Genomic DNA, 72,089 nt, shown 5'->3' with positions numbered 1-72,089 from the left:
CGTGTGTGTAGTATGCATGTTCTCCCTGTGTCATTACGGGATTTTCTCCAGGTACTCTGGTTTCCCCCCCCACAGACCAAAAAACATGCTGAGGCTAATTGGAGTTGCTGAATTGTGCATGTGTGAGTGTGCCCTGTGATGAGTTGGTACCCCTCCCTAGGTTGTTGCCTACCTTGTGCCCATAGACTCTGGGCCAGCTGTGACTCCTGAAAAGGACAAGTGATTTCAGAAAATGGATGGATTTTAACCAGTCAGTTTAAGGTATTCAATCACAAGGCCAGCATTCTTTCTGAAGCCACTATCATCCTGATTGCCTTCAAAGCTGAAGGCAAATGTGTTATTAATATTTCCCATTAACAGGTACAGATATTAACAGGTACTTGGATTAACTGAATTTTTTTATTATAAGTAATTATAGTTGTAATTTAGAGACAAAATACCTGCAGGAGACTTTCTGAATATCAAATTATTGAACATTATACATAGTATACAATATTCACTAGCAGCACCCAGGCATTTGAATTTATACTGAATGAGCAAGCTGAAGGAAATGCTTGGATTGACTTAAATATTGGCCCGAAGTTAGCATAACGTTGGCTTCTGTTGACTGCAAGTGTTCCTGACTGCTAATGTTCTTCCTGACCTGTACAGTCTCCAGAGAATGAGCCACACATATTTTCAATATCATTAATTCCACACCAGGACTGGTTGTAGTCCCATCATGCAGTTATGCTACAGTGAACCGGTAATTGAGTTTTCATTGAATTTTTAATTAGCGTAAAATTCAGACTTGATTATACTCTAATTATGCAATTAAATGCAAGATCTAAAGTAGATACAATTTTATTTACGGATAAGCATTTTGCACAAAATAATATAACTAGGGCAAAAAAAAAATTCTCGACACACTCTTGAGGTAAAACCAGCATCAATGAAGCCCTGAAATCTAACAATGCCTGCTGAAGTCCTGGGGTGAATTTCCTGAAGCTTTCTTAATGCTATGTCATTCGTAGGTTCTTTTAACATAGAACTTACGAACGACGTAGCTTTAAGAAGACTTCGGGAAACTCACCCCAGGTTAACACTTGCTTCACTAAAAAGGGAAAAGACAACGAACAAATGTAGAACAGCGCAGGTCTGAGTGTCGAGGCAATGGACGAGTTTATATCTTTGCCAGCTCGCAAGCCCAGCCCTATTCAACAAGTCTCTTGATTAATAACGCACAGCTGACTCTCATCAAGGAAAAGGCCTTGGAAGCACAAAAGCATTCCAGCTGCTCTCCTGGGTACAGAGGGCTGATGAAAACTGAGTGAAAGAAGCTTTCCTAAGGTGCTTTTTGTGTTGTTGTTGTCGAGTTTGCAAGTTTAATTTTGTAGTTCTCTCAATTTCTTGCTGCGGTTTTGTTTCGTCATCCTCTTAGGTACACTATGTGTCTTTGGTCAAATAAATGTTTGTTGGAATTCATTGTTTCTGCGCTGTTGCCTTTCCACCCACTCGCATTGTCAAACTGTTTTAGAAATAGCCAAAGAAAGAATGGAAAACAAATTCAAAATCACCACACTGAAGCAGGAATGTGGAGTCATTGTGGGTAACTGTACGAACGCAAAGGTCTCAAAGGTCCAAGATTGAAATTATTAGTTTCAAGTACATGTGTGTTTTGTTTCTAGAACAGGGAAGCACAAGTACAGTATACATTGGTTACCATGGGAAAAGCTGTACTGTATATGTAATGAAGTCCACATACATGTAAACTTTTCTTCAAAAACCTCTGGATGCATAAACATTTTGACTGTGGGTTACTCTGGTTGAATGGTAAATGATACACAATTGAATTTTTCAATAAGTGTCTATTTTATATTGATTCCACCTGGATCCCAGGAAGCACAGTATGAATCATTCTCACTTGCTGAGTAATTTTCAATTGTCTTGTTATTTGCATTAAATGAATGCAGAGATTTTAAAAATAAACTACAGACACCTCATGAGCCTGGGAAAGATCTGGTATAGCATTGAAAAAGGAAGGATTCTTATACGTTCTGGCTTTAACAATGAAAATGGCTTTTGTAACTTTTCCACTGTACAATGGTCCAACTTTCTGTTTCTCATCCTGTATTGAATGATATTGATACTGACGTTAGTATCTGAGAAATAGGACATTCCGGCATTGCCAATGCCAGGGCAGTCACAGTTACTGTAGGAACATGATGGCTTGTCAAAGCATCAGTGGTTATTATGCATGACCAAGAAGTCTAATGATGAAATGTGTTAAGCACTCCTGACCAGAAGACGGTTCGAGGTTTTGGTCATTTGCTCTTGCCTATGGGATGACACAGGAACTACTGAGGTCCTGCAAGTCATTATTCTGTGTTGTTTAACAGCATATATTTACATTTAATTAACAGTGTGGATTGCTGAAAAACACAAGTGTATTTGACAGTCATTTGATAATGACTTCAACATATTGGCTTTAGCACAATATGGAACAAAATATACCACTCAATTGTATGCAGGGGTTAGAGTTGGAGATTGAGCTTTTTGCAATGCTTGGATCGTCTTAAATGAATTAGAAATAGTCTAGTAGTCAGGTAGGTTACAGAAAGATCACTACTGTGGAAGATAGTAGATTTTTTCCCTGAATAGAGGTTTATATTTAGAAAAGTCTCTGTCAATTTATGTGTGGTACTGACAAGTACTTTTTCTTGTCAAGCTAAAGGATTTTTTTCCATTGTCTTCTCAGTATATATCTGTGGTGTGCCTTATAATGTCTACAATGATACCTTAGATATATTTTTAGTAGTTCAAAACTCTGGAACATGATATTTTGATGCGCATTTGTTCTTCAAGCAAATAAAGTATGTTACATTTTCCTTAAATGATATTGAAAATATCAATCACTTCCCCCAGAACTACAACGTGCTACAGTGACATACTCTGGGAAGTATTTTAATGTTACTTTGTGTGTGTTAGTGTGTGTGTGTGTGTGTGTGTGTGTGAGAGAGAGAGAGAGAGAGAGAGAGAGAGAGAGAGAGAAGGGGTTGGGATTGGGGTTGTGGTGTAACATACAGGAAATAAACAAACAAAGAAACAAACAGAATAATTATGTTACATTATGTTTATGTTCTTTTATTTTTCCATGCTTCTGGTGAAGAGATTCAGAGGCAAAATACCCATTTTCAAAACAAAGAGATAAATCCAGGAAAAGTTATTAGTGGCAACATGAGCTATATAGACGTGAAGAACAAAAAAACTGGTAAGCTTGTCTCTGAACCTGCCACTAAACGGATTAAGAGAAGGGCCCCAAAATCTTGTTTACTGCATTTACAGCATTTTCATTCCACCCTAGAGAGGACAAAACCCTTTCTGGTTCAATAAGAGGAAGGTTTGTGAGGGCAGGCTGTGAGATATTTCCTATCTGCTGAAATAGAAATAAAAAAAGTAACAAAACAACTTTGAATTTTAAAATTCAGGAGAGTTCCAAACAAATTATTTTACTAAATAAAAAGGGTATTTTAAAGACATTCAGGTACAATTCCAAAGCACCACAGTCACACTAATTATATTCCATAATGAGCAGTTCGTGGTTAGGCAGAGTGTCTCTGTGGGTAGCAGTGTTATCTCACACCTCCAGAACAATCATCTGACCAAATGACTCCCATAAGATGGTCGCCCATCCACAACAGACAATGTGGATATTAGGGATCCTTTGGCTTTCCCCAAATGTACCCCCGCCAGGATGTAGAAAAGTGGGTGAAAGATGACTCTTAGGACAATATTGTTTTTTTTTTTTACATTGTTGCATTGGCTTTGGATTCAAGGGTACAATGATTCCAAAAGGCAATGCTGCCTTAAGCTCACAACATAACATTTTGGTTGAGACTGGGTCACACGGGTGTTGATTCAGTTCTTTGGTAACTTTTCACAACATACTTTTATGGTATTTATCATCTTTCTGTTGTGTCCATCTATTTCCATTGGTGGTCTTTGACTTGCGACCATTATTCATCTTTGCTGGTGCACTTTTCCTGTTTTAGCATATTTGCATATCAAAGAACCATCAACAAAGGAAGGTTTCCAACTAATGATCCTGGTGGTATATCGAACCCCCAACCAGCAGTTCTTCTTTTATGTTATATGCTTGGCTTTGTTTAGAAACCATATTCCATTGTCGTTATAGGGCAAAGCAGCCATAAGCAAAACCTGAAAAGAAATGTGTGCCACAAACTGGTTGTATATATGGGCAAATGGCATCCTGACCTGGAGCAATAATCATTACTGTGGAATATATACTATTTTGAAAGTTGAAAGTCATCTAGACAAAGCAGCAGAAGAATGACACTAGAGCAGGGGTGGGCAATCTTATCTACAAAGGGCCCGCGTGTATACAGGTTTTTGGGATAACCATTAGGTCAGCTGTTCAAAGCCAGGTATGAGGACTCTTCAACCAATCAGCCTTCTAGTAATCGAATTAGGGAGTTGCATCGAAAGCCTGCATAAACACCAGCCCTTTGCGGATAAGATTGCCCACCCCTGCACTACAGAGAGGGGGAAATACAATAGTATGTGTATTATTTAATTCCATCCATCCATCCATCCATCCACTGCACCACCATGCCACTGTTATTAGTTAATTCTTTATATATAATTCTTATTGTTGTGAAAAAATGATGAAATGCACTTCATGGGTGTAAAAAGCGAAAAGTACACTAAATTTTGGCTGGTTGGGCTTTGAAAGCTTATCTTATAACTTTGATTAAAATGCGCTAGTTGAGATGCCAAGAACACAGCTGTTCACTGTGTGACAGGTTTCATTACTGGGCATATTGATTGATATCAAATGAGGAATTGATTGGCCCTTCTAAGAAACAAGCCAGCGGCATTATGCTGTATAAAGCCTACAGCCATTTAATTTATTCAATGAGGAGAAAATCACTTTCCATGATACATTAGCTTGAATGACTTTAGTACCTTATTATGTAATGGTCACCGCAGACAGCTAAATGGAAAGCAAGCTAAGAAAGACATTATTATCGACCTGACGAGCATTTTATTTGGTTGAGATAAATTCAATGTACTCCTCACCTGTCAATCAGTAAGTTTTGTGAAATCAGTTCAGCCTGTAAAGCATCTCTAATCCTTTGAGGATGTTTGGCTTCAAAGGCTTCTGTGTTGCTCTTGTATAATTTTACACTGAAACCAGAAGAATGAGAGGTTACACTCTACTCAGGGTCCAAACTTTTTCTCCTCCAGGAATAAAGAATAAAACAGCCCACAAATAAAAGTATTAATATATCCCAAATACACATACTACCCAAAGACATCTGGCCAGAATCAGAAGTACGTGAATATTTCTGTGAATATAGATTTCATTATACAATATATAGGCAATTTGGAGTGGCTGAACCAAAGCTACTTTCTTACTTTATTAATGTGAATTTTCACTTGGAGTTACCCTTGAATGTAATGCTGGTGAGGTGGGGTACACCGGATGTTAAATCTGATGGAACTGGGAATATACTGCGTGTGTGTGTGTATATGTGTGTATATATATATATATATATATACACACACAAACACACACACACACACACACATACATACAGCTCTAAAAAAAATTGAGAGGCCACTCCATATTTTTGAAGAATCTGCATTGTTAAATCCTGGTATAATCGTGGTTCTGCTGGCAGAAGGCTGAACTGTGAAGTAGGCTGCTTCCACGCTCAAAATTTTAAGTCAGCAATACACAAGAACAAGGTGAAGCAGGAGACAATAGCCAGGTAAAGGGCAGAAAGGGCAGAAGCAACTTTCTGATGCCAGAGATGGCCATTAACTTATCTGACAGTTTCTTGTGAATTGTAGGATGATCTCAAGTGATCTTCAAAAGGAATGGGAAACATTAAGTGTAGGTGTGAAGTGCACTGCTGGCACAGTTCACAAGAGGCTCCCAGAAGCAGGATACATACCCATAAACTGAGAAGTGGGTGAAACTAAAATGTTGCTATGGACTCTTATTTTTTTCCAGAGCACCCTCTCTCTCTCTCTCTCTCTCTCTCTCTCTCTGTGCATGTTTGTGTGTATATATATATATATATATATACATAGCTAGCCAACCAACGGATGCCTTCAATCCACAATGTCTTCACTGTCTTTTGGTATGTGCAGCCATCTTATAGTGGCTATTATGTCAGCTGATTGCTCTCCATGGTTTTATAAAGAAATATTAAGTCATTTTACTTACAGGACCAAACGTAATACCTTCATGTGCACCGTTACACTAATTTAAGAGTGGATTCTGGAACATGAGTTAAATCATCCCACTATCTCTACAATCACCGGATCTAAACATCACTGAGCCTTTATGAAACCTTTGTAGGGGTGTGGTCCTGGTCAAGACAATCTCCTGAACTCCAAACTGAATGTCAGAATGGGAAAGAAAGGTGATTTAAGCAATTTTGAGCGTGGCATGATTGATGGTGCCAGATGGGCCGGTCTGAGTATTTCACAATCTGCTCAGTTACTGGGATTTTCACGCACAACCATTTCTAGGGTTTACAAAGAATGGTGTGCAAAGAGAAAAACATCCAGTACTGTATGTGGCAGTCCTGTGGGCGAAAATGCCTTGTTGATGCTAGAGGTCAGAGGAGAATGGGCCGACTGATTCAAGCTGATAGAAGAGCAACTTTGACTGAAATAACCACTCGTTACAACCGAGGTATGCAGCAAAGCATTTGTGAAGCCACAACACGCACAACCTTGAGGCGGATGGGCTACAACAGCAGAAGACCCCACCGGGTACCACTCATCTCCACTACAAATAGGAAAAAGAGGCTACAATTTGCACAAGCTCACCAAAATTGGACAGTTGAAGACTGGAAAAATGTTGCCTGGTCTGATGAGTCTCGATTTCTGTTGAGACATTCAAATGGTAGAGTCAGAATTTGGCGTAAACAGAATGAGAACATGGATCCATCATGCCTTGTTACCACTGTGCAGGCTGGTGGTGGTGGTGTAATGGTGTGGGGGATGTTTTCTTGGCACACTTTAGGCCCCTTAGTCCCAATTGGGCATCGTTTAAATGCCACGGCCTACCTGAGCATTGTTTCTGACCATGTCCATCCCTTTATGACCACCATGTACCCATCCTCTGATGGCTACTTCCAGCAGGATAATGCACCATGTCACAAAACTGGAATCATTTCAAATTGGTTTCTTGAACATGACAATGAGTTCACTGTACTAAAATGGCCCCCACAGTCACCAGATCTCAACCCAATAGAGCATCTTTGGGATGTGGTGGAACGGGAGCTTCGTGCCCTGGATGTGCATCCCACAAATCTCCATCAACTGCAAGATGCTATCCTATCAATATGGGCCAACATTTCTAAAGAATGCTTTCAGCACCTTGTTGAATCAATGCCACGTAGAATTAAGGCAGTTCTGAAGGCGAAAGGGGGTCAAACACCGTATTAGTATGGTGTTCCTAATAATCCTTTAGGTGAGTGTATGTCAACCATAACTGTCCTTGTCTGTGGACTATCAAAGATGAAGGGGCATGTAAATGACACAATGGGCTTAACTCCCCTGCCTGATGACTTTTGAGTGACAGAGCAATCTAAGAGGAGAAGGATATGTGGATCATTAGAATGAAATATTTCTTCAGGTCAGCCAAGATATCATATTCACTGTGGGGAACAGAACTTGAAGCTAGATGACATGAACATGTTGGGCTTTCCTCATTTGTTCAGAAAACAAAATGTGCTTGGAGATTTAGAAAAGCACGACTTGCAAAAGTTTGTGTAGATTCAGAACAGACAAGCACCAGGTAACATATAAACTTACCGCTAAATTACACAGCCAAACAGATGTTCTGCAGCATCGGCCATTTGATACCAATAACTAACAAAGAAAGGAAACGGCACCATGTAAAACAGATATTTAAGATACAAATGGTTATCTGGAAGGCATGTGCTGACTTTCATGCATTGTCAGCCAGTTATAATGTTATAAATCTTGGTCTGCCCTCTTGTCACTTGAATAAAATTAGCCCTTTGCTTATTTTAATGTGCACCATTAAAACTGGGCCATGTGTCGTTCAGTAATTTGATTCCTAATGAAAATTATTCAGCCTTATAATTTACTGGCATAGGTGCCGTGATCAGTTTAAGTACAAGGTCACTGATGAGTGCAATACGGTCATTAAATTACAATGTACCCCCATTGTGTTTGAATGTTTAGGGTGATTTTGAGAAGTGAGTGTTCATTTGTGGAAGAAGTTTCTGGCATGTTTGTATTGAGGATTTGCAAGGCATTTATCAGTGAGAACCTGTCATTAAGGCTCCAGAAATGGCAGCATTTGAAGGTGATGAACAGAACCTGTAGTAGTTCTGCCTGCTCAGTACCATAAGCTCACTTATGTGTCTCTGCATGACAATAATAGGCACTTAAGCTTTGATAAGACATACTTTGTTGTGAGGGATTATTTCTTTTGCAGAAGTGTCAGTGTGTTCCTTACTGCATGTGTACAATTGCACTAAGAAGGAGGCCACTAGTTATTCACCATGCATACTCATGTTTGAGATGGAGGCCAGGCTACCCCTTGATCTTGATCTTCTGGAGTGTCATTGGATGGGAGCATCCAATCATCATACAAAAATACTGTATGTATTGAAAGGATGGGAAAAAAAATCTAAAAATTAGCCATTAGCTTGCCCAGGAGCTGCTGATTAATGTCGACAATAAGGTCTGCCATAATGAGAAGATGAGGTCCTTGATATTGAAATTGGAGACCAGGTGTTGCTAAGGAACAGAGGGATCTCACAAAAGCACAAACTCACTGACTGATGGCCTTGCTGCCTGTATATTGTATGGATGCCATTCCAGAATTTGCCGGTATTCACTTTAAGACCTACAGATGAAAGAGGCCTTTTGAGGGCTCCATCATAACCACTTTCTGCCCATTGGACAGCTTGTGAAATTAAGTAGCAGTGTGTAAGAGGGCGACAATGTTGCGCCCCCGAGTTTGAAATCCAAAAGTGGAAGAACTGAAACTCCCCAAAATGTAATGGAAGGAAGTGACTAGTATGCAGAAAAGATTGCTAAAAGTCCTGCTGCATGCTGCCCAACGGCGGTAAGCAACTTTCATACCATCGGAAGAAGATTTTTGTTTTATTTTTTCCGCTGTCTCTGCAATTTTTTTCCGGGTCGCTCCTGCAACGTTTCAAGCTGCCAATGTGGATCTTCCTGGAGGAAGAACAATGAGAGGTACCTTGGGGAACAGGAAACAATCCAAAAAGTGTGTTTAATTTGTGTGAACTGAATAGGATAGTATTATATATGTGGGGGTTATTTACTGTTTAAGGGGAATCACACTTAAGAATGTATGGGACTCTTGGTTCATTTCTGTGGACTTTGTTGCATTTTCCTGATGTTGCATTTCGGTTTATTTATGTTTATGTTGGACTATATATTTTGTTTTGTCTGTTTAGGATCCAAATAAAATCAAGTTTTTTATGTTTCATTTCTACCTTTTGTGAGTTGTATGGGGTGGTGAAATGAGACATTGCTGCTAGATATCACTAGAAGAGCCTCCCCCCCAGGATCAGATAGCTGATCCTAGGTGGAGGCACCACCCAAGCAGAGTTTAGTTACCATTAAAACAGTTACATCTTAAAAGACATAACCCGGGTAAACCATACAACATGCTACATCCATAGCCCATACTCATACTGTTACACAATACATACATAAAAAGTTGCAGGTGAGAAGGTTATCTTGGGCTTACAACCACAACAACAACAGGAATAACAACAGCAACAACAACAACAGCAATAATAATAATAATAATAATAAAAAAATAATAATAATAAATAACAAAAAACAGCATTCCCTACACGATACATACAGAATACATACATAAAAAGTTGCAAATGAGAGGGTTAGCTTACAACAACAACAGCAACAACAACAATTATAATAATAATAATAATAAAAATAATAATAAAGCGAAACAGCATTCCCTACACAATGAACTGGAAAATCCTGGAGGTGAATCACAGTTTAGAGCCGTCATTGCAAACTCATCTGGTAAAGGCTGCAAATGTATGCGCAGTAAGGGACAACGCCAGCAAAGTCGTACTTGTACACAGGCACTGGAGGACAGAATGTTACATTGGACTGGATAGAGGTTCTTCTGTCTGGCCTAATGCATCCTTCCACAGGAGATGAGGCAGCCTGCTCTGGTGGGAAGAAGCTAGCAGGCAAGGGGAGAAAACCGGAACCTTTCAATTAGCTAACAAGATTAAGTCTTAAAAAAACACCAATTTTAGTTATTTTTAAGCTTGTCTAATGTTGAACTCAGTTCAATTTTATGCAGTGTTAGTTATGTTTATTTGGTTTCCGGCAAGAGAACAGTGGCAGCAAAAGCTAGCTGGCCGCCGTGATCAGCACCATGGACAGCAACATGCATTGTTCATGATCTGAAAACAGGCTAATTATATGCATTAAGCACAGGGCAATATAGGGGCATGGGAAGGTACAGCTAAATCAGTGTTACTGGTCACCTAATGAGGTCTTGCGAATGAGAAAGCATTACATGACTCCCTCCATTCAGCCTCCCAAATGTATATCCCAACCTCCTAACCATAAGATGGATCCTCTAACCCCCCCCCTCCCCCCCCCCCCGCACACATGCACACAAATATTAAAGGGATAGACGGCAAAAATTATGCGAAGTTTGAATAAAACATTTTGATTGATTTCACTGAATCTTCGTAGTCATTTCCTGAATATATCTTGGTGTTCCAAGAAATTCAGTTAAGAAACTCATATCGCATCATGTCCCAAGGCAAAGAGCACGACAGTGCATATGTTGCTGTTCCAGTTGTGCAGGGGGCAGCAGCAGCATCTGATTGCTATGCATCCAGGTTCTTGTCATCTCATGTCCGGACCACTGCAGCTTGCTGTCAGCTCGCTGATTCCCAGCAGAAATTGTTTCTCTTCGAACATGGTGGGCTCTTGATGCAGCCAGCACTAGTCAATCTGGAGCCAAAAAACCCATTAGAAAACAGGAAGGGCTAGCTCAGTGCCAAAAAACTTGTCACAACACACATGCCAAGCACAGGGTGTCGTCATAGCACAAACTGGAGATCCCACATGGAATTACATTTGGTTAGCTGTGAAAGAGTGAGTAGGTTTTAATGAGCGGTTCTAGATTCAAGGCTTTACTGAGCACAGTTTGGATACATATGAAACACATTGTCATGTATTGTATTGTTATATACTTTATACAAATATACATTTATAGACATAAAGATACACATTCGGTTCAATTTCTCTGTATATAACACTTTTCACAACAGGGTTGTCCCCAGGCACTTTACATGGGTGTGTTGTAATATATTACTACATAATTTATACAGATTGCAAGCAACAGTAACATAACAGCAAGCTGTAAACTGTGTTCATGATGGAAGGCAACGTCCATCAATGAGTCGGGTTTCCATGCCAGCTTGGGTAAGGCTGAAGGCAACGCCCATGTTTTCACAAGTTGCATCCGCCGTGTCACACTTTCATGGGACTGAACCAGGACTCCAGCTGAGATGCATGGTGCTCAGCCCGGGCACCATCCAGACATGTGGGAAGGGAAGTGGAGAACATACATGGTCAGAACAAGCATTGAGACACTGATGAATAAACACAGCAGACCAAAGGGCATGTACAGCAGCAACAGCAGCCATAGTTAGAGTGTGATATATGTTAAGGTGCATGTAAGCTAGACTGAAGAAAAGGGTCTTAAGATGAGCTTTAAAGACTGAGACTGATTCGGTATCCCAAGCATGAGCTGGCAGGCTTTGCCAGTATAAAGGGACCCTATAACTGAAGGGTTTTACTGCAGGGGTGGCCAATCTTTCAGTTCAATTAAATTTTATTTGTATAGCGCATTTTCACAACATTACATTGTCTCAAAGCGCTTTACAGCATCCCCACCCAAAGCCCCCAGTGAGCAAGCCAGAGGCAACAGTAGCAAGGAAAAACTCCCTAGAAGGAAGAAACCTTAGGAGGAACCAGACTCGAAAGGGGGAGCCCAACCTCCACCAGCAACACAAGTAAAAGAGGGAAGGGTAGAATCTTATCAACAAAGATCCAGTGTGTATGCAGGTTATTAGGATAACCTTTAGGTCAGCTGTTCAAAGCCGGGTCTGAGGACTCTTCAGTCAGTCAGCCCTCTAATTAGTAATCTAATTAGGGAGTTGCAGCGAAAGCCCACATACACAACGGCTCTTTCTGCATAAGATTGCCCCCCCCCCCCCCCCCCTGCTTTATTGCAAACTGCTACGTTATTTAAATACATGGGATGACATTGCCAATTGTTATGTAATTTTTAAATTCGATATACCAGTTGCTTATATGTAAACATTTTGGATAAAACCCTCATTTTTTTAATGTAAACACTGAGTTTGTCACAAACTGCTAATACGTTAAAGTCAAAGGTTCTCTCTTTTCTAGTCTTGTACATTACAAGTACAAGTAAAGTTGACGAGTATTGCAGAGATAAGTGTGATTAAAGTCAGCTGACATTGCTATGATAGCATTGGGGTGTTGTGTTTCAAAATGAATGGCAGACAAGTGTATGTCCTTGCATGTGGCTAAATTAGCAAATAATAATTACGACTACATGGAAGAACTTGTGCTGCAAGTAGCCTGAAGTCACACTTGGATCCAGCCATCATTCAAGCTTTTGCAGATTTCACTTTTTTTTAATCCCGCCAGAGTGCACAGGCTGGGAGTTCTCTGCTGTGATGGTGGAGTCTGGTTTGTCCTTTTTCCATCACAACTCTGTGAAGCACATTAAGCTGCAGCCCCGGTAGAGTCCCTTTGGCACCTCACCAAGGCAGAGAGCTTGTCCATCTTCTTCAGAAGAAATCTCATGCTCCCCAGAAGCACTATAGGCAGGTAGGGTTTGCAGTTGGCAGTTTTTCCTCTCCTACTCCTTAACTCCTCCCCCACTGAACTAGAAAAAGAAAACTACAGAAAAAAGGAAAATAGTGAAAGAAGCCAGAAATAGAGGAGCGATACCAGTCCTGTCAGACAAGACACCAGAGAGCACCATCTTGAAATATTTTTGTTGTTTCTTCAAATGACAAATCTGGTTTGTTCATTCAAGTATCAGATAATACACAAACCAGGGGTAAGGCATGAATTTCTTAGTCGGGTATCCATTTATTTATCTATTGGATTCATTGACTGGCACTTGTTTACCCCTGTCTAGTGCGCTATGCTGCCTAGATACAATCTGAGTGAAAGTTCTGTTTTTTTGCAATCCTTGTGTATGACTAACTTACCTATGATTTTGGGTTTCACTTTACTGCACTGTACATGCCTGACTGACTACCAGCTTTGTGTGTTTGATTAGATTTTGCACATGCAACAAACAATGTGCCTGGATCCTTTCATTTGGGATCCTTCCATTGCTACAAAAGAATTTACCAGACATCCAATGGAGTTCACTGCCCTTCAAGCCTCCACGAAACTTCTAAGTCTGTTATTAGGACAGCATGAAGCACAACTATGAATCATCTCCCAGTTCCTAGATGAAGTCTTGCAAATGTTTATGCTAGTCTTTCAGCTTGTGAATCCTGATATATAAGAAGGGTCAATGGATAACTGAGAAGGCTTTCTATTACAAGGCACCTTGTAATTCATAAGGGTTGGAGAAACTGATTCACAGGGAAGTCTGTTCTGATAATCTCCTTTATGCCTGGAGAGTCCCTACTGCACAAACAAATATCATGACCTAAATGACATAATGGTTAAGTGTGTTATCCGCTTCTTGTGACTCTCAAACTTTGAAAGGCAAGTTATGGAACTAAGTTAAACGCACATGTGCACACATCCACACCAGATCTGAATTCATGAAATGGATGAGCATTTTTTATTAATATAAGTATAGCAGCCACTATGAATATTTTCGTGCATTTTTGGTCTTACAGGCTCATACTCATACTGTTCAATGAGGTCCTGCTTGGTGGTCTAGGGAAGTTTGTCATTGTCTATACTCATATTTTGGTATATTCACCAGACTTACAAAATCATGTCTCAATGTTAATCTTGTCCTGCAAAATCTCCTACCTTTCAATATTTTTGTTAAATTTGAAGTGTTCCAAGTATTCCAGTTTCTTTCTAAACCAGACTTAGCAATGTCCCAAATGTTCAAGGAGTACAAATAGATCAGAGTATTGAGGAAGATGTAAAGATTTGGGGTAATATTTGTATTAACAGATATAAAGAATTGGGTTATTTTTTTTATAGATCCGTACATAAATTCGGATCTTCAGGATCGTGATTTGTCAGGCTAGCTTTACTGTCTGAAGAAGGAGCTCATTCAAGTCTGAAGTACATCAGAACTAACAAAATCCTCATCAGACACAATGGTCAATATTGTTTAGCTGGTTCCAGATCAAAGAATGCTAAGATTGATATCTTGACCTCCTATGACCATAAGAAGATCCTAAGATCATCTTACATCCCATAAGCATTATCGCCCCTCCCCACCCCAAGGGATATTATGAAACTAATTCAACAGGCTCTCCACTCTGATGCACCTCTTGCTTTATATCCTTCACACTGTATATATGTTCCAGACACAGTATAACTCTCCTTTTTACAAGATTCAAAATTCAAGAACTTTATTGTCACTGTGCAAGCATAAAGAAACTGCAAAGTTGGATTCACAATGGATTCACTCTAAACTTAGTTCTGGTCACCCTGGTATCAGCACGTACTTGCATCTACTGATGAAGTACAAGCCAGAAGACAGATGACAGTGGTAGACTGGACTCCACTACATATAATAAACATCATTATACGGTATATAATGCCATTAATGGCCATGATCTTATAATCACTGAATTTCACTGAATCTTGTGGTTCGTACATGTTAAAGATGAACTTCCAGAAACCCACACGTATTTGATATAAAAACCTTTCAGCACAGGGTTAAACTTGACTTCACATTAAGAACTAACAATTCGGATTAAAATTGCTGTGGTCTTTACGCTGATGTTTTATTCATACAGTCTCTTCCATTTCCATACCTTTTCTTACACTGCAGTCTACCTACCCATTTCAAAATAGACTCATGTCTGGTTTTTCCCATTGTAATATTCATGCCACAGTTCATCTAGATCATCTTGCGCATTGCCTTTCTGTCCTTACCAAGGGTTATAAAAAATTTAGGATTTTCAGCAAACTATAACATCACCAACCAACCAGTACTGGAAAAGCTTGATAAAAAGCTGTGTACCTATGGGGATTATACAAAACACAAATAAATGTTGCATTTTTGTTGTTTGTGAAGGCTGGGCAAAACTGCCCAATGTAAAAAGTTTGCAAGCTCCTCATACATTCATAGCTAATGGCAAACGTGCTCAATGGACCACCTCTTGGTTATAAAGACGTCACCTTAAGGTATGATGCATCAGCTTATGACCTGCGCTAGTACTGAATATTTTGAGAACAACACAAAATGTTAATAATTTTTTTTCCACCTTTTAACTGATTTACACATCTACACTCTTGCACTCAAACATGAATTCTTGCATCATGGAATGAAGAATAGTGAAGCAAATATAATACACTGATGATACACTCTCTTTGCCATTTATTCCTTCCTGTCATTGACTCAACTGCACATTAGAATCCACTGTCGGACCTCATTATTCAACCTTGTGTCTGGCATTGGAAGAAATAAAAGTCTTTGAGAAATAATTCCAGTTGGTAAATGCATTTTTTTTTAATTGTAAAACAGGTGATGTTATGGCAAAGTACTGTGCAAAAGTCTTAGGCAGTCAAAAAAATGTTTAAAGCTATTTATCTTTGTATTAAGTGTGTATTTGCTCAGAAAAAAATAGCATTTGAACAAAGGCAAATTTAGATTAACACAAAAATACCAACAATAATTTCTTCTCCAAAAAGTTACCAAAAGTATTGACAAAAGTATTGGCCATTACACCTACAGGAACTTTTATGGCATCCCATTCTAAAGCCATAGGCATTGATAAGCAGTTGGTCCCCTCTTTGCAGCTATAACAGCTGCCACTCTTCTTGGGAAGGCTTTCCACAAGATTTTGGAGTGTCTGTGGGAATTGTTGCCCATTCATCCAGAAGAGCATTTGTGAGGTCAGGCACTGATGTTGGATGTGAAGGCTTGGCACCCATCAGACTGCCAGACAAAGAAGCGTGATTCATCACTCCATAGAACATTTCCACCGCTCCAGAGTCCAACAGCGGCATGCTTTTCGCCACTCCATCCAACACTTGGCCTTACACTTGGTGATGTGAGGTTTGCATGCATTTGCCACCATTCCAGCCCATTCCATGAAGCTCCTGGCTCACAGTTTTTGTGCTGGGGTTGATGCCAGAGGAAGTTTGGAACTCTGCAGTTATTAAGTCAACAGTACATTGGCGACTTTTATGCACTATGCCCTGCTCTGTTACTTTAAGTGGTCTGCCACTTCTTGACTGACATTCTTTTGTTCCTAAACACTTCCACATGCAAAAATACCAATTTCCGTTGACTATAGAATATCTAGCAAGGAAGAAACTTCACAAAATGACATTGCAAAGGTGGCAACGACAGTACCACGCATGAATTCACTGAGCTCTTCAGAATGACCCATTCTGTCACAAATGTTTGTAAACCTGACTGCATGGTTAGGTACTTGATTTTATACACCTGTGGCAATGGGTCTGAATGAAACACCTGAATTCAATGATTTAAGTAGTGTGTCCCAATACTTCTGTCCATATAGTGTATATTGTAGGATGGATAGAAGAACACTGCTTCAGTTCCCAAGTCTCTTCTCAGGGGCACCCCAGCCATTCCAAGTATTTATTAAATTTCACCATCAGCTCATTTAATTAACTACTTAGTTGAATGACTCATTTGGGTACTGTTTAGCCAAAGCAGGTGTGCTTGCGAACAAGGCAAAAATTACATTGCTGTATTTGCTGGACACTGCAAATACTGATGTGACTTTAGGAGAGCTTTTCAAATGGCTAATCTGACACACTTTGGCAGATATAATATCATAGTCTTACACCACCATGATCATTTAAACATCATTTTCTTTGACTGTCTACGACTTTTGCACAGTATTGTATGTACCTAGTATTGGCAGTTCGTTCCTCATTCATAGTGATAAAAAACAAATATGACGCAGAGGATATGTTGTAAATTTTCCAAAGAGGACATGAAACAGTAGATGTAGTTAGCATAATTGACAAGATGGCTCCCCAGCTCCAAAAATATAATATATAATATATAATATAATAATGTTTGAAACGTCAGTGTTATGGTCGGTGCCCGTCCTTCCCTGCCCTTTGTGTCTCTTCCCCATTTAGCCAACAGGTGTCACAGGTCATCCTGCTTTTCCCCTCTTTGCCTCATAGTCCTTCAGCCCTACTGTGTTTTCACTGTTCCCTGGACTGCTGCACAGCAGTATGAAGCTTAAGCCCTCTGGCTGGTTTGAACCTGGCCAGAGACCAGCCTCACCTGCTTTGTTTGTTTGTTGGTTTTCTGTTTTTCCGGATGTTTGTTATTTCAGACGCTCCTCAACTTACGAACTTTCAGACATACGAACGAAGAGGACTGTAAGTCCAAATTGTTTTTGTTGGGCTCCCGTTTCCTGTCTGTAGCATCCATTTCTTTTTCTGCACGCCAATTCCGCCTAGTACAGCTTCTGGCCGCTAATCCCGCCGTGCTGCAGTGTAGCTCTCAGCATCCTAGTTTTTTGTACTTGCATATACCCTTAAAATGATGTTGAATAACGGCTTACGAACATTTGAAGTTTCGAACAGCCATTCGGAATGTAACTCGTTCGTAAGTAGAGTACCGTCTGTAGTTATTTTTGCTTCCCTGTTTTGGTTTGCCCTGCCTGTGTCCTGTTTGATTTTGGATTGGCTGTTCTTATTCTTTCCTAGTGTAGTTAATAGGATTGCCACCCATCCCTTATACTATGAGATCATCTTGTATTAGAAAAACTGCAATATCCCATATTATATGGGACTATCCTATATAACATACAGTATAAGGGACAAGTGGCAAGTAGTCAGCCCTCTTTGTTATGTTCCCTAGTTTCTAGTGCTGTGTGGTTAATGGTTCCTAGTTTCATTGTTTAAGGATCCCTAGTTCTGTTTATTGTAAGTTACTCCACCTGTGGCTAATTGCCCAGTGCCTCTGTTTGGTTGTTTTAGTCATGTTCCACACCAGCCACATTGTTAGCCCAGTTTTCTGTGTGTATTTAAGTGTCTGTCCCGCTTTGTTCTTTACTCTGTTATAGTCAATGCTACTGTGTGTTTGTAGCGCTGCATATTACCTAGTCCTGTTCCTTGTGGTTTCTTACTTTCCTAGTTATGATATATTTCATGGTCCTTAATTTATTACTTATTATTTCCTGTTTAATTTTGACCCCTTGCGGTCTCTTTGTTTTGGGGCTTTTCCCCCAGTATATTCTGTTGCTTAATGAACCCCTTTGCCTTGGAGCTACTCTGTGGATCGTCACCTTCTTTCCACCTGTGCCATGGCCTGCCGTGACATGTTGTTATGAATGGAAGAGTCTGCTTTCACAAAGCCACTAATTTAGGTTGATGTTAATATCTGCAGTTGCCTTTTGGCTGATAAAAACAGTTCGATCAGTTAGGAAGCTATCGGGCCTACTAGTTAGCAGTTTGGAAGCTAGTAGGCCTGCTAACCATTTAGCAATCACCAGTTTTCTAGATGGTGGGGTCATGTACCAGGGCTAATAAAACAATATAATGTTAGTAAAACTTATAGTTTGAACCACACATCTTTAATGCTATATTACTTCATGAGAGACTGGAAAGCTTTATTTTAAGGTATAATAATATTACAGGCAGGGGTGTCGTTTGTCATTTTATTTATTTTTTAGCCCACCCAAGTAAATGTATATTTATTGGCTTAAGTCATGAATAGCTTTTTATATCATATATAATATCGTTCACAGTGCAGACTGTAATCAATCCAAATGTAACATTACTTCTCCAAAGTCACATTTCTGGCTATATTCAGGACCTGGGGAAAGGGGTTGTACTAAACCAGTGTTTCAATTGCTTACTAAAAAGTGTAGGGCTTTAGTATTCAGGACAGGTTGCAGTGGGACTTCTGAAGAGAACAGTGATTTACATATCTGACTTTAACCTCCTGCATCTATGGCTGTTGTAAGTGGATGGATCGGTAGATTTTATATCGGTGTTATAGTCCTGTTGGTGATCATGGTAACTGGTGACATACTTATTCAAAGGACAATGGTTTACCTGTTTTTGCAAGAGGACGCAAGAAAGAAGCAGATTTTTAAAATTATTATTCTGATTGTTCTTCGTTGTATAATTCTGTACGGTGTCCTTGTGTGCTCTGAAAGGCGCCTTTAAAATAAAATGTATTATTATTATTATTATTATTATTTGTGAGTTTCGGAGGGCCAAAAATGAAATTATTTTTATACATATGTATGTTTGTAGAAAATGGCATGTAAATGTGATGAACCTATGAATCAATTACTTAATGAAGAAAATGCTTTGTTTAAATATTTTTAGTATCCTGTACCATTACGAGAAAATAATTCTGCACTTCAGAATTATTTTTTGTGTATTGCAGCACAATATATTGAAAGTTCAGAACATCACATATGTTAAATGTAATATCTGTGTATTATGTTGTCATATCCAATGTACAGTAAACGCAATGCTTACATATGGCAAGATTACTTTAAACACACATCCGCTGTGCTAAAAAGTCATGAACAGACATTTATGAGCTATTTACAAACATTTTCCCGGGGGAAGTTTGCCATCGTCCCCCCCCGTCAGTGAAGACTCAGCCCCCCTATCCATTCATATTTCACTATGCACCTGTTTATGGGCTTTGTTTCCCAAACGTGACATAATGTACGAATTCCAAGCCAACCAACCCCATCGTCACATCCTATGCTAGGACAAGATGGTGCTACACCTGCCTGAAAAAAAGTAACTCAAGTTACATTTTTTTAATCCAGTTTCACCGAACGGTGTTAAACTGATAAGGATTTCAAGAGTGGGGATCCATCTTGTAAATGATGAAAACAACATCCAGTGGTTCATGTTCCCTTTAATGCCCTTTATAATAAGGCATTACATGGTGATGTACCTGCTATGAGGTATGAAATGGAACTGAAAACCAAACTGCAACAGTAGTACCACAACTAGAATGTGATAAAATACAATAGTCTCTCTTATACATTCATGATCCTATGAGATTATTGTATAAGGATAATGGTATAAGACAAGATTTTATGGGACACAGACAGACTAATGACTGATTAGTAATGAGTATGTGAAAATGGTTTTCCTTGTGGTTTGGTTGAATATGGAGTTGAGGAATACAAGTGTAATCTAGCTCGCGGCAGCCAATCAACCGAGAAGATGGGAATGACATATTTATCCAGCCTGCATTTGCAGTATACTTTACCTATGTGAGTATAGCACAACAAAACTTTGCATGTGCTGGATTTGTCATAGTAAGAAGAGGGGCCATGAATTATAAACATGGTGGCAATGTGCTTATTCATTTATATATTATGGAAACTTTGGATTACCAATTAAGAAGTGAGGCAGAGACTTCTCACATCAGTCATGTCCAGTGATTCTTCAGTACCCGCAGTGGGAAACTCCTTTGATCCACATTATGCCCACGGCAGCATGATTCATTAAATATGGCAAATAAATTTAAGAAAATCACAAGAATCCACATATCAAGAAAAAAATACACAAACATGGTTCATGCTTGCTCATCGATGGGAAAAACAGGCTGTTACTAAACTGCCTGTTTCCTGTGCTCTGTCATCTATAGAGTGGGTAGAAGTTATCTTTAATGATTTAGTTCCTATTGCTAAACATTTCATGTTTATATAAATTAGTCACTGTTGCTTAGTCTGTACCCGTGACCCTGCTCATTCGCCTAAAACATTTATGACTTATTTGTATTTCAGACCCAAGCATATTTTAACAAGTAATGTAAACTACCATCTACATTGTCTAAAAAATAAATTGCTAGATTTTTCTAGCCTTGGATGTAACACAAGGTTGAAAATTCAATCTTCCCCTCAATAAAGCAATTCAGTCAACCTTTCAATATCTGTAGCTGTAAGTGTGGTGCTCTGAATAAATGTTTTAATTATCTTTTTAATTAAGTTTTTAATTTTGCTGATTTTTTTGTTTTTCTCATATTGATAAGAAAAAATGTTCACATAAGGAAATTTAGAACAAAAGAAATACTACTTAAAAATCATTGTCCAATTATTACTATTAATCAGCATTTCATTAATATTCCAAACCCATAGCTATTTGACATTTTATGTAATATGTAAATAATATGCTACGAATGCCGATATGATTTCAATATGCCACTGGATATGTGGGCATCTCCATTATTGTACAAATATCTCAAGATATCTTTCCACTTTGAGTCAAAATGAGAAGCTGCCCCATGAGAACACAAAAAATCTAATGTGTTCTGAAAATGCTAAAGAAAAAACTGCAGGTGGAAGGTGGAAATACTGTTGATAGACAGTAATAAGTGTACATGAACAAAACATCATACTTAATGGGTAATTTAGAGATAGCAATATTTCTAACTGAATGTCTTCCAATGGGGGGGGCGACATGGTGGTGCACTGTTGCCTCACACCTCTGGGACCTGGGTTCAAGTCTCCGCCTGGGTTACATGTGTGTGGAGTTTGCATGTTCTTCCCGTGTCGTCGTGGGGTTTCCTCCAGGTACTCCGGTTTCCCCCCACAGTCCCAAAACATGCTGAGGGTTACTAAATTGCCCATACTAAATTGGGGTTACTAAATTGCCCATAGGTGTGCATGTGTGAGTGAATGGTGTGTGAGTGTGCCCGGTGATCGGTTGGCCCCCTGTCCAGGGTTGTTTCCTGCCTCGTGCCCATTGCTTCCAGGATAGGCTCTGGACCCCCCATGACCCAGTAGGATAAGCGGGTTGGATGATGGATGGATGGATGTCTTCCAATGGTGTAGTGTTTGTAAGATAGATAGATAGATAGATAGATAGATAGATAGATAGATAATAGATAGATAGATAGATAGATAGATGATAGATAGATATGGACAACATTAGTCATGATGATTGCTACCTTTGCTATCATCATCTGCTTCCAGGGTATCCAGGTACCTGGTAACAGAGTCAGCACTCTTGACCTTTCAGGACTGATCCTCATACCACAGAATCTGATCTCAGCATACCACAGAAAATGATACTGGCTTCTGTTGACTGCCAAAGCATTCTGGACACATTGAGAGAATAGCTTGTTCTAGGCTTTCTTATAGAGATCATCCATATTGTCTGCCTAGCCTACTGTATTCTTTAAGTAGACTCTCAAGTACTTATGAGACTACATCATGTCCACTTCCTATTCTTGCATGGTATCTGATGTCACAGGTTCCTTGGCACAATGGAAATCCATCATCTGTTCCTTCATCTAAATGATGTTAAGTTGCAGGTCACTTTGCTGCATTGTAGTATACTGTATACTACAGTATTCCCTTTCATCTTCATTGTCAATGATGAGTGTCTTTGCCCATAACCATGTATCAGCCCTACAATGCAGGAGCCGTTTGAGAATTTTCGTAGATTGCACACCATGCTGTTGAAGTCTTTTGGATAGAGAGTAAACTGAAAGGGAGAAAAGTGTGAAGAAAGGGTGAAGTAGCAGCAGTGATTGAGGCTGAAGCCCATCCATCGAGCATCCTGTGGCTGGCTATGCTAATCGACAGCCAGACCAGTGTATAGGTGTCAGAACAGGCAAATAACATATACTGTACAGACACTTGTCCCTTATTGACCGACCTGTTTCACGACCGCGCAGACTTACGACCAGCTCTCTAACCAGTCGGCATTGTACGCTGTACGAGAACTTTGCTTGTGGAAACAGTAGCGTGACGTCTTAGCGTCATGCATCTCATCTCGCGTCAGCTTTTCCACTCTCAGTCTCGTTAACACAGTCAGTCAGTATTCACTACACTAGCATTTGCAATCTCCAAGGCTACTTATCTCATCTATAAATTTGTACTTTATTGTGCATCCCATAGTACAAGATGTCGGTGAAAATAAATCAAAAGGATTACCCTCCTGAAACCCAAGGAAAAAAGTGTCCTTCAATTTTAGGTTATTTGTCTTTGGAGGAAATAAGAAAATTTTTTTCAAATGTATTTTTATTTTTAATTTCACAGCATGTCCTCTTTAGTGTACAACAGGAATAAATATGTTTCCTTACATCAGTGAAAAGATAGATGCAAAAACAAAATGTCCACTACAATGGACATAAATGAATGGGTGGGGTCTCTGGAGGTTACTTGCTACCTCTAAACCTTTGTAAATATACCAGAAATATTATAAATGATGCAAAGGTGACATTAATATCTAAAGATGGATGACACAAACCCGCTACCAGTACAGTATGCTCCTCACTTATCGACCAATTCACTTAACGACCTAGTCTTAGGAACAGAACTTGGTCGCTAAGTGAGGAATGTCTGTATAAATCATTGGTGTTGTCGAAGTTTCCCTCCCTTCCCTGTAGCCAGTAATTTTCTTCATTCTGTTGAAGCTTGTGTCCCATCTTGTTTATTTGCCAGTTTCTGTAGCTGCATTGTAGCTGCATTGTAGGTGACTCAAAAAACAATGACAAATGTACAGTATATGGGGACCTGTCAGTATGGTCGTAGATTAAGTTATAAGGCAAATTAGTTAGAGGCTGTGGCACCTGGTCATTATACAACCCATCTCCTGAGGAAATACATTCATATACATTAATTCAAATATTACGAATCTGTGTATTCAATAACAAGCAGCTTCAAGCTGGTGAACAAGCCCTTTCATATGCATTTCAAATGTTCCACAAGGAAAGTTTTGATAATCACATGGAAAAAAATAAGAATCCAACAGAAAATGTTACACCATACATGCATAACTTTCCTTGCATGGGTCTGTACATTTCAGATAATAAAGATTAGTGGCCGGGCTAGTCAAATAAACACAAGGTGGTCTGAACAAAAACAGGGAAATTATTGGTATTTTTGTTTTTCTATTTTTATCTACATGAAATCTTTAAGAACATAACATAAATTGCACCAGACTTTAGATATTTCTTTCTTCCTTAAAAATCTCGCAGTCTCACCTTAAAAATGAACAACCCTTAATTGTTGTTAACCTCCATGCTAAATCTGTAAACGCTGCATCCAAACAGAAATTGGCTATATTAGGCAAATAGCTTAGCTGCCAAAGATTTCCTCAGCTGTTGCATGCCACACAGAATCCTTGCATCATGCTTTCCCCTCCTTAAAAAAAATGAGACACTTCTTCATTGTCATTGATGCTATATTGCGTTGAATTCTGTCATCACATTGATTTATGAGGCTTATTCTTCACATGACGTGGCTCTTTTTTGTTGACGTCAAGCCCCATACAGTATGCCAAACACAGTGAATAGCAGCCCAAGAAATTAATTTGTTATAATGAGGACTGTAAAAAAAAATTCTATTATAACTCATATGACACATTCAGAATATAAATGTTTCATAAGAAGTATTCTCCATAGAATATTGCAAATGAAATTATTTAAAAAAAAATTCAACATGATTCATCTATAAGGATTTATCAAACATAGTGTCATTGTATGTCTGAAGATTTATTTAGGAAGCTAGTCTGTGAACAAAAAGTACATTTAGGGAAGGCTTTTCACCTAAACAGCATTTCTGTTGACAAGAGGAGGACACCCATTTGAACACTGAGAGAACATGCAAACCCCACACAGAGAGCTGAGGGGGGACTGAATCTCACAACCTTCAGGTGTGAAGTCACAGCACTACCCATTACATAAACTGAGGAGATTTATTTTATACGTTAGGAGCATATAAAGAAAATAATGCGAAGAACAGGCAAAGCATGGTTGCTTGAGCTTAGGAAATGTACTGTACAGTACCTACTGTACAGTTTCCCGGCATAAAAATGATCAACGGGCTTCTTGTAACCCTGTCAAACCTCTGACTAAGCAACTTTCGACAGAGGAGCAAGAAGACAAATAAAGCATAGTTTCTGTAGGTTACACATCCTACAACACAAAATTAGCTGTACTAATATTCTTGCTAAGCTCATGTATATATGTTATCATATATATCATCTTCATGTATGTGTCTTTCTATCTAAATATATGGTATTCATTGCATATATATCAAAGATGGTTAAATTATTTCTTGTTTGGCATGCCATTTTATATATATATATATATATATATATATATATAATTTTAAAATTTCAACAAGATTTATATATAAGCATTTTGTGTCTGTGTGTATTATATAATATCATTATTATCGTTATTCAGATGAATATAACAACAGAAATGTTTTGTGTTTTAGGTTACTGCAAATGTGTTACTATTTAAAAAGCACCCAATGAGACTGATAGTCAATGAACTTTTAAACTCAGAACAGCTCTTTTAGAACTACCATTTGGGTTTCATTTTTTACTTCTTAAAATGAATGTTTTACTGTAAACTACTGGTTGTTTCTAATGTGATATATTTTTTGTAAACAAATGAAAAGTAACAGTTTTTGTTCTAAAACCAATAAATTTGCAATATTTTTACTGAATTCTGCAAGCATCCCAAGAATGTCTGTGAGCATCGGCTGAGTATGTGTGTATATATTGTGTAATTATGATTACCACCATGTCATCAAAGTGTTGCAGTTACGTTCTCTTGCTAATTGTGTTTCTTTGGCATTTCGTTGTGTAGTGATGTGAAAGAATGTGCCGTGAACCAGATCAAAGGGCCGACCCTTGGGGAGCAAGTGTGCCGAATAATGTGTTCCGATAGGCAGGAAGCGTTCCGAAATGACCGTGATTAAAAACGGCACGGAAGCGTGACAGTCATCAGATGTAGAACGGCTCCGCCAGCCAGCGAGCCTTCGGAGGCAGAGCTTTCGGGTTTATCGCTCCTGCTTAATCGGAAGACACCATCATGGCAGCTGCTCCCCATCAGGAAATGGGGGGTGGCTGTGATGTATCTGCGGTGACATTATTCCCAAAGATGAAATGAATACACGCTCAGCACTGCACCCCCCTCTTGGTGGGGTCAGCACAGCCAGGTCAGCATCATTATCACTGGTGCCTTCTATCTTTGGACTAGGAAGTCCCACTTCCCCAATTTATGCACTCGGGGCAGTTAGACAAATTCTCCCCCAGCACTTCAAACCATTCTTCAACTGCCAGTGTGAGAAAAAACAAACAACTCTGCTCAGCTTGCTGTGTAGAGCCTGCTTATATATATATACACTCACCTAAAGGATTATTAGGAACACCATACTAATACGGTGTTTGACCCCCTTTCGCCTTCAGAACTGCCTTAATTCTACGTGGTATTGATTCAACAAGGTGCTAAAAGCATTCTTTAGAAATGTTGGCCCATATTGATAGGATAGCATCTTGCAGTTGATGGAGATTTGTGGGATGCACATCCAGGGCATGAAGCTCCCATTCCACCACATCCCAAAGATGCTCTATTGAGTTGAGATCTGGTGACTGTGGGGGCCATTTTAGTACAGTGAACTCATTGTCATGTTCAAGAAACCAATTTGAAATGATTCGAGCTTTGTGACATGGTGCATTATCCTGCTGGAAGTAGCCATCAGAGGATGGGTACATGGTGGTCATAAAGGGATGGACATGGTCAGAAACAATGCTCAGGTAGGTCGTGGCATTTAAACGATGCCCAATTGGCACTAAGGGGCCTAAAGTGTGCCAAGAAAACATCCCCCAAACCCATTACACCACCACCACCAGCCTGCACAGTGGTAACAAGGCATGATGGATCCATGTTCTCATTCTGTTTACGCCAAATTCTGACTCTACCATTTGAATGTCTCAACAGAAATCGAGACTCATCAGACCAGGCAACATTTTTCCAGTCTTCAACTGTCCAATTTTGGTGAGCTCGTGCAAATTGTAGCCTCTTTTTCCTATTTGTAGTGGAGATGAGTGGTACCCGGTTGGGTCTTCTGCTGTTGTAGCCCATCCGCCTCAAGGTTGTGCGTGTTGTGGCTTCACAAATGCTTTGCTGCATACCTCGGTTGTAACGAGTGGTTATTTCAGTCAAAGTTGCTCTTCTATCAGCTTGAATCAGTCGGCCCATTCTCCTCTGACCTCTAGCATCAACAAGGCATTGTTGCCCACAGGACTGCCACATACTGCATATTTTTCCCTTTGCACACCATTCTTTGTAAACCCTAGAAATGGTTGTGCGTGAAAATCCCAGTAACTGAGCAGATTGTGAAATACTCAGACCGGCTCGTCTGGCACCAACAACCATGCCACGCTCAAAATTGCTTAAATCACCTTTCTTTCCCATTCTGACATTCAGTTTGGAGTTCAGGAGATTGTCTTGACCAGGACCACACCCCTAAATGCATTGAAGCAATTGATTGGTTGATTAGATAATTGCATTAATGAGTAATTGAACAGGTGTTCCTAATAATCCTTTAGGTGAGTGTATATGTTATGCCTAAAGACCTTGAATCACTCATTCAGCCACTTTTATCTATCTTTATTCTAGAACTTGCTTGGAGCAAGTCTCAAAAAACAAGGCGGGGTGGGGTTGGGGGGTTGGGGGTGTGTAGGCCACAAGGCTGGGATACTTCCTGGAAGGGATGCCTTTCCATCACATAGCACTAATGCAAACGTACTCTATGAGTAATTCATAACTGCCAACCAGCTTAACTTCAAGTTTTTAAACTGGGAGGGTACCTGCACAAAGCAGGAAAGAGGCACTGGATTCAAACTCACAACCACAGACATGCGAGGCAACATTGAGCCTCCCCGCTGCCTGGTGAAATACACAATTTATTTCACTTATGGTACTATGCAAATAACTATTGGTGAATACGTGCTTAACAACAAATGGGTTTAATTTTGTCAGTGCAAAACAACCAGTTTGGTAAAATGTTACTGCTCTAATGTTTATCTGACTTTGAATGTTTATTAAAGTTATTTAATTAGTCAACAATAGGACCTGTGACTTCAAATAAGCTAAGAAGATTGAGTTCTTATTGATATATAAGCTACAGTAACTGTTCATTTACTTTGTTGAAATGAAATATCTGTTTGAGGAGTTGAGTGTATATGGGCTTGTGCAAATTCCATTCCAGCAATCATTTAAAGAGTTGGTGAGATAATTGTTGATTTATGAGTTGGTGTGGAGCATAAATATTGAGTTTGCACATATAAGAGTTGTGTGGGGAGGAAAATAAAAACAGTAGTAGGTCTCATGTTACAGAGACCTCTCATGGATAGATCAGACAAAGCTAAATTGAAAAGCTGAAGGAAGGGCGCCATTTCCATAATTCTTTATTTCTGTCTGCCTGTCATCACCTGTCTACTGCTATCAATTGTAATGCTTTGATAAGTATTTAAATTGAAATAATTTCACCCTTCATTTAGTGAAATGGCGCAGTCATGTCAATCATTTCCAAAGCACAACTTTCTTTTCAGTGCACTTGATCAAATATAAGAAAAAGGGGTCAGAGTGCTGACAGACCTGAATCATATAATATGAAAATAAAATGTCCAGGAGCTCTTTTACATACATCCATGGGTAGTGCTTTGCTACTTGCATAAACCTGAACTATGGCTAAAGCTCCATAATCACACACAGCGCCTCTGATTATAAGCATCGATTTTGTACTCCTGCTCGTGTCTCTGATCTCTGTGCTTGCTTTGGAGTCTCTTAGACAGCATGTGCCCTTTTATGCTTCTGTAGCCAGAGTAAAAATGGTGGCTCGCAGAACTTTTATTGAAAAAGTGTATTAATAAAGATGCTAAAGTTAGTGTGGTTAAAGAGAAGGGCAGGTGTGTAAACGTGAGGAAAGTAACCAAGATCCGGACACGTTTTAACAAGCTCATTTTGCAGACAGTTTTTGTGTGATTACATGGTTATATATTTTAAAAGACATACAATTGCTTTGCTATTGATAAAAATTAACTTTCTTTTGGTACCTCAACTGTGTTCTCACTTTTAGCTAAATAGCTTTAGATTCACTGTAAACAACTTCAAATGCTTATCAAAAGTTCAGATTTACTGCTTTATATATTTAATGGAACTGGTCTAAATATCTACCATGTTATTTTATGCATTGTAAATATTATGCATAAAAGATGATAAATTACTCAAGAAAAAACTTCTCATGTAAGATATTAATGTAAAATGTCTAAGATCTAGTGCTCAAATTAATAAGCACTTGAAAAACTGAAGTCTTTTGAATTTTTATGAAGTTTATTTATAAAAGCTTAAATATATGAACTATTTATTTTGAAAAATTTTGAATAGTTTACTAATTACTTTATTAAAATTCTTGAATCCTTCAAATGTGGTCTCTGTTCCTTTTTCTTAATTTGAGAACCAAAACATAAATACATAGATACAGCTTAAATTATTTAAAGGAGTTGATGTAAGCTTTTAATATTAAACAGAAATGTGCCGTGGGATTCCTCAGTTCATATTCTTGAAGGAAGATGTGCTTTGACAATGTAGTACTACAAAAATTTGGATAGACAGACATGAATAATTCCAATTTTTTTTTTTTTTTACAATTCTCTGAAGTAAAAGCCCATTATAGTGGACTAGCTTATGACGGAATATAGTCTATAACGGACAAGGTCCGCTGGTCCTGGCTGTGCGCCTTTAAGAACAGACAGGAAAAGCATCGGATATAGCGGACTCGCACATAACGGAATTTCTCTTATAACGGACAAACAATTTGGTCCCCAGGGCTGCTTTTAGTTGTAGTTTGTACAGCAACTCTGGATTTAACGGACTTTGGATATAATGGACTTTTTTTTTTTTTTTTTACCAGGTCCCTTGAAGTCCGTTATAACGGGATTTTTGTAATTTCTGTAATATTTAATATGTAACAATGTATTATAACAAGAAGCAACTACTACCACTATTTAGAATGATAGATCATATATACTATTTATTAAATTCAATAAAATCAATGCATCCCTCGAATAATAGACCTCAGTGTCCCAATAATTTAGTATAACAAAATGACTACCCAATCAATATAAATACATGATTCCATTCAGCCACTGCAGTATCCTAAAACCCAGAATATTTTTAAATATATGCCTTTTAATCTCTTGTATGCAGAAGGAAGACTCACCGATAGCACAAAATTGGGAACTTGTGGGAGTCCAGTGTGTGTCCACATGGCCATGCACCAGCAGGGGTGATAAGTACATGGGCCTACGTCAACCATGATTTCTTCACGGTTCACCACAAATAAGGGTCAACAAGAAACGACTGGCAGCCATTAATTGCCCCAACCAGGGGGCAGAACTGTCTTCTCCGGTATAGCTTAAAGCAGGGGTCACCAACCGTTTTGAAACTGAGGGCTACTTCACGTGTACTGAGCCATACGAAGGGCTACCAGTTTGATACACTCTTCTTAAATAACAAATCTGCTCAGTTTACCTTTAGTTATATATTATTATTAATGATTAATGAAGATCACGTTTATGATTTTATCAACAATGACTGTTTTAGTCGCTGCTCACTGGTGAGTTGTGCTATTTTTAGAACAGGTCCGTAGGTGACTCATGTGGTCCTTGGGGGCGTCCTGGTGCCCGCGGGCACCCTGTTGGTGACCCCTGACTTAAAGCCTCCATAGGGGAGGTCGAGAGGGAAAGAAAGGGCAAACGAGTGGGGCCTGGTTGTTCCCTGCTCATGTGACTACAACTGCCCTGAAGGGGGCGCCGCCTTCCGACTGACCCTTTTGTATATTTTTGCCCCCTTTTCCCTAACTAAACCTGGCCTCTTGCGGAATATTTGCCTGCACCCCTGTCTCCCAAGCCTCCTGCCCACCATAGAATCGTCTTATCAGTAACCTAGAGCCCTGGCATATGCTACTGAGAATTTTTTTTTGCCATTATGCTCTGTTTACACAAAGGGGGAAGTAGGAAGGTTATGGGAGTTAACTACCTACCTACTGTAATATCCAGAGTGATATACTAACAAACATCATGCAGAAGGGAAATAGACAGTGAATGAAAGCAAACATAAGAGTTAACATCGTAAGGAAGAAGGGGGGGGGGGGGGGGGGTTATCATCCACTCATGCTTCTCCATGTTGTTTTCTGGGTTCTAATAGGAGGTTTTCCAGTGCTCAAGTGTGGCACACTGGGAGTTTTAGATTTGCCAGCTGTCATTGGAACACACCGATAATGGCAACTGCCAGCCCAAACAAAACCTGTTTCCCTTTAAATAAACGATGCAAGAAGAACTGACATTTTGTCTCAGACCGTATGTTGTCAGCACTGACTAGATCCGCTGTCTCTCCCAGAATGCTGCAAGGAAGCCTTTGCTTTGTATATTTAGCAGTGCCTCAGTTGACAGTCACCAATCAGGCAACATGGCGACACAATCTCAGTCCCATGTGTGCAGATGTTGGCCAGGTGTGGTGAGGACTGCACAGCAGACAGAAGCAACTAGGTGTGGTACAGGCAGCGTAGGAACAGCGACAGGTCAACAGATCGGATGTATCAGAGCAGGAGTGAGAAACTGTGCAGTGAGGTTTAGATGTGGGCATGGAGATCTCTGCATGGCCTTCATGATGCAAGTTGTGCAATCTAATCTGAAACTTGTGGTTTCGTTTCATTTGAGTGCATGGTAAACGTTTCCAGCCAGTTGACATGCCTCTCCTTACTCTCCTTGTGCACCCATTGTCAACCATGGTTGTCCGCGGTTAGTCTTGCCCGTCATGATCAATAACAAACAAATCCAACACAAAGTTGTACAAAAGGAAGCAAACTAAACTTCCACAATATCATTCTTAAAAATCTGACTAAATGATAATTCTGCTGCATATTTTTATGACTTCTGTATCCTCTGTGTTTTCCTGCTCTGGTCAGGATGTCACCTCCAGTATCTCCAGTTGCTTCCCTCCCTGTGGTTTATGGTTTATTGTCACCAAAGTACCCAGACTTAATTACAAGTTAGAGGGTAACCAATGTCAGAGTGGAGAATTCCCAGTGGGCCACCCTGGTCGAGGACTAGAGACCCCCGCCCGTACTCCGCAATCTTTATCATCAGGGACACCCCCCAAAAAATGTACACCCCCAGGGACAGTCCGGAGTGTGATATTCCCAGCCTATTCTCAGTCCCGTTCCGACCTTGGACTGTGCATAATAAAAAGGTATAATTATGCACTTTCACACAATATGGTTTGGTAAATTGCTGTGGCATTTTGTTTAACTTTCCTTGCTGATGAAGTCATAAGATCAGTCATGGTGAAAACAATGGGCAGATCTAATAATGTGCTGCATTCACCATCTGTGAAATCCCCTCAAAAATTTTTGTCTTACCCAATTGCTATGGCATCCTTTTTCCAGCAGACATTTCCCATACTTTTGTATTGTTGTTCTTCAGCACTTAAGTGTTGTCTAAATATGAAAATCAATGAAGACCTGATCTCAAAAGCCCCAGATGAAATGGCATCCCATGTCTCTTCTGCTATAGTTAGCTGGTAGCGCTTTTTACATTCAAGCCATGTTGTTTTGCTAAAGGCAGTGTTTTGAAACATCAGGATAAAGGCTTCGACATAAACAACATTAATCGGGTCACTTTTTTCGCTGGCCTTGGGGTCCCACCAGTCCTGGAAGGTATCTGTTGTTCAGTAGCCTCTGTGTGGCACTGTGCCCCCATCATCAGACACAGGAATAGATGGCTTACAGCTCTCTGCTAAACATTAGCACAGGGGACACGGAGAAGCCACCGGGGTTTAGCGTAATACTTAGCCACCCAGAGGGGATGTGCACTAACTATACTGTATATAATTGGAGTGCAAGCAGGGAGCAGGAATGCTGCTTAGCTGCTATCGACATGCTCCACCGCCGGCTATTATCATGCATAATTTCAATCAACCTTGCTGTTTTTTTCAATTAGAATGGCCCAGACAATGATCCATGGTGTCCACAACAGCAGGCATCGGAACAAACAAGACGAGCACATTTTGAAGGAACATGCTTGGTGCCTAAACTTGGGAAAGAGAAATTGGGGATGCCCTAGTCTTCACCAGGATTACCTTTGTGGTTTAATTACTCATATTGCTTAGATTCTCCAATGTAAGCAACCCCCCTGCCAACAGAAATTTGCTTTCCTTCATAGGCAGATGAGCAATTAAGGCAACTGATAGTCATATTATGTTGAACCACATGGGGGAAGATAAATTCACCTTTTTCTTTTATTTTGTAAAGGTAGATTTTCGCCTTCCTCTTGTGAATGATATCAGTCCTTAAAAATCAATACATGAAAACCAGGAACAGAAAAGCCATGGGCTGAAAAAGAGGATGAAGTACAAGGGGCCTTAGACATGGTGCTTTAAATCACTAATAATTTCCGTAAATTTGGTATGTCACTCCCAGAAATGAGGGGAAAATCATGTCTTACAAATATGGGTTTTCCTGGTCCTGTCCAATTGCTATTAATAAATAATTGCTTGACGTTTTGGTATTGGGCAGATTTATTTAGACCCCTATATTTAATGTCCTGAAAATGGCATTGTTAAATAATGGTGATGACAAATCTGTCAGACGAATTACTGCTTTGTTGCCTTGTGTTCTAATACAACATGATGAGAAGAGATAGAAATACTCTGGCTTCAAGAGCAGAAGGGGTCAAAACAGCAATCTTGTAGATGAGAATCTCAGCTGAGATTCATTGTCTAAATAAATGGGTTTTGTTATTTCATTTAGGTTTCCTTTTCTTTCAGTAGCAAGGGCTTCAATCAAAATTATGGGCACAGAATATTGCCTTTGACAATAGAACCAGGAGAATCAATGTCTTTGGTCATAATAGCCTGAAATGTGCTTAACAGTGTAATGGGCTGATGTGATGCAGCCATTATGAAGTAGAGCTGACTGCATTACACACAAGCAGAAAAGCAAAGAGAAATTTCTTTAAAGAGGAAAATTAGATCTACATTCATGAGAATGTTAGAGATGCAAGGAATAGAAAGGAGATCTGAGCAATGGGAAGGACGTGGACGTGAGAATGTTAGAGATGCAAGGAATAGAAAGGAGATCTGAGCAGTGGGAAGGAGGTGGAAGAAGAAAAATAAGGAGACAATCAGCTGTCCTTCTCTGAATTCATCTCTAGGGGAACACTGGAGGGCAGGAGATGGAGAAAATGCAACAGACTCACAATATTTTTCTGAGCACATACACAGGTTTTGAATAATAAAAGAAAAACACTTCTCAAACATATTTAGTGCAAGAGCAGAGATTCTGTGAACATCTATACAATGAAAAGTCATACAGATTATTAAACTAATTAATTACTGTGTTTAACAGCAACTATGAAAAATGTGTTATTTTGTTTAATCATTGTTCATTTTCTTATGCATCTTACATAATTTCCACATACCTTAAATACTAATGGATTCTTTCTCTGTGCTCAGCGTACTCATTGCCATTAGCAGTCTTAACATTGTTTTGTATTTAGTTTGACTTTTTAAATATAGAAGATCTGATTTAATTAGTTCGATGCTTGCAATTTAATAAAATATGTATAATATGCTTAGAATTAGCCAAAGAGACCATTGGCAAAATTGTGCTTTTCTAGAACCATATACACTCTAATTTTGTGGCATTTATTGTATGTTCTCTACAACTAGAAATACTGTGTTCTCATAATTAACTTGATTGCAGGTAGTTAGGCCACAATTAACATTTTTCTTAACAAAAAACTATTAACAAATAACATTGTTCTTAAAATATAAGTTTCAAATAATGAAGCAGTAATTAAAAAAACAGAAAAATTATAGTTGCATGAAATGTGGCTAGTCATTGGTAATATTATGACACAGGCCGACATGTCGAGGCTGTACTTTACCTTATGTCCTGTGCTTTCTGGGATGGACTCCAAGCTAATCTCCACCTTGTTTTGGATAAGACCTTCTAGCAAGATGGATAGGCACGCTGTATTCTGTCACAAGTTCAAGTTCAACGAGGTGACACTTCAAAATGACAAAAGATTTAACCTACGCACTAAATACCTTGAAAAAACTGCCATCGTGTGATCTTCGTGCCAGAGACACCAAAAGAGTCTCACACAGTGAAGAAAAAATTAAAAAGGGGGCATTATGGAGAACCATCTATATGTGTTTGGTTTGCGCAGAATGACAGACTTTCACAGCCAGGCGAAACATCCAAGGAATTCAAGCTGAAAAAATTAAAGGTTCTCCCAATCAGACCTATAAATCAGCATTTTGCATTAAACACAGTCTGATCAGTCTAATCAGTGACTCTTATCGTCTAGCTGTTCACCCATCTTTGCTAAAGTACCTTAACCTGTTACGGTCCTCAGCATGAGTTCCCCAGTGAGAAACAACCTGATGCATCTCCTTATAGAATTTCATCTCACATGTGAATATCTTAATTACACCTGCAGCTAAGGGTTTTAAAACAAGACCTTGACGGGAGAAAAATTTACAGAGGAACACAAATTAATCATGTAAAATAAACTGTATTATGGTGGCCCTGAAGTACAAAACCAAATAACACTTCACAGAACGTACAAACAAATTTGGCGGGAGGGAATGACCTTAAAAAACATGGTAGTGCTTTACATTAACTACACCTTCAAAATGCATTCAGGGAACGTTCAGTACACTTTCATTATGCATGCATAGATCATTCAGTGCACATTTATCCATCCATCCATTTTTCAAACCACTTATAGTACCCTACTGGGTCACGGGGAGTCCATCCTGAAAGCTATGGGCAAAAGGCAGGGAACAACCTATAATGGTGGGCCAGCCCAATGCAGGGCACACTCACACACCTATGGGCAATTTTTAATAACCCCAATTAGCTTCAGCATGTCTTTGGACTGTGGGGGGAAACCAGAGTACCCCCCACAACAACATGGGGAGAACATGCAAACTCCACACACATGGAACCCAGTTGGAGATTTGAACCTTAGTCCCAAAGGTGTGAGGTAATAGTACTAACCAGTACACCACCATGCCTGCACATTTATAATGGGTTCAAAGAATATTCATAAACAGCATGTAAGTATACCGTAACATCATAACATGTCTTAACAGTTTTAATATACATTAATAACAAACATATGATTGTAATGGTTGCATTATTATGTAATATCAATTAATGTATAGTAAAGCTGTTAAGGCATTCTAGGATGTTAAAGTATACTTACAGTACATGCTGCTTATGAATGTTCTATGAATGCTTTATGAAGGCGCACTGAATGTCTTGTGAATGCATTATAAAGGTGAAACGTTACCAAAAACATTAATTGTGTTATCAGTTGCTCAGTTACCTATGTTTGTGTGTTCTTCCTGTGGTGTATGGGTTTCCTCTGAGTACTTCACTCCCAAAGTCATGCACCTAAGTTAACTGGCACCACAAAAATAAAGAGACAGTTTTGTGTGAGGTTGTGTGTGTGCCACCAGCAACGGATGGCAGCCTATCCAGGGTATAAATGTCCTGATCCTTATACTGCCTAGGATTGGTTCACACCCTCCCAGGGATCTCGGGACAAGATGTTTTAAATACCATAACTGAATTTACAGTTACCAAGACAACAGTATCATGACAATGACAGCATTATCATCACTGTCATCTTAAATTAAGGAGCCTACTTATTTTGGGAGGAGGAAAATTTTCCACTTGTCTTCTTTTATATCTTTTAATATGTTTTGGAGACTTATCTTTATTCTGACAACAGGCCAGATTTATAATTTCCAGATCAAGCTTTCTAATGATCAAAGGATTACGCCATGTAATTTAACAAGGTATTGTACCTAAGATCCAATAGTTAGCGTTGGGTTTAGGAATTTGTTATTTCAATATGCTGTTATGTTACAATTAAATATAAAAGAGAAGAAATCTGTTTGTGAATACATGGATGTCTTCCTCGTGGTTTGTAGCACATTTGTCTATTAGTGGTGGTCTGGAAAAAGAAAATTGAGTTTGACTAAAAGAGCCTTTGCAAAAATTGCAGGTTAAATGAATAGCAGAGTAAAAATCAGCACCACAGGCTCCTGAGCTTTTTGGCTATAACCACCCGGTGATGCAAACCATTTCCCCTTTTGTAACAGCCCCCAAAACGTTTTGTGTGGTTTTTTTTTTTATCTATTTGCTTTGCAAATTATATCTTTTTGTTAAAGCACCTGTAGATAAATTCATTATGTGAAACTTCATTCTATGCTTTGTATAGCTGCCATCCCATTAATGTAGGGAAATAATGTTTTCGAAAATATTTTAAAAACTAATATGTTGTACGTGTGAGAGCATTTAAGCAATGAGGCTTAATGTTGGTGGTGAATAAGGGTGGAGGTCGTTATTATTATGACCTTGGGACGGTTAATGTGGAGAACCAAATCAGAACCACATATGCCGAACATCTCCTGCAGAGAGGAAACGACAGGTTAACCAAAAGCAGCATTCCATCCAGCCAGGCACCCCGTTCCTCTCATTTCAGACATGGATTAAGGGCAGCCGTGGCAAGCTGACCGTCTATGCAAAGACAGTGACAACAAATCATTTTCTGTCCCCCACTGTAATTTTTCTGTTTTTAGCCTATGGTACAAAGTCACTAAAATAAAGGACCAACTGCTTCTGCGCCCAACGATGTTCTTATTTCTCTTCCCAGACTCCCAGCAACCCTGGAAAATATATATAGTTTATTATCTGTTTCATTTTTTATTAAGGGTTGCTTTGAAATAACATTAGTGCCCTCAGCTCTAAAAATTCAAATTAAAACGGGTGCGAAGTCTGATAGTTTAGGTAAAAGCATATCAATTTCAAGATTAAAGGAGCAGAGAATCACATTCTTGGCACAAAATCAAAGGAAGATTACAGTGGAATCAGGACACCCATCTCATTGTAATTGACATTCAGCCCACACACTCTATCAGCAACAGAGGTGAGGGTTTTTTTTTTTTTTAACGTACATGACAAGGCAAACCACATCAAAAGGCAGAAGTGTTGGTAGGTGGAGCCCTAAGGGACATTTCTGCTAGCTGGGTTGAGCTGTACAAGCACAATTGCTTCCACCTGCGGTACCACGGATCTGCGGTACCACGGAGAGGAATGGATGCAAAAGCAAAATGAACAAATAGTGGGGATAAATAAGTACGCTTGAGTCTCTGCATTATCAGTCTTGCCACAGGGAAGGAACAAACCATCCTTAAGTAGCAGCCTTGGCAAGAGAGCCAGAATCTCTGGCTTAAACTGAGGCTGCTTTCGAAAAGGCAGCCATCAAACCTCCTTCTGGGTATTTCCATGCATTCGGAAAACATGTCAACCCCGGAAATGAAGTTTTCGCAATACAGAAAGCTATGTTTCAATTATACATAGCGGGTAGAGAAGCAACTAAGGGGGAACTTTCCCAGCTTCACTCCAACCGCTGTGTCATAGGACAGTGGTTCCCAATGTGGGGGTTGCGACCTCCGGAGGGGGGTTACAGCATGACTTCCAGAATATGTGAATAAAATATAAAAACGTTAAAAAACATCCAGTACACTTTACTTAAAGCAGTCATGTTAGATACCTTCATAACATGTTACAGTGCATTCATAAAGTATTATAAACACTGCTGTAACTCTTTATAAAAAGACATATATTATAGCCATGTTTATAATGCATTATGAATGCTCTATGAGGCTCTCATTTATCATGCACTATAAATACCATCATAATGCAGTAAAAATCATCCGTAATCCTTATTCTGGCCATTGTAATGCATTATGAAGGTATCTGAATTTGAATTGGGTGATCAGTGGTCATTGTCAACACACAGTGCGCAACAACGAAATGTGTCCTCTGCATTTAACCCATATGTAACTTTCGTGACATAGCTGGGGGCAGCTAATTCAGCACCCGGGGAGCAGTGCTTGGGGGCGGTACCTTGCTCAGGGTACCTCAGAGGTGCCTTGCCGGTCGGGGATTCGAACCTGCAATCTTTCAATTACAAGTGTGCTTCCTTAACCACCACTGCCCACCATTTAATGCATCTCTAGTGCATTATAAGTTAGAAATTCATAGAGCAAGCATAATGCTTAATAAACATTGCTATAATGTGTTAAGCCTTTTTATAAACAGTTATACCTGTGTTTGGAATACTCAGAATGCCTTATAATGCATTTTGAAGGTAGGTGTATTACTGTACATTATGATGACTGCTTTAAATAAAGTGTTACCAAATATCCTAGTAGGACCTACTGCAAACAAGATTTTTTCTTAAGGAATAAAGTATGCATTACATTTTATTGGCCAGCAAGAGACTGTGCATTTTGCTAATCGATAAGAAATACTCATCATGTAAGGTCCAACTAACCAAAACACACAATATACAAAAATATTTCATTTTAATATATTTAATCATACCTCAACTATGAGTATCCAACATAAAAACAGGATAAAGACTATAGATAATACATGTTGTCCTTACCTGCATCACATCCTTATTGTCAGCCTCACACACATCTTCAAGTCTCATTCTCACACCTATATGTCAGTGTGATTATCTTATTCAGACATGCATCCATTTTGATGCACTACCTGTTTTTCAGAACGGAACCCAGTCGTAAGTCGGGACAGTTTGTATTTGTTAGATACATGTGCTCTGTTCTACAAAGCATTTTAAATAATACAAAAGCTTGCACGGGGCCAGTTTTGAGATTTTTTTCATGGTATGTGATCACTAGGCCTAGTAGCTACACATGAAACCCTTCTGACCCTGTTTGAACTGACTCCCTTACTAGGGTGAAACAGGACCAGCTGTATGAATTATGGAATATTTGTGCATTCTCTGGTGAGTTACAGGTTTATGAGGGTAATGTTTGCATTTGTTTGTCCATGCTTCTTCTCAGGAATTGAGGTTTTTAGAAAAAAACAATAAAGCCCCATTCCAGGTTTAATTCAGTTGCCTTGTGCTGACATTGCCTTGCTGATCTCTACCAAAAACACTGTTAGACCAATTACAAAGTGCTGAAATAAATCTCCCCCATCTGTTTTCCTTGTGAAACTTAGCAAACCCTTCATCCATGCATCCATTTTCTATACCCACTTGTCCTGTGCAGAGTCATGGGGATCCAATCCTGGAAGATACTGACCCAGGAGTGAACCCATATCAGCTAACCAAAACATCAACTGCAAAATATAACCTGTTATCACAGGTTATGCATACACTAAGCATAATACATTATAATGGCCGGTAAAAGAATTAAGCTGCATTGTTATCTGTCAGGATAGGTCCCTGTCCTGCCCTGGTCCATGCATCGTTTCCCTGTTTGGCCAGCGGGTGTCTCTGGTCATCCCATTTCCCATTACAGTGGTACCTCAGTTCTCGAACTCATTAGAACTCAAATTTCTTAAAAGTCGAACCAACCAGTTTGAAAAAAAAAATACCTAGAACTCGATCTGAATCTCAGAAGTCAAACCGTGAACACCGACCTAAGATAACTTGCATGCGCGGGGAAATGAGTTACACAGCATGTCTCTCAGCGGAAACAAAGGGTAAAGCTTCAGTCTCAGCCTCGCATTCGCTGTGATAGCATCGTGCATGTTTACACTAGCTGAATACATATATTTAGACAGTAAAAATACATTTAGACAATGATAGACAGTAACAGTAATTATTATATAATAAAATACATTTAAAAATAAAGATTTCTTATTAATTAGTTTAATATTAATAATAAACCATTAATACATTTAATTATAATAATATTGTCTTGCCGAGCGGGGACGGAACGGAGACAAAGGCGCAGACGTCAGGGTATCGGGGAATACAGGGTTTAATTACAGATAAGGCAGGCAAAATGCAGACGGACAATACAATGACCGGACTGGGGAAACAAACTGAAAAGTGGACGAAATACAGAGGACTAATGACAACAACCACAAACAGCTGATCACTCAAGGATTCCACACGGGGTTAATGAGGGGGCGTGACACAAGGAAGGAGCGGACGATCGGGGCAGGACACATTGTTTTTTTTTTAACTTTACACATTGTTTGGATACATTTATTTTCTTACTTTACAAATTACTGTTTTGATAAATGTGCTTAGATGTGTTTAGTACAGTATATGCTCTTTTTGATTTATCCGGTTCATTTTGTGTTTAAATGCTAAAAAAAACATATTTAGATGTAATTTTTTGGAGTCGGGAACCAATGAATTGGTTTTCCATTATTTCTTATGGGGAAAATTCGATCACAACTCGCACTTTTTAGGATTCGATCCGGAGTTCTGAACGGATTAAATTTGAGTTCTGAGGTACCACTGTACTTCCCTGGTTTGTTTCAGTTCATAGTGTGTGCCCTTGTTCTCTGGGTTGTCGCGAGGCTCACTGGGCTGAGTGTGCAGCTATGAGAGAGGCATTCATAGGGCAGCGACTGTTTATGATTTAATATTTGTTTTTTGTTGTATGCTCCCGGTTAGGTTATGTTGGTGTATTTCTGTTAGTTCTGTGTTTTTGCTCCTTATCTGCTGCTTGTAGTTATGATCTGTACCCATGTTTCTAGTCACTTTTTTCTTGTTAGTCGTAGTCCTTAAGGTTCTGTAATCGGCCACGCCTGTCCCTTGCTGAAGCCCTCATCATGTGTATACATGTGCCTGCCCTTGCCCTGTTTCCTCAGTTGGTCATTGGGTGTTTGTACTGTAGCTGTTGTTTCCCTGTGTTTGTGCTGGTCTACTTTAGTTGTTCCTGTATTGCTCCCTGCCTTTTACCTACTTTGTTCTTGACCTCTCATGGTCCTTTTGATTCTTGCGTTCCTTTTGAGTTAAGTCCTGTTTATGTGAGCCACAACGTGGCCCTTCCATCCTATGCCATACCCCACCGTAACAGTGCATTATATATTAACATTATGTTAAATATGAAAGCTTTGTAAAACATTCATAATGCATAATAAACATAGCTATAATGTGTTATGTCTCTTTATAAATATTTATAGCCATGTTTATAATGCATTCAGAGATTCTTATAGCATTCAGAGAAAATGTTACCACAAAACTCACCCTCGCTAAAAAATGTAATTAAAAGGTAATACTATCATGTCACATTTTTTTTTTGGTTTTACAGTTTGATTGTAAGAACATTTCTTCTATTCCATTACAAACAGTTTATAAATAAAGAATCTTCATACAGGTTTTATTTAATAACTAATAAATCAATTGTCTTATACGAAAAAATATGAAATACCTTAATCAGATCCCAAATGCACAGCAACAGTCAAGTTCTCGATGCCTTTGGTCAACTTATTAATTAGGTATTAAAACGTGGATGTTCTCTTGGGATATGTTATGAGGGAATCATGAAACACTTTAGAAGAACAGAGTGAATTTGATCTTGAAACAACCAAAGAAAGTTAGTGAGCAGTAATGTGGGGAAGGTGTCCCGTGGAGGAAATAATGTCAGCTCATTATCTGCCCTGTTGCGGTCTCCTTGTAATTGCGCAATCTTTGGTGCACTTAATAAATGCAATTCATGAGAAACCACACTTACTGCCACAATATCCCTTACAATTACGTCAAAAGTCTTCTCATGTTTAATTAACATAAGAAAACACCCGAATATCAAATCAAATAGAAGCCAAAGAACAATAATTTGACAATTAAAAGTTTTATAAGTTTATAGGAAAGTTTTCAAACTTCAACCTGCTCTGAGTCAGGTTCATAGTCCAGCACCTTTGCTTATTTGTTTAAAATGGCCTTAGTCTGCTGCGTCAGACTGCATCTGCTCTTTGGTGATTTCCCTCTCTACACAAATGTCCTGCTTTTATCCTTGAACAGCCACTTGGGTTGTTGACCATCCAAAGCATTGAAACTAATCTTGTTAAAACAAAAATTACAAATATGGACCATTAAACACCCTAATGTCAGAAATACACAAACAGCATCTGGTTCAGTAAAAAATCTCAATGGAAATGAAAAAAATATCTTCTGTGAAGAGAGGTACGCTATCAGTTTTTTTTCTCTTCTACCCCATGAAATTACCCCATGGATTCTACCCCATGGATTATCTTCTACCCCATGGATTATCTAAAGGACTTCACTGGACCCTTACTGGACCCCCTGCAGTTTGCTTATAGAGCAAACAGGTCTGTGGATGATGCAGTCAATATGGGACTGCATTATGTACTGCAACATCTGGACAAACCAGGGACTTACGTGAGGATCCTGTTTGTGGACTTCAGCTCTGCCTTTAATACCATCATCCCATCACTCCTCCATCCCAAATTAACCCAGCTCTCTGTACCTACTGTAGCTCTGTCTGTCAGTGGATTATCAGCTTTCTGACAGATAGGCAACAGCTAGTGAGAATGGGTAAAATCACATCCAGCACCCGTATGACCAACACTGGTTGTGTTCTCTCCCCACTGCTCTTCTCCCTGTACACCAACGACTGCACCTCTAAAGAACCCTCTGTCAAGCTCCTGAAATTTGCAGACGACACTACACTCATCGGCCTCATCCAGGACGGTGATGAGTCTGCTTATAGACAGGAGGCTAAAAAGCTGGCTGCCTGGTGCAGTCTTAACAACCTGGAGCTCAACACGCTCAAAACAGTGGAGATGATCGTGGACTTCAGGAGGAACCCCCCTGCTCTCCCCTGACTCACCATCATGGACAGCACTGTGGCTACAATAGAGTCATTCAGGTTCCTGGGGACCATCATCTCCCAGGACCTGAAGTGGCCCAACAGAGGTTATACTTCCTTCGTCAGCTGAGGAAATTCAACCTGCCACAGGTGTTGCTGATACGGTTCTACACCGCAATCATTGAATCCGTCCTCTTCACTTCTATAACTGTCTGGTTCAGCTCAACTACCAAATCTGACCTTAGAAGACTGCAGAGGGTAGTCAGGACTGCTGCGAGAATCATTGGAACATCCCTCCCCACTCTCCAAGATCTGTACTTATCCAGAGTGAGCAAAAGGGCTAAGAAAATCACCCTGGACCCCTCACACCCAGCACACTCCCTCTTTAGTCTGCTGCCATCTGGTCGACGCTACAGAGCACTTAGCACCAAAACGACCAGACACAGGAACAGTTTCTTCCCCCAGGCAGTCCATGTCATGAACACTTAACAATGTCATGTACACTTAACAATACACGTGGTACACACAACACTAAAACAAATTATTTATTTAACACACACGCTTATTTATTTTTCATATTTGCACATATCAACATACCTATACAAACACATCATACCTGGTCATACTGGAATGTCTTCTTGCTATTTTGCACGCTACTTTGTGTATCTTTGTATATCTGTATATAACTCTTTATTACCTGTGTCTTGTCTTGTCACTGTCTTTCTGTTGCACTGTAGAGTTCTGTCACTATAACAAATTCCTCGTATGTGTCAACATACCTGGCAATAAAGCTTATTCTGATTCTGAAACTAAATGGCTAAAATATATCGCAATTACACAAAGATGTTTTTCCACCAGACACATCGATGTCTCATTTACCATAATAAAAACAAATATGGCTAACTAAAAGATTCCTTGATATTTGTTTATATTTAAGCAGTCCTTGGGGTCAGTCTGTGACATCTTCAGTAGTGTTGCAGGAACAAATCCAGCCATGTGTGTAGAGTATACATATTTAGGTTTCCTTTGTGTCAGTTGGTTTACTCCCATAAGTAAATGACATTTCATTCAGGTAATACGTCACCGCTAAAATGCTTTAGACACCTTAAAATGTTGAGGTGGAGAAGAAGGGGAAACCAACGTGCAAGCTGGTAGAGGAGTGGAAAGGGAACACAGAACTGGCAAAATATGGGCCAAAACAAAAGAGTCTGCCATAAATCAGCCTGGAAATGACAGTCACTGGACAGGGGGGAGACATAATCTCAGCCTCATTCCCTGTTGCATGACTTACAAGGACATCCAAGAACGAGAACAGGTATATAGTCATGCAACAGATTCTTTTTAGCAGTATTACAGCATGATTCTCAGTGAAAGCACACAGGAATTGAATGCAATGAAGCATTGAATGCAATGTATTGACCATAAATGTTTTTACTGAATGGGCAAATCCACCAGACTAAAGCACCAGACTAAAGGTCCTTATTCCCATAGAGAAGGCTCTGGTACTCATCATGGAGAGAGCCAACAAAGGGAATCCTTTCAGGCAATTTCAGAGCACTGTTGATAAATAATGGCGTAAAACTTCAATACTGTTGGTCTTGTAGGAATTAACTGTCATACGAGGTCAATATGGCAACAGTAAGCTTTCCTTTAAATGTAAGGACTAATGTAGTCATGGACAGCCATGTCAACACCCACACACCTGTAACAGAGGCCTCTTTAGTTTCTTAAAGGCTGATTACACTCATTTTGAACCTGTAGTTAAGACTCGCTGTATTCAGGGAATTGTCCTTTAGCTACTTAGGGAAGAAACGCGTATGACCATCATCTCCAAGGTTAGATTTTTCACTAAATTAGCTGTGGATTGTAAGGAATAATTGTGACTTATGTGTGATGGGTGGGTTCCTGTCCCAGAGTGCTTTCTGAAAGACAACAGTAAGTATGATCCCTTCATCCATCTTCCAGCTGCTTACCTGTTACTGAGTTGCGAGGTACCCAGGCCCACACCCAGGGGAACACACTGGACAGGATGCCAGCCCACTACAGAAGGCACACACACACACACACACACACATACACCTTAGGGCAATTTAGGGGATACAAATTCTGCAGAGGGAAACCTACAAAGCACAAGGATAACATGAAAACTCTAAGCACAGAAAGGCCCGAGACAGGATTCAAACTCATAGCCCCATGGGATTGAACAGTGCTACCCGCTGGGCCACTGAAAATCTGTAGCTTCAGGGAAACTGGAGGGTCAACGACATAAAAAATGACCATTTGTTGTAGCTTTTATGGCTTTTCTTCAGGCTTCGACATTGTACACTATTTTACATTGTTGACATATTGGATTTACTGTGGCACTAATATCAATACAGGCCTAATGTGTTTGTACTTGGGTAGTTTTATTGAATGAAGTAGCAGATTTGCGTGTGGCAGTATTTTTTACAACAGCATTATTTACATTGTTTCAATAATCATCAGGGTCAATTCAAAAAGGTAGAGAACTGCATTTAACTATGATAGCTGATTTTCACATTTTCATGTTTAAACAGGAATTTTCAGTGACATAAAACTCATGGCTTGATATACGGTACATATGCGGTTTTAAAATATATTTTGTGTGTTTAAAGGTATTTTGAAGTCTAAATGAATCTCTTTGTACAAATATGCTGACGAAGATCCTGTTTGTGTTATGAATGCTGCTTTAGAAACCGCAGGTCAACAATTTTCATAACATTTGCATGAAATACAAAAGTAACCCATAACTCCTAATTGTTCAATGCAGTGCTTTGCCATCACCAATAAATTCAATTGCTACCATTCGTGTAGAATAAAAACAACATGTTTACAATGGCTTTGACATGTTTGTACATGTTATACAATGTATTCATCCAGCCGTCCAGCTTTTTTTTCTTGCGTTTTCGGCTACAGAGTTGCACAAAGGACCTGGATGCTGTCCCAAGCAACTTAGAGCGCAAGGCTGGGGGGGAAATGAACACTCGAGACAGGATGCCAGCCCATCACAGGGCAAACACCCTGGGCAATTTAAGGTTCACCTGACTGCATGTTTTGGGTCACCACGCCAATGCCAGGGGGAAACTCGTGCAATATGGGGAGAAAATGCAAAATGTGGTGCTCAAAACTCCAGCAGAGCCGCCTAATGAGGCAGCTCCTGTCATTCCATGCCACTCAAAACCTTTATTAGTAGAATGAATGCAGACTTTAAACGGACCTGTTTCTTTACAATTTTATATAAATGTTATTAACATCATCATATTCTATTTAGTGTAAATGGCCTAACAGACTGCTTCATGAGTATTCGTCATCCTTCAGCTGCTATATAAATGGCAAGTGAGATGTTATTAAAACCTTGCTGCTAGAATATTGTTTTAAAGCAAATTCTTGATCAGTATTGACAGCTGTTAGACTAGATGCATTGCTTGCTACACACAGATTTGATGTTCTGCATAAATGAGATAATTTACAGTATTTGACGTAAAGAGTTTGGTAGGGAATGTATTAGCCCTGGAAAGAAGCTGTATAGTCAATAAAAACAGGAGTAACTGCCTTCAGCTCCGTCCAGTACACCATTTCAGCTTAAGAACTCCTCAGGAAAGCTAACCATTGGGCTATGAATTATATTTTAAGGGGTTATATTACCACTGTGATTACGGAGCCAACATTATTAACAACCACTGGGCTCTTGATTGTTTCTGTGCATTCTTACCGTCCATTTTTAAATGGGATTTAGATGAAGCCCTAATTGCACACCCCTGAGAAGAAAGCGGCACGCAGTTTCAGGATTTCCAAGACTTTCCGCCAAGTCGTATGATGACCTTGAATTCATCACTCCGAAGTGTTCCTCGGGGATCTTTGGCAGCAGGGCTAGAAGAATACATCAGTCCCAACACAGCAACAGCAACATGCCAAGAACTGTGGAAAAGCAGGTTAATAGTAGAAAGGTACATAGCTAATAGATTTCTCACATGGGCAAGAGCTGTTCTATGGTTTAGTGGGTTTATAAGATCATCTTTTTAAACAAGTAGTTGCAGTAATATATTAACACTGTTGTTTTGTAAGCTATGCTTTTCAGAAAATGCAAAAATGAAATCATATTGTATAAAAGACTAAATCATTTTGAAAGTATATTAAAACAGGGTGGGGAGGTTAAATGGTGTGTAGAATGGGATTCTAACGACTCGTCGCACATATCCAGCAAATTTATCCAGGAACTAATTTTATGACTTGATCATGCCAACTAGCCTCGTTAAATATATACCTTTTCTTTACAATCCTCGGTATGTATGCACATTGTAACTTTCCACTTCAATTCACATATAAAATGAACTGAAATTTAATAGGTGTAATGACTGAACGGGATGGTGAACCAAGAGCAGGAGCAGAAAGTTTATTTTCAGAAACATGGTCCACAGACAGACAAAGGGTCAAAAGGCAGGTAGCAGCAAATGAAGGCAAACGAAATAAAGTAGTGATCCAAAAACCTAGTGCAAAGACAGGCAGGATGTTACAAAGTCAATGTGGCGAATACCAGGTAAATAACCAAACTCAAATCACAAGATGAAGAGGAAGAAAATCAGGAAAGCAGTCAGGAGTCATATACAGAATGTGTTTCATAAAAACACAGTATGGTGGGGCATTCAGTACTTAACATGAAAAACAAGGTGCATTTAGTTCATGAGAAATTAGCAGGTTTATGAGCTACCGGTGTTCCTCGTGTGAGGTGTATGCTCGAAGTTTAGTGGGTCACAAGTTTTAATCGGGTAGAGAAAAAAGGCAAAAGCCTAAAAAAAACCAATTCCCCTAACACCAGGGGCACTGCCAAATTAAAAGCCACACACAAACAAGCACAATGCTCCAAAGCACTCCAAGTAGGAGACCCAAAACTACATGGCTCACACTAGTATTCAGGAGAAGTGAGGAGAGATCCAACTGAGTGTGGCTGTATGGACACTGCGTGATGCACACATAGCATTATGAATATACTGTATATAATCTCATAAATAATATATAGAAGTGAGTGTTTTAAATTTACATTTCTCCTTCAATGGATCTCATTTACTTGAGTTTATACATTTATTAATTTATTGTGATTTTCAGAATGCATAATAAAATATATTAGTTACTCTTTTTTTTGTACTGTATTTTATTTAGTAATTTTAAATTAGATTAGATAAAATTTTAAATTATATTCTTCCATCACAATTTAAAGGTTAAAAAGGTTTTTCAGTAAAATTCATGGAGAAAATGCTTTTTCACATTAAACCATGTTCAATGAATGTAGTGAAAACACTGGACCTTTAACATCAAGAACTCAGATCCTCATTTGCAGGCGTCTACTGGCATAGTTTGGAATAAACGCTACTTTTAGATTTGACAGCAAAAGGTGAAAACTTTTGAAAGTTTTTGAAAATGCTTTGTGTTTTTTTTAATTCTCTGTTGATAAATTTCAAACAACCAAATCCTCAAAGTTGCCTGAGCCACATGTACAGTCAATGATAATTTCAGTTAGACAACTTTGGCGAAGAGGAACTGAATTATTGTGCTAATTAACTGCAGCAACCTTTACTCACTTGTCAAAGTTTGTACAATTACCATTCATACACCAACCATTTATCCTGTTCAGGGTCACTGGGGGACATCGAGCCAGTCCCCGGCAGTTTAGGGCAGAATGCTGAGGTTCACCTTGGAGGGAAGACCTTCATGTACACATGAACACAACATTGTACGTGCAGAGAGAGCAATTAGCCTAACTGTATACCTTCGGACTTCATTAGAATAGATAAGATAAATAAACTTTATGGATCCCAGGGGGAAACTATTGAGCATACAGCCGCAGGGTATGTAAAATGCAGACAAACAAACACATAGTGCAAAACAATACAAAGTGCAAGACAGTAAACACGGTGCAGACAAGTAAACATGGTGCACAGAAATATAAAATGTACGCGGTACACAAAAGGAACGTACTGAAAAAAAGATATTGAGGAAAAACAAAAGAAAGTAAGTTAACAGAAGGTGGGCGACACAGTGGTTCGCACCTTTGGGACCAGGATTCAAGTCTCTACCTGGGCTCCATGTGTGCGGAGATTGCATCTTCTCCTCGTGTTGTTCCTCCAGTATCCCCCCACGGTCCAAAAACATGCTGAGGCTGATTAGAATTACTGAACAGTGAGTGTTCCCCTGTGATGGGTTGGTGCCCCATCCTGGGCTGCTCCCTGCCTTGCGCCCATAGACTCTGGACCCCCTGCAACCCTGAATAGGACAATTGGTTTCTGAAAATGGATGGATTGACAGAAGGCATATATAGATGTAGATCTAGTTCCCAACCTTTTGTGGCCTGTGACCCCATTTTGACATCACAAATTTCTGGTGACCCCATAGACATTTTTTTTTCGAGAATTAGTTTTTGAGCATGTTTGTTATGTTTACAATGGCTTTGACATGTTTGTACATGTTATACAATGTATTCATCCAACAAGTATACACAAGGGGCGAATGCTTAAAATTTTAACAAAATTACACTATTATTGCAATGGCAGCCCCTCTTGTATCACAAGCTGCATAGAGTTCGCAAGGCACTCCAGGTTATCGAAAAGCAAATCATCCATTGCTTTTTTTTTGACTCGCAGTTGCGTGCGCATTGTTAAGTGGGATTGTCCAATAAACACTATTCCCACCTCTCAAAACTTTATTTTACAAAGACTGCAAATCACGGTGCTACTGGTTTCTGTTAAAAGTGTAAAATACTCCCAGATCGTCGTCTTACCTTAAACTCCTCGTACTGCGAAGGGTATGTGCATGACGTCACAGCAGGTGGAAGTCACTGTACTCACACCCACTGAGTAGCAAAAAAGACTGAGGGGCAGCGTTAGCGTTCGATTTGAATGCCGCAAAATAACACATGTAAAATGGGAAAGAGCTATCGTGCGATTGATTGTACAAATAGATTTAACACGAAATAGGAGCTACCTTTTTACAGATTGCCAAAAGCTAAATAAGTAAGTATAGGACGTGGATCAGTCACGCATGGTCCATACTGTACCCGATCCGTCGAATATCGGATCGGTGTATCTCTAATGTTTATTGATATTTATGAACGTGAAAGAATACAGTTATTTAAGATTGTGTGTGTGGTGTTTTAATCATAATTTTTAAAAGAATAATAATTAGATGGCAGAAATATTTTTTATCAGTATTTTTTTTTTATCAATTACTAGACATTTCTGGGGACCCCTTTTGAATTCCAGGTGACCCCACATGGGTCGCGACCCCAAGGTTGAGAAGCACTGATCTAGATAGATCTGAAAAAGAGCATCATTAAGGGGTTTCAGCTTAGTAGTCAAAGACTGCTATCTATGGGGAATATTCTTTTAATTTGTGGTTAACCCAGCCCATAAATATTAATATAGACATTAAACAAATTCTCAGAAGAGTTGCTTCTGGAAAATAATTTCTACAGTAATCACTTGACAAACATATGTTTAAAGATAATATACTTTGGATTAATAATTTCACAGGATTTTGGGATTATATTTCATAATATGGCACAATGTTGTACACAATATGCATATGGTTGGCTTAGAAAATGGGTACTACGCATAAAAGACCCTGGACCAGATGCTAATACCTGCCATAAGACCTCTGGACTTCATGAGTAAATCAGCACAGCACAGAAAAAAATCCCCCCTCTCCCCATGGAGGTCTGAGGCAACAGTTCTATCCACTGAGTCACCCACTTTAGTTGTACAGATATATTACAATGCTGACATGTATATCAAATATATTGATTAATTTACTGTGTCTCCCTGATAATGCATACTATCTATCTTTTAGCATCCAGTACAGGGCAGTGGTGTCCTGGATCCAGTCCCAGGCAGCATAAGGCACAGGTATTTATGTACACAAAGCAAGGTCCATAAAGACATGGTTGAGTGAGTTTGGTATGGAAGAACTTGACTGGCCCACACAGAGTCCTGACCTCAACCCTATCAAACTCGTATGAGATGAACCAGAATGCAGACTGCAAGCCAGGCCTTCGCATCCAACATCAGTACCTGACCTAACAAATGTGGATGAATGAGCAAAATTCCCTATGACTAGGGTGACCAGATAATCTATGTCAGGGAGGACACTTTGAGCTACTTCGTGTTTTACAAACTACTTTCAAATTGAAAGGCTCCTGTGCTCGACCAAATAGTTCAGCTTTTCTTGTGTTTTGACTAGTTTGTTTCCTTGACTGAAAGACTCATCCAGCTGTTTCACATTAGCATTAGTGACACATGCATGATTATAAGAGACTGACCAATCAGCACACAGCAAGAACTCAAGTGAAATCCAGGTCCTTTTAAATGAAATGGTAACTTACAATTCCTGTCCTGTCCTGTCTGGTCACCCTAACATAGTCTGCCACTTCATCATGGCTGTGTGTCTGTTGCTCCTAAACACTTTGCAATAATACCATTTACAGTTGACTGCAGAATATCTAGCAGGGGAGAAATTTCACAAACTGACTTATTGCAAAGGTGGCATCCTATGATATACAGTACCATACTTGAATTCATTGAGCTCATCAGAACAACTCATTCGTTCACTCTCATTTATTCTTTTCAATGTTTGTAAACCTGACTGCATCACTAGATGCTTGATTTTATACACCTGTGGCAATGGTTCTGAATGAAACATTTGAATTCAATAAGAATTCAGTAAGAGGTGTGTCCCAATCCTTTTGTCTATATAGTGTACATTACCTTGCGTGTGTGTGAATATCTGAATATCAGAAGTCGAACCGTGAAAGCTGACCTAATATAAATTGTACGCACCAGGAAATGAGTCATACTACAATGCAATTCTTTACTTGAATGCCTTCTTCACAGACTGGACGATTAACCAAATAAAGCAGCGCAACATTACAGTAACTAACAATAAATAAACCACTAACTTACCTGTACTATTAAAGCATTTATGTCTTATTTAAACTTTATTTTACCAGGCAAATTAACTGAAAACCAGTTCTCACTGCGTTACGTGATATTCAGGAGAAATAGCAGATTACACACCGGAACTGCCTGGGATACAAACGTCATGCGTGTAACTAAACTCTTCAGCCAATAAGGGCAAAGGTGTGTCGTCACGGAGGCGGTTCCAGTTTGTGCAGCCGGGTGAGAGGTCGCAATGCATCTAACCGTAATGCATTGCGTCAGGGTCAGAATGCGTTGCTTTAAGCCAGCGCTGAAAGCAAGTCAAACGCACCCAATGACCGGACTGGGGAAACAAACTGAAACGCGGACTTAATACAGAGGACTAATGTCAACAACCAGAAACAGCTGATCACATGGGGATCCCACACGAGGTTAACGTGGGGGCGTGGCACACGGAAGGAGCGGACGATCGAGGCAGGACAGGGGTAATGCTAGGATAAGATATTTATCGTTTTGGAAGCCATTAAGAAAAAAATTATCTTCTTGTTTTATCCTGTTCATTTTGTGTTTAAATGCTAAAAAAAAAAAAAAACATATTTAGGTGTAATTTTGGGGGGCCGGGAACCAATTAATTGGCTTTCCATTATTTCTTATGGGAAAAATTCGATCAGAACTCGAACTTTTTAGGATTCGATCCAGAGTCCGGAACGGATTAAGTTTGAGAACCGAGGTACCACTGTATTCACGATTAATGCACCTAAAGAGATTAGGCCAGCTGTAACCTTGATTTGATGTTGCATTAAGTCAATGGTAAAGGATTGGTTTCAACATTGGTAGGGAACAAGTCAGCCCCTCACTCCCAAGCCCCCCTAAACACACACGTTACTCGGTCTCCCACAGTATTGGCAGGGACATGTCTCTACCATCCATATCCAAATCTACGCCCTTGCCTTAAGTACTGTGATGGAGAGCTGAGTTAAATTTTGAGTTAAGTCTTTTTCTGTTGACTTTCAAGCAGATTCAAAAAGAGCTGGTTTTACCATGGGAATACTCAGTTCTTCATTCTGTATTTGAAAATATAAAAAAATTTGAGACAGTGAAATCTGCATCAGTCCTTCATTGTTTAATTACATGTTTTGCCTTAATTAACAAGGCTCCTGACTGAACAGGATGCTTTGTGAAGAGGCTCAATGGTGAGCGAGGGCATGAAAATGAACCAATAAAGTAATATGGATGCAAATGGAAAAGAATAGTGGCACTGTAGTCGTGGGCACGATCTCTGAGGCACTGCCAATCTGGAGGCTGTTATGTGGCTGTGATGACCTGGCAGTGGAAGCGGAACCTGGTGGTTGATTTTAGAGAGACAGAAATAAGGACAGAGGGCAACATTGAGGAAGTGATAGGGAAGTAATCAAAGGGGGGGGGGGGCTGTGGGGTCTACATGCTCAAAAAATGACAATCAGTCTTATGTGGAGGTTTGCTAAGCGAGAAAAGAGGAACTTTTCCAGGCCTCGGCTCTGCGGCATGTTCTACTGAGCCCATGTGAGTCTGAGACGATTCTTAAAGCACCCAATGGAGTCAGGCCAACAGCTTCTCCTTGGCTAGAGATGATCTCAATATCCCCCAAATGGGGATATGCCACAGTGAGTTTGCTGAATTCTGAAAATCTTCCACCACATTTTGATGTCAAAAATAAAGTACCTGTATTAGTGTTATGATGGAATGGAATTATGTATGGAATTTCCCCATTATTTTTTTTAGAAGATATATGAAGACATTCTCTGTTTTAAATTTTTTTTTTTAGAAGTTTTTCAACAAGCAGTAATACGCACATGGTGGAAGTGTTCAAACCAGTTCATTAATGGCAGGCAGGTAATTTCTTTTTGATGCATAATTGTATGTGAACTCATCATTGCTTTATAGATCTAATATACCACACCTTACATGTTGCCAAAGAGCATAATGATTTCTACAGTGCTCAGCAAAATAATGACATTTAATCATCTCCACAGCTTTAACAATATAACGGTTGATAATAATTCAAATTCTGTTACATCTAAATTGCTAATCAAAGTGAGTGATCAAAGCGTACAGCAATTTTGTTCATTTGAAATGTCAAGTAACCTTTTTATTTGATGCATATCAGCTGTTTCAAAGCACAGACATACTAAAACAGTGTGGATTCGCTACGTAAGTTCAGCGGCCAATTTATTAGGAACACCTGTTTACTAATGCAAAAAGCCAAACGGTGAACTTTGTGGCTGCACTGAATATACACAGCATGCAGACTGGGTTAAGTGGTTGTTCAGCTAAGCATCAGAACAGCTAAGATGAGCGATGTAAGACAATTTGGATGCGGTTCTAGGATTTTAGATACAGCAACACTTTTCATGCACTCTAGTGTCTAGAAAATAGTACGACGTACAAAAAAAGAATCCTGTCAATGGTATTTCTGTAGCCAAGACCACATTGAGAGAGGTCAGAGGAGAATGACCAGATTAGTTAAAGTTAACAAGAAGGTCACAAGTGTAGAAAGAACAGTGCAGCACAGCAGGGGTCTGCAGAATAGCTTCTCTGAATACATGAACCATTCTAGGTTCTATACTGTCAGATACCTAACAAACCAGTCACTGAGTGTGGAATAATGGTGTAAACTTACATAACATGATTTGATAAAATTCGGCAACATGCAGACTTTTATATTGATAGATGTGTTGCAAATTCAGAAAACTCTTTAGTCAAAATGAGTATACCCGTGCTGCATTTTCCAAATGTTGCAAATTGACAGACATGGTGGTGCAAATCCTGAAGTACCATTTATATTGATATACTTTTATTGTGTTAAAATTAGGGTTCTATTAAATATTTTGAATAGTGACCAATAGTAATCCTTTGTGGTTGTAAGCAATGCAAGAGCTTTGATTGTAACATTACACAGAACCCTCAAATTCCAAGCTAAAATCAAACTATTCAGTTAGAATCTCACAAGGAATTTGATGGAAGGGAATTCCACACATATATACAGTAAATGTAGAGTATTTGTGTTCTCATTTGATTAAAGTATTTTCTAAATTTGTAGTGAGTTGACACTAATCGGCCACGGATCATAAATCCACCTAGGCTGAGCTTCCAGTGAATGCCTAGACGCAAGTGTAAAAGCTACACTGCAGGCACACAACAGTTATTAACAAAGTAAGAACCTAATAGGTCTATCCAAGCGCCACAAGTGCAACATAAGAACATTAAAAGACATAAAGAGGCATCAGCTTAGTTGAGGGGTCCATGAAACAGACTTGGTGTGTTACTTGAAGGTGGAAAAGGAGTCAGATGACCAGATGTGGTTCAGCAGTTCGTTCCACCATTGGGGTGCCACACAAGAGGACCATATGGAGTGACACTTCTTGTGTAGAGGAGCCTTTTGATGTAAATGGGTGCCTGTCCATTGATAGACCTGTAAGCTAGCACCAAGGACTTGAACTTCATGCTAGTGCCAATAAGTGACCCATGAAGAGAGGTGGGAGGTGTGTGACATGTTTGAGTTGTAAGAATATCAGATATGCTGCTTAGTTTTGAATCATTTGCAGTGGTCCAATAGCACTAACTGCTAGACCTGCTAATTGCAATAATCTCGTCGTGAGGTAACAAGTGCCTGGACTGGATTGTTAGGAGCTCCAGTCTAGTGTTGGAGCCCGACAGAAAGGAAAGGGAAAGGGTAAGGGAAGAATGAGACAAACAGGGAACAGGAAAAGGGAACATGAGAAACGAAGGGATCTTTTTTTTTAATTTTTTTTTGTATTTTATTCACAGACACTTCACAAACAGCAGATGCAACAGGACTTCGGGAGTGACCCAGGCCAAAACAACAAACAAAAAGAACTAAAGAACATGTCCCAAAACTAATCTAAACCTAAGTGTAACAAAAGGGGAAATTAAACAACAAAACTAAACCTATCTCCCTAACCAAACGTAAAATAAATCACCACGTCTCGCAAAACAAAAAGGCAGTCACTCCTTACGCACCATAGTACAAACACACAGTAAACACACAATCCAAAGCGACAGTGTCCGAGGGGGCGAGCAAAAGAATAGTCAACAAACAGGTGGGAGAGAAAAATCAAAACGAGATAATCAAAGCCGAGGCGAAGGTACAGAGAAAGGGCGAGGCGAAAATCAGAAACCAATAACCAAAACTATCATACACGAATCCAAAACCAATAAAGCAAACGACAATAATCAAAAAAATCAATTAGCAGAGCTGCAGGGGCTGGTGACCAGCAGCCTTTTCTCCCCAGGAACCGGACGTCAGGAACAGCACAGAGGATGGAAAAGGCGTGGCCAGAATCCGGAAGGTGGGGCTGAAGAGTCAGCTGGCGAGTGGAGATTGGAGGCAGAAACCAGATGACCTGCAGATACAATCCCAGACCTCTTACAGGATACTAAACTACATATTCAGACAGAAAAGGCCTGATCTTCCTGTTGTTACACTGGGCAAATCTGCAAGATCAGAAGAGCACTGGTATGTGCTCAGCAAAGGACAGCTAGCCATCCAACATTACCCCCAGGATCCTTGTAGATCTCGAAGGAAACTGTGTGGATAACCCAAGCTGAACAGTCCTGATAAATGGTAGGGCAGGAAAGAAAGATCAGAAGCTTAGTCTTGCAGAGATCTAGCTGGAGGTGATGGTCCCTCATCCAGGCTGCAATATCAGCCAGGCATGCAGAGATCCGAGTGGAGACCATAGTGTTCTCGGGAGTGAAGATCAAATGGACCTGGGTGTCACTGGTATAACAGTGGTAGGAGAAGGCATTGCAATGGATAATCTGACTTAGAGAGGTAATGTAAAGAATGAAGAAGAGCGGACCAAGGACAGTGCATTGAGGAACACCGGTTGCTACCTGATGTTACACAGGTTACACATAAAACTACAAAGGACTGTTGCCTTTGGATTTTTTCAGAGACGTGGCTGAATCTCAGCATACCAGATACTGCAGTTGAGCTAGCAGGACGCACACTACATCATGCCAACAGAATACCCGATTCCGGTAAGAAAACAGGACTCTGTATCTACACTAATAATGCTTTCACCACCAATACAACCACAACCAATAAGTTATGTTCTCTAGACTTTTAATATCTTTTGCTAAGATACAAACCATTCTACCTGCCCAGAGAACATTCAGTTGTTATTTTTATGCCAGTATACATACCGCCATAGGCTCTCACCCCTGTCATCGCAAAGTGTTTTTAACGACTGGTACTCAGCCACATTAAAGCCTTTGTCCCAGTCGATCTTGAGCAACACCAGTCTGCCTACCAGACAAACAGATCGACTGAGGATGCCATCTGGGTGGCTTGCATGCTGCCCTCTCCCAATTGGAAAAGCCCAACACCTACATTAGGATGTCCTTCACTGAGTACAGCTCAGCTTTTAACACCATCGTACCAAGCCACCTGATCAACAAATTAGGTTTACCCCCCTCCATATGCCACTAGTTACATGAACTGCCCCCAATCCATCAGGCTGGGAAGTACACATCATCCACCCTCACACTGAGCATTGGTGTGCCTCAGGGCTGTGTGCTAAGTCCCCTCCTCTATGTACTTTCCACCCATGACTGTCAACCCACCCACGAATCAAACATTACTGTTAAATTTGAGGATACAACTGTCATTGGACTCATATCAAACAATGACGAAGCTGTATATAAGGAGCAGGTTTAGAACCTGACACCAACAACTTGGTCTTAAACACCAAGAAGACTAAAGAAATCATTGTGGACTTTAGGACTGCCAAAGAGACCAATAACAGTCCAGTAACCATTAAAGCAAAAGGTGTGGAAAGGGTATCCAGGTTCAGGTTTGTGGGAGTCACCATCACAGAGGACCTCTCCTGGGCTGACAACACCTCAGTGGTAGTCGGCAAAGCACAACAACACATCTACTTTCTGAGAAGGCTAAGGAGGGCTAACCTCTCCCAGAAGCTGCTGGTTAACTTTTACAATCACACTATAGATTTTGACTAACTGCATGATTGAGTGGTACAATACAGCAACTGCACCAAAGCTGCTAAAAATGGCACAGGCCATTGTCGGCAGGGAACTGCCATCACTTGACCATCTACACAAGACTCAATTGCTGTGTGAAAAGGGCTAAAACATCATGAAGGACATCATCCTGGACATACGTTGTTTAAGCTCCTCCTCTCAGGAATGTGCTTTAGCACAATCCATACACATACAAACAAGAATTCTGAATTCCCTCAGCGTGAGATAATCTCTCCCTGCATATGTGCAATAAGTTATGTTGATAATGTACAGTACACTTCTTGCTAATATGTGCAATAATAACCATTGCCACTGTGCACTGGGCACGAATAATCTGTTCTTTTTTTTTTTTAGAACAACATTGTCTGTAGAAGGGCCATTTAAACGTCTTTGTATGATTATATTATTTTTAGCTTCTAGTTTGTATCTTGACTTGAATCTTGAATGATGGGTCTGACAGGTAGGAGTCAAGCCAGCGCAGAGCAATCCTAAGGTGAGAGAGAGTGGCCAGGAGGACCTGGTTATTAACTGTTTCAAAAGCTGCAGAGAGGTTCAGAAAAGTACAACCTAAAGCATATATAAAATATCAAACCAAAAAAGTTAAATATTTGGCTTTTTTTGAAAAGGAGACAAATTACCACTCAATTTTAACTATTCTGAACTGCAGACAATTTGTTCAATTCCTGAATTTGATAGATTCATTCTCCAATTCCCATAAATTAGATGTTTAAGGAGAAGACAAAGACAAACTTGATTAAGGCAAACAACTTTAATGCTTGCCACTTATAAACAGTCTCTCATTGCCCACTAATTCATACAAAAGAGACAATTCAGCACTGTGAACTACTGCTTGACCAGTGTTAAAATGAAATAGGATAAGGTCAATTTGATCTACACTTAAAGTATCACCCATCATTGTCCTCATCTCCGCCAGCCAATCTTTAACTGCTCTGCCGCCTCCTCTGGCTCTTGCTCAAATATGGCAGGAGGCCACTAGTGGTATAAGTCTTTTTTCATCTTTTAAAATTTCAAATTAAGATTCTTTTAATATTTAGAAAGTCATTTCTCATGCAAGCTCTTCGCCTAACCCTCTTGCTGGAGAACAGCCTGAAGAACAATAAGGGGATTTTTTTTTATCCTTCTGTGGAATGTGCAGGTGAAATAGTCTTCTTAAATGTCATGTTACAGACTTGCCAACCCATTTTCATGTCATTGTACTTGAAAATGTACGGTGACTTTGGAAATATGTACCTGCATAGTATCATTAGGGATTATAACAATGCTTTCCTGGGGTACCTGAAAGAACACGCCTAAAATAAAACAAAGAGCATCCCTCCTGTGAATGTTAAAACAGCTCAAAAGAGTCCATTAATTCTATTATTATAGGGGCCTACCTCTTCATAACTAGACATATTATATATAGCATGGATGACAGGTCATATAAATAGCAAGTTCAGACGGGTAAAAGGTTACAGGAGTGATAAAGGTTCAGGTGAAAGGAGGCATATTGCTTTGGTTCTTTCTCAGTTCACTATACAATTTTAGTGTCGCATTTCCCGCAAAGAGCTCATTGATTTGCATCATTATATCATTAATTGTATCAGTGCAGCGTCCCAATTTTACCTTGATCTACATGAAGAGAAGGCAAACACATTTTTCATTGCTGGGCTGCTTAACCTTTTTGTTTCCAGAGCCTTTCTAGGAGATGCTTATCTGGCTCCTCTCCCTTCTATTTCAGGTTCATTTTCCTGTACAGGCGCTTATCAGCATTTTACAGGACAAGGTTGACTTAAAATCGTACCCTGTGAACTATACTGTCAAGCACAGGCTATACTGTAAAGCATGAAATAACCTAATATTATTACAGTCATCGGCATTGGCTAAATTCAGTTTGTAATATAGATATGTTCCCATGAGTCAGCTGGATATGTGGACAATTACTTTGCCCCGCCATTTTGCAAAAACACTTATTGTCATATAAAATTGCCCCATTTTGGAAACTGCCATGACAAATAACACCATGCACTGTATGCGTGAGATACTGGGAGATACCGGAGAAATAAGGGAAGCAGGCAGGCCTCACACATTGATATTAATGGGATTTTAGTAAGATCACTTGAAAGTCAAGGCCATAAAGACCTTTCTGAATAGATGTAATAAATATGAATTCAGATGGTCCCTGCTTGATTCAATTCAATCTTGTTTGGAATGGATGTCTCATACAAAAAGGTCCTATTAATTTTCATCACAGACATGTCCCCACGCATTTCCTTTAATTGTCATGCAACACACTACTATAATTAACATTCATCAAGGGCCGTGCATGGGGAGGTTTAACGTCTGCCTCTGTATGCTTCGCAGGCACGTTTCACTATATTCACAATCACAGTGGGTGTAACTTGGGACTGAATGATTATAACTGGTTGAATTGTCCGAGGTGTTCAGACATCTTCACTGCCAAAATACTAATAGCAACAAGATAACAGACACATATATAGGGTTGTTGAGAATGGAGAGACGTTCACACACACACTAAATGAGTTATAATCCTATCAAAATTAAAGTTTCAATCTTACTAGATATCCGAAAGGGAGTAAAGAATGTTCTGTTTTTTTTTAATGTACATAACATTTCCTGCTTCAATTATGATGTAGACTAAAAATGATCTCTCTTTCTGATGTGATTTCATCTTTATATTTAAATGTAGATAAGGCTAAATCTCTTTTTAAATGGAAGGATAATCTCAAGTCGAATAGTATCCATGATGCCTCTATTATAAGCCACTATTTCGCACATAAATCTACACAATCCCTACTGACTAACTAGAATTTCTCCCTTTTACCTCACCAGGTGTTATTTTGTATTTGTATTAATTTATATTCTTGTTGTTCATTGAGCATTTTCACTCAGAGAAACTTGCCATTCAAAACATGTCGCAAAAAATAATAAGTCAAACAAAACTCATTGCCATTATCACCAATTAACATGATTATTCTTTAAACAAGCTTGGAATAATAACGACATAAACATTTGTTATGGGAAATAAAACGTGCATTTTTTTCTTTCGATGCAGGCAGAAGATATTCGAGGACAGTCAGAGATGCAGAACAGCAAAGCAAATAGATGATATGTTATTGTCAAAGTAGTGAGTCCTCTGGCTCTGCTGTAAGGGAAAATGCAGCAAACACAGACTTTCATTGCTGTTATGGATGAACCCAAGTTTATGCAGTAACCCATAATTAATAGACATAATGACACAAGGATATAACCTTGTCATGTACTTGCTAATCTTTTTAGGATCATCTTAGTCTCTGCAGTTGCCTGTAGTCAGACCCAATATCAGATTCTCTGAACAATGAGGTCAGTGGCATTAAAGTCCCCCATCACACAGACAGCCCCACAAGAGCTCTTAATTGTAATTATGTCATCGTGAGGAGCTCAAGCATTTAATGGCTCCATGCAAAGTGTGACCTCCTGCAATTTCATCAAGGTATTGACCCCCAGCTGTTTTTCTCCTTCTTTATAGCAGGGTAAAACAGACACGAAGATATGGGTGCTGCAACGATACTGCAATTTTCCAGTTTACTGGGCCATTTAGTGTCCAATGTGGCCAAAATGGAGTCATGGTGAACATACAAATACAAAACAAGTGTGACCTAACTACACATATATTAGGACTGCTAGCTTGCAAGTAACTTTATTACAGAAGAGTAATATATGGTCTCTATATTTAAATGTCTCTTTTTCAACACTTCTATCTATATGTATTTATCTATCTGGTGTTGATGTCTAGCCGGTGATGCTGTGATATGGAAAACGAGTGATAAGTGATACAGAGGATTAATTATTGGATGGATGGATGGATGGAGGGATAGATGTTAGTGTCTGTAGCAACCTGCTTAGCAAAATATCTATCTATCTATTCATCTATCTGGCTGTTAGGCAGTGAGTGGCTCAGTGAATTATGTCTTTGTGCCCGTGGTCAGAAGGTTGCTGGTTTGAGCCCTGGCCTCAGCACACATGTCACATATCAGTGGGCCCTTGAGTGAGGCTGTTAACCAGTAGCACCTGGGGTGCTGTGACCCCCCCCCCCCTAAAAGCTATGAAGAGCATAATGAGCTGGAGGCAAAGAGAATAATTCCAAGGTACCTCTCCTCATACTGAATGATTTATCATCTATCTTCTTATCCAGAACAGGGTCCCAAATGGGAGATTCCAAGTAGCATTGAACTATAATACAAGAAAACACAAGATGGCAAAAAACAAAAGCAGTATAATTATTACATATTTCATGTCATGTTGCCCTACATGGACATCCTACAAAGATTAGTGCAAGGTCATGCTGCAGAATCTGCAAAAAAACCTAAAAAGACAGCTAATGATCTTCAGGCATCTCCTACACTATCATCATGTGTTCAGTCCCAAGAGATTCTACAAGAAGATCTTAAGGCGTCATCAAAAAAAGAGTAGCTAGCACCAAAAATATTGCAAGTACAGGAAATTAAATAGTTTTGTATCAAAGACTAGGCCAAAATATCTCCTGATCAAGTCAGAACTGCATCTACAGAAAGTGGTTGGTACATGTTACTGCCTTAAAGGAGGTTCCATTAATTACTAAATGTAAGGAATCACTTACGATTTCCATCAATTACTTTGACTCTTCAAATAAATTTTTCTACATACTGTGTGTGTTTTTTGTTAGACGAGATGAACAAATTATTTATTACTGTGACTCAGATGAAGACAAGATCATTATTTAGGTGCCAATTTTACAGAAGTCGAGATATTTCCAAAAGCTTCACAAACTTTTTTTTCCAGAGCTGTAAATGATTAAGCATAATTAAATATCTCAATATAATCTGTTGAATTATTCAATTTAGCCGTTTTATGAGAAGGTGATGACTGGAGACCAAGTCTCTGCATTCTGTAGTTTCAGACGACTTCCTTATGCAGCTGACTGAGTGCATTAGGAGATCTTGTTAACATTTGAATTTTAAAGTTCTCTTCATGATGTCTGTGTTCCTGCATGTTAACATTAAATCAGTTTGGCACTAGTTCTTAGACCTGCTTTCTCATTATTATTATCATACAGAGATGGAATATGGGTCACGAGTGCTCCCACATTCATATGGGCTGGACTCAGACCTGCAGTTATCCAGTGAATGTGCCTGGCCATACTGTACATCCAGTGCACTTGGGTGCACAAATTCTGAAGTGCAAACAAAGTGTGACATTTGGGGAATGTCTGACTCAGATCATCTTCGTGCCCAAACACATTGTCTCATAAAAATAGACAAATGAAACCAATTGCTGTTATTGGTCCCTTCATTCTCAGTGTCATTTTCTTTTGCTTGACGAGGTCCTCCCTTCAAGCAGAGATCCCATTTGTCACAGAAAACTGGAATATCTTTCCAGCGTTTTGTTTCAAAATAAAGAAAGGGAGTGAACAAAAAAAGTCAATAAAACTGACCTGTGTCTCAGATGGATGATAAAAAGAATATGACACAGAAGCCAGAGGCTCTCTTCCTGCCAGTATTAGAAAATAGATATGAAGGAAGGGAAAAGGGAATTCAATCACTGATAGCCCTCATCTTCCCAACATGTGATATATAGGACACTGGGTTCTATACAGTTTATGCAGGCAGGATTATAAAGGCTGTGGGTAAATAGTGACCCCTCCCACTCCTGAAAAGAAAGCAACCGAATTCACACTGTTTATGTTGATATGAGGTAACCTACAAACACTGACAAAAGTAATGAGGACGCAAAGGTCTTCTCACTTGGCTATTAAAAACTGTACTAATTGTCATCAGTGTTTCACATCAGCTGAAGGGCACTCCCTGCTACCTTGGTGCTGGCTCCTCGAAGGTCATGTGACATCATAGGAGGAAGACTGATTGGTGTGCTGGCTCCTCAAAGGTCATGTGACATCATAGGAGCCTCCTTTCAAGAAGCAAGGTTATATTGAGTCATGGACTGGACACTGCTGTTATACCAGAGAGAAAGGTGATTTTATCTCTTTGTCAAACAAAAAGAAACACAATAGGTGCTCCTTCCTCAGAATGTTCTCCTGTCTTCTTTAACATCTCATTTATCTGTCTTATCTTTAATAATGCACCTTCACATCCTTGGCACTTGTGTTGACAGGAAGTGAGAGTAGACATTGACTGACAGTTTCACTTGCTGTTATTCTTAATTACTCTTGTTAATTAAAAAAATCCTGCTATTTGTTTTTTTTTTACTGCCATATACCCAGTTTCCATTAATTGTGAATGAATCTTTTTGCCAATGAACATAACCGCCAGCTGCTGCACATATTTTCTTTATGCAATCTTCCTGTTTGATTTTGTTTTTACTATTGGCTGTATCACTAAAGGTTACACAGAGTACCAGTGAGCTGATCCCAATTTCCGACGTGGAATTGTGTTTTTGAGCGTTACCATCATTAAGAGTGAGGCGGTGCATTTTAATAATGGATTTAAATATCGGATTCTCTTTCAAAAACATTTTGTGGGAAACAAACACATAGTAATATAATAGATGCTTCAGTATTTGTTTGTTTCTTTATTTCCAAAGCCTGTTAGATTTGATTTACTTAATCTATATCTCCTTTGATGTGTAATGTGCATATTTTTATCTCCCAGATTTGTTTGCTCAGATGGAGAAAATGAAATGCTTTCGAATTACTCAATATATAGATGCCCAAGGGAGATGCAAGCATGTGTATTTTCTTGTTGATGTGACAAGCCAATTAGGAATGTTTGAAAGCAAACGAAGGGCATGGTGGCATCCTGATAGACGAGGTTCAGTTTTAACGCTCCTTTTCCCGGGGATCTGTACATAGCAATTGAAACAACACTAATCGGAAAGGCCAAGGAATTGCTCAGGTTGGATTTTCTAAGTTTGTTTATTATCCACAGTGGGAAAACACTTTGATTTCACTGAAGTTGAACTTAAAATGAGCCACAAGTACACTGCCTTCTCATCCAAAGTTTTATATCCAATAAGAAAGATAAGTCAATGGGGCATTGCATTTAAGAACACCAGAGCTACTGGCCCCTCTCATTCTCTTTGCCTGCTCCTGCTGTCAGTTCTACAACTGAAGATAAAAATTGCTTTACAGATTTTTTGGAAAAAGTGAAAAAAAGCTTTTCACAACTGACTGCTTTGAGACTTTAAAAAAGGCTTCAGAGAATGAATTGTCATCGAATGAGTGTAGTCAATTGCATGAATTGCACCCAACACCTCTAAATATGTCACTTTGCATACTGTACACATTTTTTTTTTCTTCAACATGCTTAGAAATCCCAGTTTTCAGTCATCTGAAGTTTATGACCATTGACTCTCAATGCCCTTTGAATGAAAACATTGAAAAATGATCTCCCTAGACAATCATATTCTTACAGGGGACTAGGACACAGAGTGACTGTTTAATTATCCGTACCTGGAATAATGCTACAAGGAACTCAATGCTAATTCTAATCAGGTCAGAACCAGCCGTCAAAGCTCCAATTTATGTTTGTCAAAGAAAATAATGACTAACAGATAAGAAAATTCCTAGTTGTGTATGGTGAAAATGTCAACTCTGGTTATATCAAAACCAGAATTGCTGATTTAAAAAAAAAAATTTATTCAAGGGTAGAAATTTAAAAGAAATCTCTTTCATTATCAATTAGACGTCTATTTGACCAACAAACTGGATTTAACTTGGATTTAATAATAAAGTTCTAACCATATGCATTCAGAAACTCTCAGTGAATTTTAGATTAATGGATTTGATTTGAGTTATTCAATTAACATATTCAGATAATAGGGGCTCAAATTGAAGGAAATCTTGTAGTCACAGTGCAGTGCCAGGAAAGAGAAGATTTAAACAAGGAATTTAAATGAGGGTGTCTTTTGGCAGTCTTTAACAATGAAAGAACAACTGTTTTTTTCTAAACATGGACCAGGAAACTGGTGGTTATTGTGAGAGGAAAAACAGAGTGCGAATTACCCCTCCATAATTGGGGGGTACTGCCTTCATAACACTTCTATGACCATTACGGTCCGCTAGCGCGTCAATACGAATAGTCGCCACCAGGATCAATGTTAAGAGCGCAAGATGCGCTAGGGGTGTTTACTAACATGTATGCAACACACGGTCATGGTCTGGACATGCGACACAATGAGAATCAATACAGAAGATCTCATTTTCCTTATCCCAATCCAAAAGAATTTGGTTTTGCTAACTCCCAGGAATTATCCTAGGAGAAGTATACTAGTAAAAGTAATAAGCCTATACATTTACAAACAGCCTGGTCTGGTCCAGCAGTCTGGTGTTATTCCTGCCCTCTCAGTCCCCCCAGCTCCAACAGCCTTCAGAAATAAATATTTACCTATTAGGCTAATATCTGTCTTGATGATGCAGTAGATCTTAAAGTACAGCCTAATTTCTAACTCACCTCTTGGTCCTGCTCACTGTCCTCATCCTGCCATCTTCCTGCTGCCTGCGCACTGTCCTCATCCTGCCATCTTCCTGCTGCCTGCTCACTGTCCTCATCCTGCCATCTTCCTGCTGCCTGCTCACTGTCCTCATCCTGCCATCTTCCTGCTGCCTGCTCACTGTCCTCATCCTGCCATCTTCCTGCTGCCTGCACACTGTCCTCATCCTGCCATCTTCCTGCTGCCTGCTCACTGTCCTCATCCTGCCATCTTCCTGCTGCCTGCTCACTGTCCTCATCCTGCCATCTTCCTGCTGCCTGCTCACTGTCCTCATCCTGCCATCTTCCTGCTGCCTGCACACTGTCCTCATCCTGCCATCTTCCTGCTGCCTGCTCACTGTCCTCATCCTGCCATCTTCCTGCTGCCTGCTCACTGTCCTCATCCTGCCATCTTCCTGCTGCCTGCTCACTGTCCTCATCCTGCCATCTTCCTGCTGCCTGCACACTGTCCTCATCCTGCCATCTTCCTGCTGCCTGCTCACTGTCCTCATCCTGCCATCTTCCTGCTGCCTGCTCACTGTCCTCATCCTGCCATCTTCCTGCTGCCTGCTCACTGTCCTCATCCTGCCATCTTCCTGCTGCCTGCACACTGTCCTCATCCTGCCATCTTCCTGCTGCCTGCTCACTGTCCTCATCCTGCCATCTTCCTGCTGCCTGCTCACTGTCCTCATCCTGCCATCTTCCTGCTGCCTGCTCACTGTCCTCATCCTGCCATCTTCCTGCTGCCTGCTCACTGTCCTCATCCTGCCATCTTCCTGCTGCCTGCTCACTGTCCTCATCCTGCCATCTTCCTGCTGCCTGCGCACTGTCCTCATCCTGCCATCTTCCTGCTGCCGGCTCCTGTGCCTCTCCTGCCTTCTGCTGACCACCACTTTCCTTCATACACATTAAGTTTGCAAAACTGCACCTATACTTTTATTGTAATGTTCTGTAGCTCTTAACACTAATATTTCCTACTTACTCTTCTTTTACCACCAAAAAAGTGTCTGATGTCTCCATCTTTCCTTTTCCTCATAGTGTTTCTGTAAATAAAATCTTATCTATATTTAACAGAACAGTATCGGATGAAGCTTCTAAAAATGTCTATAAATATGAAGTTGTGGAATGCAGAATCAATACCACTAAAATTCAAATAATAGGGCTTGTTATTTGCTAGCTTGCTAGCTATAGGTTTCACTTATAGTAACGTTTTTTCAGAGCATAACGTTAGACCTTCTTATGCATTAACATTGGCCTAATAACAAACCACACAGGCTAAGTGGCAAATTAATTTCAGAAAGGCACAACTTAGTCATGGTAAAATGAGAATGAAAACAGGGAGTTCATCTCCTTGGAAAATGACCATGATCGATTTAACCTCACCAAATAAGCCTGGTTTAAATAGAGAACTTACAGTAGCTTATCTTGCTAGTTAACGTAACTAACGTTGACTGTACCGGTGTTCTGTCGAGTTGAGCTACTTTGTCGAGGTAATCTATGGTTAGAGCTATCGATTAGCACTACGGTAGCTTACCTCGACAAAGTAGCTCAACTCGACAGAACACCGACCTCAGAAGGACAATGGTAAGTAATTCAACTGTGGCAGGGAATCTATGCAACACAGAGAGAACATATAAACTCCACACAAGCAAACAGGAGGTGGAATTCGAACCCTCAACCCTGGGAGTATGACACATCAGTGCCATCCACTCTGCCTCCCTGTGTCAAAAGGTCATGGGTTCAAATTCCATGGCTGGGAGGATAATCAATTGGGTCCATTGGGTCACTGCATAAAACCCCAACTGCTTCAGGTACACTGGCTAACGACTCTGTCTCATCCTAAGCTTTCCCCACTTGTATATCACAAAAGTGTCTGTGAAATAAGCAAATGTAATGTAAATAGTTTTCCTCAGTTCCAATGGGTGAATTTGTGCCTCTAAATTGCCCACAGTATGTGACTCTCTGGCCTGTAATGGACTGGACCACCCAGAATGTCTCCAGCCTTTTCCCTGTGCTTCCTGCGATAAGGTTCAGGGTCGCTATGACCATGCACTGAATACACAATTATGGGGGTAAATGAATGAGTAAAGCTTTTAAATTGATCTTAATTTGTACCAAAATGGTTCCATGATTAATATCAACAGGCATGAAGTGAAATAAATAGACACCAGGCAATACTTTCAGCTATTTATTCAGTTTGGAATTTGCCAGAAGAGCTGACATTGCTCTTGCTTTTGGTAATTAGTTGTGTTAGTATTTTCCCAATATAGACCCCTTTCTACAATTAAAACTTTCTTAACTCATTTACTTCATTATTAGGCTTCCATCATACATTACTCATTTCTAATATACGGGATGACATTGTGATGTATGAGAAGTAAAACGCTCTTCACATTGTTTTGCTAATTGTTTTTAATTTGCTGTAGCCTGTTCATATTGACACTTGTCACCTCCCTGACCCACCTACTGTATGAAACTCCAGATCATTGTTACATTAGAGGAAAGAGCAACACACGAGTGTGGCTTGGTGGCAGAGTGAGTCGTCAGCTGTGAATGTGTCCTTCTCATACTCTCCCTCTGTATTTCTTGTCTTCCTCTGGTGGCCAACTCACCACATGTGCTTCAGGTGAGTTGGTGAGTATTGATTGCCCTAAGTGTGCATGTGAGTGCCCTATGACAGACTGGGGGGGGGGGTCCATCATAAGATGAACACTGCACAGCTTCCTTCTGCTTCCTAATCAGAGCAGCATAACCTGAATAATAATGGTATAGTAATTACTGAAGAAATATGAAAGAAGTGCAGGTAGCGATGGGTTGGTGTCCCATCCTGGGTTGTTCTCTGTTTTGTGCCTGTAGCCCCTGGGATAGGATCTGGACCCCCCCATGGATGGATGGATGAACTTTACTTAAAGCTGTCATTTATAATGCATTATAATGGTCAGTATTAATAATAATGACTAAAGTATTACAGTATCTTCAAATGACAGTCATAAGGCATTATAGTGTTGATTATAATACTTCATAAGCAATAAATGAAGCTCTCATCTACAATGCACTGTAAGTACCTTCATAATGCATTATAATGGTCAGTAGAAGAATTTTGGGTGCTTTGTACCGCATTATATAGGTATATATAGTGCATTATAGATGAGAGCTTCAAAAAGCATTCATAATACATAATACACATGGCTATTATGTATTATAATATGCCTTTTTATACAAAGTTATAGTCATGTTTACATAGTATTCATAGAAATTAATTTATTGGAAATGGTATGTGGGCTGGCTGTATGTCAAGTTAAGAGGGGCTGACCTATTTTCAGATGATAAGTGTCCTGTGTCCTTGGTAAAGTATAAGTATGAGATTGCAGAGAAGAAGCAATCGAGGGAGTTCCTCTGGCTGGGTGGCCCTGAGGGCACGATGCTACCTAATGTGCATCACAGACAGTTAGATCTCACTAAAAACCCTCTAAAAGGGGATGCAAGATGCCAGCAAAGATCCATCCATCTTCCATGGTCATTCGTCCAGTACAGGGTCACCATGCGCCTGTAGCCAGTTCTGGGAAATTCGGGTTGTGAGGCAGGGGGGACCTTGGACAGTGTGTCAGTCTGTTACAGGGCAAACACAAACAGCGCCATAGCACCTAACTGACTGGATAAAGCCATCTACTGTAACAGCTCCCCATCTACTGTAACAGCTCACCATCTATTGTAACAGCTCACCATCTACTGTAACAGCTCACCATCTATTGTAACAGCTCACCATCTACTGTAACAGCTCACCATCTACTGTAACAGCTCACCTTCACTCGGAGATGTTTCTGTTATGATGGTAGAACATTTAGAATATTTAAAATTAACTCCCATGTTTCATTCTTTTATAACATTAAAACTGGCATGATAATGAAAACACTGTTTAAGTTAGTCACCTTACTATGTGTCAACATTCTGAAGGGAGCTACAGCATATTTTCATGAATTTTTTTACTGGAAATGCAATAAAATCTCTCTAAGTTGGAAAAAAATGATAAGCATTTGTAGGTCACAGCTCTGTAATCCTATTCTGAGCTGAATGAAGGCAGGTGTGACTGAATTTCAACTTTCTGAAGAGGAAGATAACCCCTGTCTTAGCCAATACATTCCAACAAGGTTGCCTGGCATCAGTTGCTAAGATACCAACCGCTCCCCCCAGTTGCTGCGATACACTGTTATTATGATGAACCTATATTTAGAAACGAGCCTTATTTATCCTTGACCTAAGAAGGACACGACTGGCTTTCCTGCCAAGAATAGATTTCTGCAGTTGTTCACATACCTAACTCTATGGAATAGCATCAGAATAGAAAAAAAAATGCTTCTTAATTCCCATTGCTCTATATTCTACCATTGCTGTTATATTATTCATCTACCAAGAGCTCACATCTTTCACTTTGTATAATGAAAGTGCAGTTTGAAGGTCACAATGCAAATTATGCCAGTGCAGCACATCTAACAACTGTAGCCTTCTGTTCTAAATTCTAATTAAATATTTACATTTTCTATTCACCGCCTCCGCTCTGTTTATGTGGTGTTTGCATGTTCTCCCTGTGTTTTGTGAGTTTCCACCAGGTTCTACGATTTCCCCATGGAGTCAGCCTGACTGATGTCTATAAATTACCCACAATGCATGATTGTGTGTGGGCGTGTGCGTATATGTGCCCTGTGATGAACTAGCATCCTGTCCCAGGTGCACCTCCTCCTGGTGCCCTTGCCATGACCCTGACCAGCATGAGTGGTTGAAAGATGAATGCATGCATTTTTCATTCAGTCCTGTTGCAAAATTGTATCAGGTATACATTTTATTTAACATACAAGAAATACAACTGGTTTACATCTGTATTTCAAAGTAAATATC

At 39.6% G+C, this 72,089-nt stretch overlaps 1 long non-coding RNA gene across 1 annotated transcript; it reads left to right on the top strand.

The window, feature by feature from the left end:
- Positions 1 to 52,850: 52,850 nt before the first annotated feature.
- Positions 52,851 to 63,493, top strand: LOC111839872 (uncharacterized). Its single transcript, XR_011992484.1, has 3 exons — positions 52,851 to 53,174; positions 56,497 to 57,732; positions 61,808 to 63,493. It is a non-coding gene; the product is annotated as an uncharacterized lncRNA (long non-coding RNA).
- The last annotated feature ends 8,596 nt before the right edge of the window (positions 63,494 to 72,089 follow it).

The sequence above is a fragment of the Paramormyrops kingsleyae genome, chromosome 8 (genome assembly GCF_048594095.1).
Source record: "Paramormyrops kingsleyae isolate MSU_618 chromosome 8, PKINGS_0.4, whole genome shotgun sequence".
NCBI lineage: Eukaryota > Metazoa > Chordata > Actinopteri > Osteoglossiformes > Mormyridae > Paramormyrops > Paramormyrops kingsleyae.
Note: the sequence above shows the minus strand (reverse complement) of the source record. Positions and strands in the feature narration are given on the sequence as shown.